The 60948-nt window shown below is 46.8% G+C and overlaps 1 protein-coding gene and 1 non-coding gene across 2 annotated transcripts; both read right to left on the bottom strand.

Moving 5' to 3' along the window:
• Positions 1–882: 882 nt before the first annotated feature.
• On the bottom strand, positions 883–29186 carry CSF2RB (colony stimulating factor 2 receptor subunit beta). Its single transcript, XM_065939208.1, has 14 exons — positions 29119–29186; positions 20435–20686; positions 19376–19499; positions 16649–16839; positions 15854–16005; positions 15603–15771; positions 14935–15070; positions 14620–14774; positions 13140–13279; positions 12024–12186; positions 10680–10770; positions 10416–10473; positions 9487–9590; positions 883–8873 (listed from the first exon to the last, which is right to left on the bottom strand). The coding sequence occupies exons 2-14, from the start codon at positions 20508–20510 to the stop codon at positions 7763–7765; spliced, it is 2670 nt and encodes an 889-aa protein (XP_065795280.1). The 5' UTR covers positions 20511–20686; positions 29119–29186; the 3' UTR covers positions 883–7762.
• On the bottom strand, positions 24520–24626 carry LOC136156612 (U6 spliceosomal RNA). The gene has a single exon (XR_010661106.1). It is a non-coding gene; the product is annotated as a U6 spliceosomal RNA (small nuclear RNA).
• Positions 29187–60948: the final 31762 nt, after the last annotated feature.

Here is a 60948-nt window from a genome sequence, read left to right as displayed (position 1 = left end):
TGGCAATCATAAGTTCATTCTCTAAGTCTGTGGGTCTCTTTCTGTTTTGTAAATTTATTTGTAAAATTTTCTTTTAGATTCCTCAAATATGGGCTGTCATATAGTATTTCTCTTCTCTGTCTGACTTGCTTCACTCAGTATGACAGTCTCTAGGTCCATTCATGTTGCTACAAATGGCATTATGTCATTCTTTTTAATGGACGAGTAATATTCCATCTTATAGATATACCACATTCTTCTTTATCCATTCCTCTGTGGATGGACATTTAGGTGGCTTCCATGTCTTGCCGCGCTGTTCAGTTTTAAAAAGTTGATGATCACTGTATCTTCAAAGTTGTTGTTTATTTTTGCTGTAGGTATGCTTCTTTGTTCTATTTAATATACTTGGTCCTAAATATTGTTCAATCTGATATTAACACTGCCATCTGCATTTTGTTGTTGTTATTAACATTTGCCTTTTCCATCCTATTATTTTTAAATTTCAAACCCTTTGTGTGGTGTGTGTGTTTTGAAAATGGACTACAGCTGCATTAAAACATATGTAATCCAATCTGAGAATCCTGGCCTTATGGTTCTGTTTGCTTTCACAGTAATAAGTAGATATTTGATTTTTTTTTCTTTTCTTTTTCACTTCCCTTGCTTTTGACACAATCATAATATTTTAAAAATATCAGTTTTATTTTATACAAGTAGCACATAAACATTAAAAGATCAGTTTGAAAGGGTGTAGAATAAAAATATTCTGATTCCCTGCCCTCATTAGAGGAAACCCCAGTCTTGGGTGGCTCTGTGCTCTCATTGTCTCCCCTTGCATTTATAAAGTTAAGCTTAGATTGACTACTTCCCTCCAGGCTCCCCACCTAAAAAATGTGGTTCTACTCAACAGATTGCTCTAGACCTTGCTTTTTCTAATTAATGTAGCTTGGAAATCTTTTCATAATAACCTTCCTTTTTGTTGGCTATGTAGTATTCCACAGGGTGGAGTACACACATTCACACCTCTCTCTACCCCAGACTTAGGGAACACACTGTTGCTTCCATGTGGTTTCTGTTTCTGAAAGACAAATAATGTTGCAATAAACATTTATATACCTATCTTTTTAGTCATGTTTCTCAAATATTTTTAGAAACAAAATTGCAAGGTTAAAAGATAAGTGTTTTTCATTTTGCTCCATGTTGTCTAAAAAACTACTTCCCACCAAGATAGTGTAAGAGTACTTGCTTAAGAGAATGAAAAAAACAAGCCACAGACTGGGAGAAATTCTTTGAAAAAGACATATTTGATAGTGGACCATTATCCAAATGGTTCACATAACTCATAACAATAATAAGAAAGTGAATAATAATAGTGGCTGACTTTATTTTTCTGGGCTCCAAAATCACTGCAGATGGTGATTGTAGCCATGAAATTAAAAGACTCTTACTCCTTGGAAGGAAAGTTATGACCAACCTAGACAGCATATTAAAAAGCAGAGACATTACTTTGCCAACAAAGGTCCATCTAGTCAAGGCTATGGCTTTTCCAGTGGTCATGTATGGATGTGAGAGTTGGACTATAAGAAAAGCTGAGGGCCAAAGAATTGATGCTTTGGAACTGTGGTATTGAAGAAGACTCTTGAGAGTCCCTTGGACTGCAAGGAGATTCAACCAGTCCATTGTAAAGGAAATCAGTCCTGAATATTCATTGGAAGGATTGATACTGAAGCTGAAACTCCAATACTTTGGCCACGTGATGCATAGAACTGACTCATTTGAAAAGACCCTGGTCCTGAGAAAGATTGAAGGCAGGAGAAGGGGACAACAGAGGATGAGAAGGTTGAATGGCATCACTGACTTGATGGATGTGAGTTTGGCCAAGCTCTGGGTGTTGGTGATGGACAGGGAAGCCTGGCATGCTGCAGTCCATGGGGTCACAAAGAGTCGGACACGACTGAGTGACTGAACTGAATTGAATTGAAAAATGAGCAAAAGAGGTGAACAGATACCTCCCACCAAAAAGTGTACAGATGGCAAATAAACATACGAAAAGATGTTCCACATCAAATGTAATTAGGGAATTACAAATTGAAACAATGAGATTCCACTACACACTGATTAGAATGGCAAAAATCTGTAATACCAACATCGCCACGTGCTGGCAAGGATGTGGAACAACAGGAACTCTCATTTATTGTTGGTGGGCATGCAGTATGGTACAGTCATTTTGGAAGACAGGTTGGCAGTTTCTTATAGAACTAAATGTACTCTTACCATATGATCCAGCAGTCATGTTCCTTGGTATCTACCTAGAGAAACTGAAAACTTATGTTCACCAAAAACCTACACGTGGATGTTTATAACAGCTTTATTCCTAATTGCCAAAGCTTGGAAGCAACCAAGATGTTCAGTAGGTGAATGGATAATAAACTGATACATCCAAATGTAACACGCAAAGGTAATATTATTTAGTGCTAAAAGAAATTGAGCTACTAAGCCATGAGATGACTTGGAGGAAACTTAAATGTATATTGCAAAGTGAAAGAAAGCCAATCTGAAGGGGATGACAGAGGATGAGATGGTTGGATGGCATCACCAACTCGATGGACATGAGTTTGAGCAAGCTCCGGGATTGGTGATGGAGAGGGAAGCCTGGCGTACTGCAGTCCATGGGGTCGCAAAGAGTTAGACACGGCTGAGCAACTGAACTGAATTCAACTGAATTGAAGAGGCTATACACTGTGGTTCCAACTATATGACATGCTGGAGAAGGCAAAAATATGAATGCAGTAAAAGGATCAGTTGCTGCCTAGAGTTAGGAGGCAGGGAGAGATGAATAGGCGGAGCATGGAGAATTTTTTGAGCAGTGCAAGTACTCTGTATGATACCATAGTGGGGACACATGTCATTCCATATTTTTCCAAACCAGCAGAATGTTCAACACCAAGATGTGTGCTAGTTGCTCAATCATGTCCAACTGTTTTCGACCCCATGGACTGTAGATGAACTTTGGATGATAACGATGCATGGGTGTAGGTTCATCAATTATAACAAATGTACTCTGGTGAGCCAGAGATGTGGCTAGTGGGGGCCGTTGTGCGTATGTGGGATAGGGGATATATCAGAAATCTCTCTACTTTCTGCTCAATTTTGCTGTGAACCTAAAATTTCTTGGAAAAAAAATTGCTGTTGCTGTGGTTTAGTTGATAAGTTGTGTCTGACTCTTTGCCACCTCATGGACTGTAGCTTGCCAGGATCCTCTGTCCATAGGTTTTCCCAGGCAAGGATACTGGAGTAGGTTGCCATTTCCTTTTCCAGGGGATCTTCCTGACCCAGGGATCGAAACCACGTCTCCTGCATTGGCTGGCAGATTCCTTATCACTGGGCCATCAGGGATACCCTCTCTAAAAAGTAAAGTCTATTAAGAAAATATCATGGGCCAACATCATGAGGGCCCAGGGGCCTGGTCATTTCTGTCCATTGTGGGGCTCTTTCGGCAGGCCGTTTTTGCTCGGGAGCTCCCTGTAGGTTGGTGGATGTTTATCCAGGTCTGGAAACCCTAACGGCTCCTGTTCAGCTCTGCCTCACCCTCCCTGCTGTGCTGTCACTCCCAGTAGGTCCTTTGCGTCCTTTCCATCTTGGGGACAGCTTCCTGGAGATCTCCAGTCATGACAACCCCTTGGTGGTCCCTTACTCATCTGTACAGCTCTGGGCTGGGTTCTCAGGGCAGATAGGTGAGGAGGACATGGTCCTACCTGCAAGGTATCTCTAGACATCAGTGAGTGAGAACCCATGCCCTTAATATTTAGCTACCAAAGAGATAAAAGGGTTACCCTGATAGTTCAGTTGGTAAAGAATCCGCCTGCAATGCAGGAGACCCTGGGTTGACTCCTGGGTTGGGAAGAGCCACTGGAGAAGGGATAGGCTACCCATTCCAGTATTCTTGGGCTTCCTTTGTGGCTCAGCTGGTAAAGATTCTGCCTGCAATGAGGGAAGATCTGGGTTTGACCCCTGGGTTAGGAAGATCTCCTGGAGAAGGGAAAGGCTACTCACTCCAGTATTCTGGCATGGAGAATTCCATGGACTCTATAGTCCATAGGGTTGCAAGAGTCAGACATGACTGAGAGATTTTCATTTACTTAAACTTAAAGAAATAAAAACATTTCTTTCTTCTCGGCTCTGACTCAGCATCCCCTGCTCCCACCCCACCACCAAACCTGCTCATTTTGTAATGTTTTTCTGTCTTGCCAAGCAACATGGATCATTTTGCATTCACAGGTGGACATTCTGGTGGGAGACCTTGCTTTTGAGGGCAGGTTCTAAACTCCAGGGCTTCCTGGTGGCTCAGATAGTAAAGAATCCGCCTCCAATGCAGGAGACCCAGGTTCAATTCTTGGGTCGGGAAGATCCCCTGGAGAAGGAATTGGCAACTCACTCCAATATTCTTGCCTGGAGAATTCCATGGACAGAGGAGCCTGGTAGGCTAGAGTTCATGGGATCTCAAAGAGTCAGACACAACTGAATGACTAGCTTTCTTTTTTTCTAAGTTACAGGGCCAAGGTTTGCATCCTGCCTCTGCCACCCACTGGCTGGTTGACCTGGAGTGAGTATGTAACCTCCCTGTGCTTTCGTTTCCCCAAATACAAAAAAGAATATGATAAAGGTAGTGTTTGTCTCAAGGGGTTGCAATCCCCTAAATCAATGCAGCAGGGCCTGGCAGGCATAAGTCTTAATAGTGCTCATCTAGGGCTTCCCTGGTGGCTCAGTGGTAAAGAATCTGCCTACCAATTCAGGAGACATGGGTTCAATCCTTGGTCTGGGAAGGTCTCACATGCCTCGAGGCAACTCAGCCTGTGCTCTAGAACCTGGAGTTGCATCTACTGAGCTCATGTGCTGCAACTGAAACCCACGCTCTCTAGAGCTAGTGCTCCGAAACAAGAGAGGCCACCGTAACGAGATGCCCACGCGCTGCAACTAGAGAGAAGACCTCGTTCGCAGCAAAGAGAAAAAAGGCCAAGCAGGAATGAAGATTCAGCACAGCTAAAATTAAAAATAAATTAACAAAATTTTTTAAAAATCCACAACAACAACAAAATAATTCATTTATTTTTATGGAGAATTCAGTCTCTTCCTTCTGTCTCCACTCTTATTAGAGACTAAACACAGGATGCCCAGCTAGATTTGAATTTTGGATTACAACGAATCCCTTGTTTTTAGCTTGAGCGTGTCCTTCATATTTCTCTCCCCCAGCCCATCTTTCTCCTTCCCTCACTCTCTCCTGGCTTGTCCTGGGAGTGCCACTTGCTTCTCATTCTGTTACAACCAGCATCTTAGGTCTGATCAAAACTGCCCCTAACGCACTGTGGTAGACAGAAGGCCCTTCTGTTGAACAGAATCAATCCTCCTTAGGGTGACTGTGCTTTCAAACGGCACCCCTGAACATCCACCTAAACACTTGTATACACATTAATGTCTTGTAATAAAAATATTTTATCACAATTCTTTTTCAGTTAACAATTTTTTTCCAGACATTTTGAAATTCACATCTTGGACTTCTCTCTAATGCACGTAGGTCCACTTCATTCATTTTGCACACAGGATTCCACCTTAGAATGGACTCAAATGTTGTGATTAGTTTCACTATAGGTGAAGATTTCAACTGTTTATCATTTTCTTCGGCTACAAACAATGCCGTCATCAACAGGGATTTTGTGGATGAAAGAAACAAGAAATTTGCTCTGCCATTTACTAAAACATATGATAAAGCTAGAACAGTCAAAGCAGTGGGGTCCATGGAGAAGACCACGTAATAAAAAGGAAAGTTTAGAAACTGACCAAGTGTATACACAGATTTTCTATATCAGATACATGGATGAAGAATGGGTGATTCCACCAATGTTTCCAGAACATCTGGGCTACTTGGCTAAGCTGGCTCTCCACCTTAAATACATACATTCCAAAAGAATTTCATACATGCATTTTTGAAACACAAAAAGAACCAGAAAAAACATAACTTTGGACAAATGCACTTTTCAAGTGGGGAAGGCCTTTGTCAAATCTGACACCAAAAGTGGAGCCGTGAAGGAGTTCACCCATAGATTCATTTGACCACCCGGATAAGTCTACATTGAATACAATCAAAAGCGTAATGAACAGAATTAAAAGGCAAACCACAAACTAGGAAAATAAATTTGCACCATCTGTGAAAGGCCAGCCAGAGCTAAATACTTTTTAAAGGTTACTTAGAAAAAAGAGGACATCTGACACAATGAGATCTTAATGAGTTTAGCTCAGAGGGAAAAAAAAAAATACAAATGTTCAAGAAATAGGAAAACATGTGCAAACATGTTAGTTTCCAAATAGTGCAAACTGAAACAATTTAATGCCATTTTTTGCATATCAGAAAGGCAAAGATTTAAAAGAACCACGATCCTCAGTGTAGGCCAACCACAGACCAAAAGCCTCTCGTAGGTGGCTGGTGGGGGTGGGAGTTGTAAGGTCTTTCTAGAGGGAGGGCAGTAGGGAGATCTGGACTATAAGCTCAAGTGTCCATGCCCTTGGGTCGTTTTCCATTTTCCCTTGTTGAGCACTTCTTTCTGACTTTTCTATGTGATTTTTGAACTCCACTCCCCTCTCAAACTTTCCCTGGCCCCACTAACCTAAGTATAAGAAGAAGATCACTTCAATCAGCAACCTGCACTGCCCACTGCTCAGATGCAGGAACTGGGGGGGTCCCCTGAGGCTCCCCCAGTCACCTTGAAGAGACTAGCAGTATTTCCCATGAGTTCAGGACAGTGCTTCCCATGCCAAGTCCATGGGAAGTGACAATTCTTGGAGTGACAGTTGAGGTTGGTGCTTTGCTACCACACCTGGGGCTGACAGATGCTTGCTGAGTCCAGGGCTGCTCTTCCAAGTCTGAAACCCCCAAGCCTCCACACTCTGCCTCCAGCCTCCTGCCTTCAGGCTGGAATCTGCACATTCATGCCTGCTAGGGACAGACAGAAATCCTCCACGAAACCAGACATGTCAGCATCAGAAAAGGCTCTGACTGATACAGGACGAACTTCAGAATGGGCTCAGCCCGGACCTCAAACTAACTCTAATGATAAATCCGTGGAAAGAGAAAGAAGGCAATAGCAAAATCAGGGAAACTCGGTAAAAAGGAAAAGGAGACAAATGAAATGAGTGTGTGTATTGCCGCCTCTGCTGCTGCTAGGTCGCTTCAGTCGTGTCCAACTCTGCAACCCCATAGACGGCAGCCCACCAGGCTCCCCTGTCCCTAGGATTCTCCAGGCAAGAACACTGGAGTGGGTTGCCATTCCCTTCTCCAATGCATGCATGCTAAGTCGCTTCAGTCGTGTCTGACTCTGTGCGACCCTACGGACAGCAGTCCACCAGGCTCCTCTGTCCACGGGATACTCTAGGCAAGAGTACTGGAGTGGGTTGCCATTTCCTTCTCTGGTGTGTATATATATAAAGCTCCAATAATTCAGAACCTAAAATAAGTTAACTTCAAAGAACAGTGCGTGTGTGTGTGTGTGTGTGTGTGTGTGTGTGTGGCAGAGAGGAAGCGAGGGAGAGAGAGAAACTTGACCTTGCTGAAGGTCAAGGAAGGAGGTAGATGGTTAACTTATTTTTCCGGTCTCCATCTGTTACAACATGGAAGCTTCTCCGTGGCTTTGTGGAAAGGACCAGGGAAGCGAGCAGAGTTGGCAGGAGGGCCAGGCAGGGCAGGAGGAAAGGCAGGCCCTTTCCTCTGTTCCTCCCCCTCAAGGTCTCCAGAGCCTCAGCACACCTGCCCGGGCCTGCTGATGTCCCAAGGGGGCAGTGACAAGTAATCTTGCTGTTTCAGGGCTTTGAAGAGCTGAATGGCCGGCACCTGGGGAAGGGCCTGAGCTGGAGGCTTCTTAGGCTGGACCACCTGGGTGAGGTCCCTGATCTCAGGACAGGGTCCTGGGGAGGTGGGCTTACTCTGGGGGGAGAAAGGGCCTGGAAGGAAGCAGTAGTCGCCCACCTGCTGCAGGACGAGGAGACCCTCAGGGGTTGGGGAGGTGGGGGACATGTCTGCCCGCTGCGGGCCTGGGCTCAGGACAGGGCTGCTGACTCTAGGAGGGGCGGGGTTGGCCAGACGGGACTGCGGCAACTGGCCTGTGGCTGGAGGGAGCTCCACGTAGCCCTCGAACTCTGGTTTCCGGGGGGCTGAGGCTACAGGGGGCCCATCAGCCAGTCCAGGATGGAAAGTGGGGTTCTGGGCTGAGGGGAGGCTCGGAGGGGCAGCCTGGGAGGAAGATGGGGCCCCGGTGGGTGGGGTGAATATCAGATCTGGAGTGGTGATGTAACCAGAGGCTACAGTGCCAAGCTCAGGCCAGCCAGTGGGCAGAACTGTGCGGGCCCTGTCCTTCTGGTCTTGACCACCCTCCATCAGCCCAGGCTCTGGAGGGGCAGGGCCCACCTCTGGCTCCAGGGAAGGGCTCCTCTGGGCCCCTGGGCTGGACTTTGTGTCCCCATCCCTGGCCTTGCCCTGCCCCTTCACCTGGGCCAGCGGGACCAGCTGCACCTGCCCCCCTGCGGGCAGACACAGGTACTCCAGGGACCCCGGGGACTGTGGCTTCCTGCTCACGCCCGTCTGTGGGGGCACCTGCTGGCCCACGAGGTCAGGCAGGGAGCGGCTGTGGGGCGGCCCCAGGTAGGGACCATTGAAGTCAAAGCCGGAAGCCTGGCTCTCAGGCCTGCTTGAGGGGGCGGCCAGCCCTGTCGGGGGGCTGGGGGCCTGCTCCGTGGGGAGGTCCGAGGCGGTCAGAGTCATGTCAGGCCCTGATGATGAGTCACAGGCGTCTTTAGGGTCCTCTGTGGTGAGAGGTGACACCTCGTTGTGCCCGCAGTCTACAGGGAAAACCCTGTGGGGAGAACAGGGGTAGGGATGTGGGGACCTCCTTGGGCACAGGGGCAGAGCGGGTTGTGGGACAAGAGGCCTGGCCACACCCACAGCTCTCAGAAAACTCAGGGCGGGGCAAGGTTGGGAAGCAGGCCCAGAGCAGGAAACCAGATGCTCCTCAGCCTCCCCATGGGTCAGGCCCTCCAGACTCCGTGCTATCATTCCAGGTCAAGGACCCCTCCCACCCTCCACTCCTTCCCATCACCCAGCTTCAGGCCCCAAGTCAGCGTCCAGCCTGGGCTCAGTCATCTCCCCCACGAGGGTTAGTGGCAAGCTGGCGGCTCAGATGCCCAGGACATGAAGGTTCACAGACCCTCTGCCACCCAGTGGGGCCAAGGCAGTGTGGGGTCTCCCTGGGCAGCAGGGTGAAGGGAGGTCATCTGCTCCAGTCTCCTGCCTCCAGTCAAGTCTGTGGTCTGACCCTTGCTAACCCGGGATGCCTCTTGCTTTAGCGCCACCAGCCTCCATGGATCTCTTCAAACTGAGGTCCAGACCCAGGCCACCTCCTCCAAACCTCGGGTGTGCAGGGGGGTGCCACCCTCCCACCGCCCAGGGATCCCCTGCCCAACACTCACCCCTCCAGCTGAGGGCAGCTGCTGCCCCACGGCCCCTTGTGTGGGTGGCTCCCGCTGTCCAGGGTGGCCATGCTGTCTGGCAGCCGGAGTCTGGCGCTCCCGTTCTGGGAAGAGAAAGGGCATTTGTATCTTTGGGAGTCAGGGCGCTCCAGAAGGTGCAGATGGAGGGAAGGCCTTGAGAATGGTGGAGATTCAGGAACCCCCAGACGAGGCAGATTCTCATCACCAGCAGGACGGCCTCCTGACACCAGGGAGACGAGGCCAGAGAGGGGCTGGGACCTCGCTGGGGTCCCGGGTCGCCTGAGGACACTATCTGGATTGTCCCTGCTCTGTGCTCACCCCAGCCCCCTCTGCACCAGCCGTGAGACCCTCCCAAGGCAGCTCTGGCCCCGTGTATTTGACCAAAGGGCTCCTGTTCCCCAGGGTCCGCTCAGCCTTCCGCCATGGGCCCCAGACTCACTGCCCTCCCCGCTCAGTTCCCTTCTCAAAGGCGCCTCGTCTCCACCCTCCACACGCCTCTGCCTGCCGTGGCCTCTCCCACCTCCCACCACCCTGCACCCCTTAGCACTCAGCTCTGCCATCCTGTCCTCGGAAAGCCACTCTGCCTCCCACCACCCACCTGCCCTCGATGTGACTATGCCTCTCCTGGAGCCTCCCAGGGACCAGCCCCCCAACGTCAACCCTCCCTCCTGTCCCGGGTGAGTCCTCGCCGGCAGGGCACCCTGAGCGTCGGGGGAGACCAGGGGGTCTCCGTGCTGGACTTGCGGGGCTGGCCTGGCTCTTAGAGCTGCCCAGCCCCTCTTCTAGCCACCTGCACCCCCAGCCCCACTCAAAGCCCCCAGGAAGGGGAGCAGGACAGGGGCGCGGGGACATGGGCGCGAGAGCACGCGAGCCCCAGCACCTCCGCCGCCCTCACAGCTAGCTCCTACCTGGAACAGGTGGCTCTTGCTGGGGTTGGGGATTTTCTCCTCCCATTTCCGGTTCAGCCTGGAAAGACAGCAAAGAGGTGACCGCTGCCCAAGACCTCAGGGCAGCTGCCTGTTCTCATGTATGGAGGTGAAACTGCAGCCCAGGGAGAGCTCAGATTAGTCCAAGACCCCATTTGGAGCGGGTGACAGGGCTGTGACAGACAGTGACCCTGGCATCCTCTGGGGCCCTGGATAACACTCTGCCCCCTCTTGGAGTCCCCTTACCTGTACCCGTAGACGCCACAGAAGTGCAGGACTGGAAGCAGGATTAAGGTGCTGATGACAAGGATGAGGGCTAGGACCCACATGGGGAGCACTTCAGGAAGCCAGGAAGGAAAAAGGATTATTAGCATCCAGGGAGGGAAAGGGCTAGAGACTCAGAAGATGGGATGCAGCTGCTTCCTTGGGGTGCAGAGGGGGAGACAAGGCCAGAAACTGACTAAGAAGAAGGGAGCCTTTGTCTGAGCCACCCACAATGTTGGCTAGGGCTGGCCAGTAGCAGGTGTTGCTGTGGGAGGGCAGCAACTGTAGCCAAAGGCAATCACAGGGGACTTCCTGAAGGAGGCAGCATATAAGGTGGTCATTAAGAACAGGACAACAGGAGAGGCAGAGGTGGAGAAAGGGGTGATGGTGGAGGAACCAGAAGGTACAAAGGCCCATCAAAGACTCTCTCAACTGTCCATTTGGGTTTAAGCCCCTTACTGGCTTGGCCCCTCCAGAACTCCCCTGATCTCTTTCCCTTAGGTCCTGTGACCCACTTCTCCTTTCTGCTTGGTTGGGATCCTCTCTCTGGGGCTCTTTCCCTGACAGTCGTCTGGGCCTGGGGACCTTGTTGCAAACACTTTGCTAACCCTCTTTCTGCAGCCACCCCCTGGACCTTGTCCTATAATTGTCTGCTGGTGGCCACCATGGCGATGGTGGTAGATAAATGAAATTAGCAAAAGTAAAAGATTGAGAAATCAGACCGAAGCTTTCCAATCTCAGGCCCCAGTCTGTAGTTCCTCAGGCTGAGTGGTCCCTGGATAGTAGCTTCCACAAAAGCTAATGAAAGCATGCTTTTGTGTGTGTGTGTGTGTGTGTGTGTGTGTGTGCGCGCTCAGTCATGTCTGACTCTGTGTGAACCCATTGACTGTAGCCTGCCATGCTTCTTTGTCCGTGGAATTTCCTAGGCAAGAATACTGGAGCAAATTGTTATTTCCTATTCCAGGAGATCTTCCTGACCTAGGGATCAAACCTGTATCTCTTGTGTCTCCTGCATTGGCAGGCAAGGTGGATTCTTTACCCTTGCGCCAGCTGGGAAGCCACTAGAAGCCTGGGCCATAATAATAGAAGGCTAAGGTTCAGTTGGAGGGAGACCTGTTGGGGAGCCGTGCTCCCTCTTCTGTCCTCTGGAGGCCTTGCCCGCGGTCTGTGTTGCACACCAGGAGGTGTCATTTTCTAATCCCTGATGACACCTGGGAAGGAAGGATGCTACCCTGGGGTGGGGTTACGTCTCTGTGTTCACATCCTCCCTGTCCTCTGCCCAGCGGAGCTGTGCCAGGAGGGGTGAGGGGAGCGTGGCAGACTTACCCCAATCGGTGTCCCACGACCTTGCCTCACTCCACTCGCTCCAGATCCCCTTGTAGTTCCCCGGCTCGGGTTTGACTCTCACTCTGGCCTGGTACCTGCTGGCGGGCTCCAGAGTCGGTAGGGACATAGTGTGGGCATTCTGGAAGTCCTCTGCCTTGGTTTCCTGCAAGGGCAGGAGTGTGAGCAGGAGTGCTGAGGTCTGGGGTGCGTGGGCACAGCTATGAAGCCCTCCCGCCTCAGCACCCCAGCCTTCCTGCTACCCATCAGTTCCCAGCTTGCAGTCACATCCCCAGATCTGAGCAGCATCACCCCCACCACGGAGGACCACACTCCAGAGGGGCAGGACCAGGGAGCACCTCTTGTACTGAACTCCTGGCACCCATGACAACAGCAGGGTGCAGAAACCCTGAGGAGTCACCATGGCCCCCCTCACCCTCCCAGCTCTCCTTGGGGCAGCCTGGACCCCAGATGTGGTCTCCCCTGGAGTGTGGTGCAGGGTGACTGAACCCTGGACCATCAAACAGATGTTCAGCAGCCCAAGGACCACTCCCAGCTCCACCACTAACCCACTCCCTCCTGGCTTCAGTTTCCCCATTTCCAGCCGAAAGTTCTGGGGCTGGCTCTGAGGTTTCTGATCTGCCCTCTGTGGAGCCCCAGGTTCTGTCCACAAGGCCCAAGGGCTGCCTGGGGGCCAGGGCCAGATACTGAGCCCCGGGGTGGGGCCCTGCCTGCCTCTCCAGGAGCTGCTCTGCTCTTAGCAGCTGCACATTTGCATTCTGGATGAGATTCTTACGAAGAAGTGTCACCTTATTGTGACTTCTGAAAACCTGTCCTCCAGCTGCCTCTCAGCCCTCCCCCTCCTGATGTCTATGACCCTGTGCAACTCAGGGTCACGTGTACACCTTGGCCAAGTTCACATCATCTCTGTGAGTCTCGGTTCCTTCACCAAAGGAAGAGACGATGAGCCTGCTCAGAAGGAGTGAGCACCAAGTCCCAGTGGCTCTCTGTGACTGGTCACATGCTGGGAGCCAGGCATCTCGCAGGTGGCATTTCCCCAAATATTGTCTCACTGCTCCCTCCTCCCCTCCAGGCCCCTCCGTGGGCACAGACCCTCACCTCCCACGAGGCTCCTTCTTTCTTGTACTGGACCTGGAAGATGCAAGTTATGTGTGAGTAGCTCATTTTTTCTTCTTTCCAGTGCAGGATGTAGCCATCTCTGCCCTTGGTCACGTTGAGGGTCGGGGGAGCCATCTGGACTGGAGGGAGGAAAACTTTTAAGGAATATTGTTTCTAATATTCCTCCAGTGGAACATTTTTTGTGTTCCATGCTGATCACAGGTGCTCTCTCCATTGACCCAGGACCCCAGGTCCCACCCATCTTAGGGTCTTTGCACCCCCACTTCACCATGTCATCTATTTTGACCTGAAATGCCCTTCTCTTGGGAGATGTTAATATACATTGTTTGGCAGTGAGGTGACCAGAAGTATGGGTTACCCCTAGTATTTAATAGAAATAAATGTAGTATTAATTTATTCTAATCTAGAGTATTGACACTGTTCTAAGTATTATTATGCATGCAAAATTTATATGAATAATTTCACTCGATTGTAACAACAACTAGATGTAGTAAGTACTCTTAATCTATCCACTTTTCAGACAATTGAGCCCCAGAGTGATTCAGTAAGTTTGCAAGGACAGGCAGCTAACGAATGGTAGAAACAAAGATTGCAGTCTGGAAGATCCCAAACAGTAAGTAGCAGATTTAAACCCAGGTAACTAAGACAAATCAGTTGCTGTCCCTGACACACACTAGAGATTGGGAAGAAGAACTTGATCATCGAGAAGCAATGCAGGAGTTTCCTCTGCATGAGGTCCTCTCTATGTAACAGCAACCAGGGAACTTAACCTGCAAAGAACCACAGTCCATTTGCATACCCCCCTAGTACCCAACTGAAGAAGTAAATCACAGATGAATCATTATGAACCCTGAAAATATCAGTCTGGGAAGGACTTTGGAAACCTCAAAAAGAAAAACCCAATCTGAGAAAGAAAGGGAAAAATCAGTGGGAAGACCAGGAGGTCGTGGGCAGAAGCTGGAACTTTCGAGCAACTGAGAAGTTGGAGGGGAAAATAAAGTGAAAGTGTTGGTCGCTCAGTCGTATCTGACTCTTTGTGACCTCATGGACTATAGCCAGGCTTCCTTGTCCATGGAAGTCTCCTGGCAAGAATACTGGAGTGGGTAGCCATTCCCTTCTCCAGGGGATCTTCTCAACACAAGGATTGAACTGGGGTTTCCTGCCTTGCAGGCAGATTCTTTACCATCTGAGCCACCAGGGAAGATAGAGCTAAAAGAATGAGATCAAAGGTTTTTTAATACTGATATTCTGGAGGAATATTAATTGCATCTTCCTTCATGTTATTTGTCGTTGTTGCATTATTGCTTCTTGAGAACTTCCAGGATAGACTAGAATCATTTTTGTTCCAATTGGCTCCCTGGGCTGTTTCATTGAAATTGACAGACATGAAGTCTGGACCATGAGGAATGAAACAGTGCTGTTGGAAGATGCTCCACACAGAAGGCTAGGGGAAACTCACTGTTGTCTGAGCTCTTTATCAGCCTCTCTTCCATCTTTGGTCGAACAGAGACGATGTACTGGCTGTAGTTCCTGGCATCGGGCACCGGAATCTGGCAACGGTGCTGGATGTAGGGGCTGCCAGTCTCCTTCTGCACGGGAGAGCATTCTTCCTCCCTGAGGATCACAGCAGAGGTCAGGGCAGGGGGAAGTGGGGCCATGTGAGGGGTGAGACCTCAGGAGGAGCTATGGCTTCTGCTGGGCTCCAGGGGCAGGAGGAGGCCTGGAAAGGGTGAGGCTTAGAGGAGGGGAGGGGACAGAGGCAGGGGACACTCACTGTGCATTGGGGCCAGTCTTGTAGAAGAGGGTGAAGGAGACGGAGTGGGTTACCTCAGACCTCACTTCCCAGGTGCAGGTGAGCAGGGCGGCTCCGTCAAAGAAGCACTGGAGGTTCTGAGGCTGGGCCTCATCCCCTGGGAGGGAGAACAAACCCTCCTTCAGTCCTCATTCGTTCATTCCCTAGCCTTCAATGGGCTCACCATGAGACTCATCACAGAGAGACTGTGGCCAAAAACATCACGGGTTAAACTCAGCCTGGCCTGCCAGCCGTGTGACCTCAGGTTAGAGGGTGAACTCTGTGAACCTTCACACCCCCTGTGCAAATGGGGAGGACAGCTCAGACTCAGGGTTCGGGGATTTATTAAATAACACCATCATGCTGGTGTGTCCACAGGTCATGCAGCCCTCACAAAAACACAGCTGCCCATATGCCATTATGATTAAATTGTCATTGTTCCTCCACAGAACGTGGACAGCAACCTGGGGCCTGGGGGTGAGTCAGATGCAGACGCTGCCTCTGCAGAGTCACAGTAGGCATGGGCTGGGCTCAAGGAAGCCACTCTGAATACAGAGCACCCGAGGATCCTGTTGTGTGGACACTTGACTCGTCCTGGAGCTGTAGTGAGTCCCCCTCTCCACAAGGGAGCCTTGTCCCAACTCTCTTACCTGGCTGGGAGTTCCAGGAAACCTCCTGGCTCCACTGGCTGGGTCGTCCTGAGAGCCCCGAGCCTGGGGCCAGCCTGGTGCGCACTCGGGCCACGTAGGTGCTGCTGGGCAGGAGGTGCTTTAGCTCCAGGATGGCCGGGGGGAACTTGGAGTAGCTGGTGCGGGCATCCTGGAGGGGAGAAGGGTTGTTGGAGCAGGGCCGGCTGGGCCGGGTACCTGTGGGTTTGGGGCACAGTTGGTGGGGTCCCTACCTCCCAGGAGTCCTGAAGCCGCTTGTAGACCACCTCAAACTCCAGGCTGGACAGCCAGTGGCTCTGGAAACCCTCATGGGCTATACTCCAGGACAGCAGGAAACTCTCCCGGGTAGCAGTGATGTTGAGGTCCTTGGGTGTGGGGGGCTGCACTGGAAGGAGAGGAAGGAAAGGGTCCCTAAGGGGCTGGACGACTGTGCGGGACGCGAAGGCCCTCTGTGGCCCATGTGTGGGTAGGCCGGGGTCCCAGGCCAGGCACTGCTCCCACTGGCTGAGTGATCCTGGACAGACCCCTCTTCTCCATGGACCTCAGACTGCCTTCTGCTAAATCGTGGGGATTCAGTGTGAACATGAATGAAGCTGTGTAGATTCTGAGGCCTCAGAACATAAGCTCCATAAAAGGTGCTCAAATTAAACTCCAAAGGGAGCTAGCTTCCTTCTGTCCCCACTGCCCATGCGGTGGCCTGTGTGGCCTCCTGCCCAGCAGAGGGCACTGTGACTCCTGTAACTCCCCCTTCAGTCCACACTTTATTCGTTCCTCTGCCCAGGGTCCATCCCGCACCTCTCAGTACACATCAGACGTGTATCCTTCTCTGGAAACTTCTTGGGTCCTCTCCCCAAGGCAGAGTCCCTTGCTCCCTTTCCTGCCCATCACACCCTTTGTATGGTCCTAACAACCCTGGAGGATTAGATGTTTCCACATCTGCCTCCCCAAGTAGGCCAGGGGCTTGTGGACACTCCAGGGTTCCCGGTACTCACAGGAGACCACCCTTGGCCGGGGACCCCAGGTCTTACCATGCTGGCTCAGATTAATGGTGAGCTCAGTGACCAGAGGCTGGTCCGGTCGGAATGAGAAGTAGTCAAAGTCAGCAAGCACAAAGCTTCGGTAAGGAATAACACATTTTCTGGGTACACAGTCAAGACAATTGCTGTTTAACCAGGCCTTGTCGTCACTAATATTGCAGGACACTCGCTGTGGATGGTCCCTGCCAGGAGAGGACAAGTTTAGCCCAAGAGAAGAATCACTCACTCACAAACATTTACGAGTGGTTCCTATGTGTAAGGCTTTGTTCAGTACCAGGGAGCCTGGCAGGAAAAGAAAACACATGCAAATCCCTGTCTGTAGTTCAGACATCCTAATAGAGGCAGACATACACAAAACAATGATGGAATGATGTCACATGTCAAATGGAGAAAATTGTACATAGACAAGTCAGGAAGAAAGAGGTGTGAACAGGCCAGGACGGCTGGCCTGGGGATACATTTTGAAATAAAGAAGGCAGGGAAGGCCTCTTGGAGAAGGTAACATCTGAGCAGAAACTTGAAGATCAGGGAGGGAGCCATGCCAAATCTGGGGAAAGAGGATTTCAAGGAAAGGGAATGGCAAGTGCCAAGGTCCTGGGGTAGGCTTAGGTCTGGAGTGTTGTATGACTAGGCAATTAACAGTGCGTGCAGAGTAGAGATGTGAGGGTGGGAGGTCCAGGAGCCTATAGAGGGAGGTTACAGAAGGTCAGTGCTTAAAAGGAATGTAAGGAATTTTGAATTCACTGTAAGTGAGGAAAATTGAGAGTTATGAGCAAAGGAGTGATGTTTTGACACACACTTTGAAAGAATTCCTGTGGCTGCTGAGCTGTGGATAGATTGAGTTGGGTGGGGGTGGCAATACTGGAAGCAGAGGGACAAGTTAGGAGGCTTCTGGACTATCTCAGTGATAAGAAGTGGTTTGAATCAGGGTGTTAGTCAGATTCACTTGCTATTTGAAGATGAAGTTGATCGCATTTGCTGATGGGTTGGATGCCGCGGTGGAAAAGGAAAGGAGGGAAAGGAGACTGAAAAGCAAAAATTAAAAGACTGCCCCCATTTGTCTGGCTTGAGCCCCTGGAAGCTCCCCTTTAGTGAACTGAGATGGGGATCTAGCACAGGGGCTGCCTCTGGGAGGTGAGCAGGAACTTGTTTAGGACACTTGAAGTTAAAGACTCTACGGGACAATGTGGAGAGGCAAGTGCACCTATGGTTCTGGAACTTGGGCAAAGGTCCGGGCTGGAGAGAGTGTGTCTGGGTCAGAGTCACAGTCTGGGGCTGGATCTCTGCCGCTGGATGCAGATGCAAGAGAATGGAGGTCCAAGAGCCCTGGGACATCGTCCCCTTCAGAGTAGGGAACAGACCAGGAGACGGAAAAGGCGGGCCAGGGGGACGTGGGGAAGGGCCCGGGTGCTGGCCAGGGCCCGGGAGGGAGGTGCCACAGTGGGGCCTCGTGCTTAGGCCCAGCCAGGCCTTGTCAGGGGCTGCCTGTGGGTGCGTGGGGAGAAGGCCAGGACTAACCATTGATTTACACCAAGTGGGCATCGCTGACTCCAGCGGGAGCAGTTTAAATGGCCTGCTGGGGGCAGCAGAGTCCTGGGAGAGTGGGCTCTGGAGGAAGTACCTGAGAGGCACTGGAAACAGGGCTCCAGACAGATCGCTCTTTAGAGGAGGTTCCCTCAGAGGGAAGCAGAGAATGGACAGCCGGGCTAGGAGACCGGACCCGGGAGGCCCTGAGCTACTGTCTGGTCGGCACCTGTTAAGTGAATCCCAGGACAGTGACCCTCAGCAGCATGGGGACAGTGGAGATTGGGATGGCAGTGATGTCCTTGAGCAGCAAGACCAGGTGGGACCCCGACTCTGGCCTCAGACAGGCCTGCCTGGGACAGGTAATCACTGCAGGGAGTATCCAGGGAGGTGGCAGGCCATGGTTGGGGGAGGTGCTGGGAAGCTTCTCTTCTGGGGGTGTCTGCTGTCCCAGTGCAGGAGGAGGCAGGCCACAGCTGGGGGTGCGGGTGGGGACAGTGGACAAGGAGGACGGAGGCTCTGGGGAGAGCAGCGGAGAGAGTGCAGGGGCAAAGATGCTGCGGAGCGAAAGCCCTTCCTCCTAGGGGAGGTCGTCAGGGGTCTCCCCAGACCCTGTGATGCCCGCTGTTTAATTACTTCCATTATGGCGAGTTAGACTATCACCGGATTCCAGAATGGTGGGAGCACCTTCCCAAATGGGCTATGCCCTGGAGACTAGATAAAGAGAGAGAAACCCCCACTCCGGAGGGAGCAGGGCCTGGGAGACACATGGAGCTTAGCCTTGCAGGCTGGACACAGGACACTGGTCCTGCTAAGGCCTTGACCCCACTGTGTGGCCAGAGGGACGGACCTCACCTCTGCAGCTTCAGTTTCTCCATCTGTGAATTGGGCATTTTGTCCCTGTCCTGCCCACCTCATAAGGAGGATGAACCAAAATTGACTTCTGCCGAATGATTTTGTTTAATTGTCACAAAATAAGAGCTTATCACCATCATCATCTATATTAACATCAGAGGCTCTTCTTCCAAACCGGACATCAGACCCAAGCCCCTGGGCCCAAGGGCTGCCTGATGGGGCAGGAGCTCCTGGGCAGGGGTCTCCCATCCCTGCACTCTGTCCAGCCCCAAACCCCTGGCACTGCCCACACAGCAGTGCCCCTCGCTGCCCTCCAGCCCTGGGCCCTGCCTCACTCACTCCTTGAGCCTGCGGTACAGGGTCACGTTGACCAGTCGCTGGGCATCCTGGGTATCTGCCCACCTGCAGATGATGCGGCTGGTGTAGTCATTATGACAGCTCAGGGTCCGCAGCGGGACAGTCTCTGCCAGGGAGGGAAGCAGAAAGAGAGTCACAGCTTCCCCCTCAGATGGCACAGCACTGCAGAGAAGTCTCCCAGAGTTCTCTAAAGGCTCCTGGAGTCCAGGCAAAGGTCCCCAGAGGCCTTGGCAGGGGCAGGAGGGCTGTCTCTGCAGGTGTGCAGGTGAAAGGGAGCTAGCTGTGTACCCTCCTGTCTGGGGAAAAACACAATATTCTAGCTGATTCAGAGCATGTGTCCTGAGCCCCTGCCTTGCCCTCCTCCTGGAGGAACAGAGTCCCTCCCATTACAGGTGGGCACATGCGTCAGACACAGGCCCTGCCCCTGGGCCCCTGGGCCCCTAGGCCCCTGGGTGGGTGCAGCCTGGGAGCAGAGGCATAAACTCACCCCTAAGGGGCCTCCTCTGGGACCGCCTCGCCTTGCTCTTGGATCAGGCCCCACTGGGCCTGATGCTTGGAAAGTGGAGTGTGGTTCCCAGGGTTATCAGCGGAACTGAGTTTTCCGGGAGCGCTTGGGGAGGGTGGTCACTGGTCTGAAGAGCCCCGGGTTGGGGGCCGTCTCAGCAGGGCCTCGAGGCAAGAGGAGAGACCCCCCGCCCAGGCTGAGGGTCCCCAGGAGCAAAAGTACAGAGGTCGGAACTGGTCAAGACCTCAAGGTTCTGAGTGCCTGGGGGGAGAGAAGGTCAGACAAAGGCCTGGAATGGGCAGCTGGGAGGTTGGAGGTCTGGAATGCCACACTGGGAAATGTGGACTGAGAGGCCACACAAACAGAGAGGGTCTTTACAGGAGGCCAGAAAAGAATGAGCGGGAGTGTGGGGGGAGGGAAGGGAGGCCTCCAGGGAAAGTCAGGAAAGAGAAGAGATGGGGGGGGCTGGGGGTCTGGGTTTTGTGCCCCAGCAGTGAGAAGGGGGACACGGAGAGGGAGGGGGTGATCTGGCTCACCTTCAGCCCCTGTTATGCTGAGTCCCCAGCAGAGCGCCAGCAGAGCCAGGGGGAGCAGCCCCCGGGTCAGCGTCATCTCGTGATTCAGCTCTGGAGAACAGGTGGCCCGCTCGGGTGGGTCCAGGTCTGGGCAAGGTGTGGGCTCCTCACTGTCCTGGAGTCTTGTGTTCCTCCCCTGCTGGAGGCTGGGCTAGACCCATGTCATCAGTTCTTGGGAATCCTCCTCTCTCTGGGATCCTGCCTCCTCCAGGCCTGTGGAAGGAAGCGTCAGCCTATGGGACTCGGCCCACGTGGTAGGGCGGACCCAGGCGCGGCCTTGCTGCCTGGTTGCAGTCCACTGCTGCCTCAGCCTGGCTCCCTGCTCCTCAGCTCAGTGCCCGGGATGTGACCATGAAGGAGATGCTCTTAGTGGCCTCGGCAGATGTGGGTTCCCACTGGGTCACACTGCCCTGGTGATGAGAAAATTCAAGAGGGAAGCCTGGTATTTGATTCCCCCCCCACCAGGTACTGACCTGGGTGGGGGTCACTGGGTGTTGGGGTGTGATCCCCCCGTGGGAGTGAGCACGTGCACATACCCTCAACACACACCACACACACACACACACCACACACACACACACACAACACACACACACACACACACACACACACACACACACGAGCTGGTGCTCTCCCCACCCTGTTCCATTTACCTCATTCCTCCCACACTGCCCCCTGAAATGCTGGTTCCCTTTTTTTCTGCAGAAGGTTGGGGATTTCCTCATTTCATTTCATCCAGCCCCCGGGAAGTACCAGGAAAGTAGAACAGAGGACCATGACTCCTTTTCTGTCGGTAAGATTGTCGAAAACTTCACTCAAGCTGCACAGACACATATCCCAGAAGCTCTGTTGCTGGGAAAAGCACAGCTCTAGGCTCAGCCAAACTGACTTTCAGCACAGGCCCTGTCCCTCCTGTGCTGGTGGCCTGGGCTGACTTATCCGTGCCCTCTGAACCTTGCTCTCTAAATCTGTAAAATGGGCCCAATCCAACATATCTCACATGAGATCATGAGGGAGAACCAAACTTGGTGATATTTGTGGGTTGGTTAGTCCAAGAAATGCCTGGGAAGGAAGAGTGGGTTTGTTTGGGGCTGGGGAAGAGTATTTTAGTTCCTGCAGGGGAGCAGTGCCTTGACAGGCAAAGGAGAGTCTGCCTGGGCTGGTGCAGCTTTCTCTGCCTACCTGGAACTCAGCTAAAAGCTCAGAGCTTCTCTTTGGGTCTTACCACAAATGCAAATTCCTCACATGTAAAGAGGTCAATTCTTCTGAAAGTCAGTTATAAGTTTAACACAACTCTAATCAAAACTTAGCAAGATTTTCTTTTTTTTTTTTTGGCAGGAATTCACAAGGGAGAAAATATGTGTGAGGACAGTTAATGAGACTTTAAAAACTAAGAAGTCTCATAGAAAAATGGGTTTTCCTTAATGGCTTGGCAGTTAAAGAATCTGCCTGCAATGCAGGAGACACCAGTTTGATCCCTGGGTTGGGAAGATCCCCTGGAGGAGGAAATGAAAACCCACTCCAGTATTCTTGCCTGAAAAATTCCAGGGACAGAGGCACCTGGCAGGTCGAAAAGAGTCAGATACAACTGAGTGAGTAAGCCCTCATCGAAAACAAACTTATGGCTACCAAATGGGAAGCAGGGAGGGGTAAATTGGGAGTATGGGGTTAATAGATGCACATCACCATATATAAAATAAGATAAACAACAAGGACTAACAGTATAGCACAGGGAACTATATTCAATAATAAACTATTATTAAAAAGCTATGTTTATAATAAACTATAATGGGAAAGAATCAAAAGTAAAACAAATACAGATATGTGTGTGTGTGTGTGTGTGTGTATAACCAAATCACTTTGCTTTACACCTGAAACCTACTAAATATTGTAAATCAACTATAGTTCAACAAAAATAATGAGTCTCCGCCCAATAGCAAAATATATTATAAAGACCTGATAAGTAAAGTAATGGATTTTCACACATGCACACACATGTGCACACACACACACACACACAACAAATCAGTGGACATACTGATCAGATGAACTGTATTTCATCAGAGAATGGACTATGTGACGAAGAAGAACCATAAATCAGTATTAAGTGATGGAATAATAAAAAGTGTTGAGACAATTGTATAACAACATAAAACATATCAGCCTAAATCCCTACCTTACACCATTCCCCATGGATTCATTTCAAATCAATGAAAAATTTAAATATAGGCAGTTAAATTCTATGAAACTTGCAAGCTGTACAAGTGAATATCTTTGAACTATTTAAGCTTCAAAGCACTAGAAGAAATCAGAGACATAGGCTGACAAATAAAAGTGCATAAAAGTGAACACTTCAGTATTTTAAAAAAATAACTGAACCACAAAGCAAAGGACAAAGTGCAAAATAAATGTTTGTGCCAGAAGTATGGAGAACAAGCGACTACCTTTATGCTATAAATAGTACAAACAAATTAAAGGCGTCCAAGGACACAAGCATAAAAGACACCTACATGCAGAGAATTCGTATTAGTGGCTAACAAGTACAAAACACTTGCCATCAGCTGGCCACTGTTCAAAAGGGTTTACAGATATTAATACATCAATGTGTAGGTTAAAATCTCCACTTTGTAGATGAGGAAACTGGTATAGGTCCATGATGATACAGCAGAAAGGAACAGGCTGAGACTATAGCACAGGAGACTGGCTTTAGAATTTGTGTTCTTAACCAGTCATAATAGTGAGTGGCATAGTGTTGTATTTCCCAATTATTGGTATCGTACATCTCTATTCTGACATATACTGACCCAACAGACAGTTCTACAGATGTGCACAGATGTCTGTGCAAAAAAAAACAAAACGTTAAAACATCTCAAGTAGCATGCTCAGGGAAATTTGAGAAATCATGGCCATTTAAGAACAGATTGCTATGCAAAGAACAAATAAACAGAGTTCTTGGCATTTGAAGGTATGAAATCCATTAAAAAAAAACCAAACAAACACCATAGCTCAATAATGGGCCAAATCAGAATTAACACTATAAACTGTCATGTTACAAAGGTAGATATTGAAGACAGCAAATAGGCTAGGAAATGGGAAGTCTTAGAGAAAAACTGAAGCCTAGGAATGAAATCCAAGAGTTCCAACATCTAGAAGCAGAAGACAGAGAACTGAGGGCAGGTACTGCAGACAGTGTCGGTTACCTAGCTGTCCCCTTTCCCCTTGGTAACGAAAGGGTAGGTCTTACCTAGGTTTATTGCTACACAGGTATTTTATTTCTTGCACTCTCCTATTGCTAGGTGTGTTCGTGTGACTAAATGTTGTCCGAGAAGATGTGAGTAGAATCATTGGGTGTGCCTTTCAAAAAAAGTTCCTTAAAGGAAGTGGTTCAGGTAGGAGAAATCCATCTTTGCCCTCCTGCTTTTTTCCCTTTCTCCAGTTTGCTGTTTGGAAGAGAGGGCTGGAGTTCCAGCAGTCATTCTGAAGTGTAAGTTTCTCTTGAGTGTAGAAGTCATATGCAACAGAAAAAGAGGAACCTCGATCCCTCTTCTCGCTATGGACCAGCCATACAGTCTGAGACTGCCTACCTCTGGACATCTTTTATGTGAGGGAAAAAATAAACTTATATAGTTTTATGCTACTGTTATTTGGGGGTTTTCCATGTGTAAACACAGAGATACAATTGCAAATAGAAGAAAAATTCACAGGGCTTTAAATCAGGCAATAATCTACTAGGTTAAAAGCAAGATTCATTTTTTTTTTTCAGTGGGTTTTGTCATACATTGATATGAATCAGCCATTAGTTACACGTATTCCCCATCCCGATCCCTGCTCCCACCTCCCTCTCCACCCGATTCCTCTGGGTCTTCCCAGTGCACCAGGCCCGAGCACTTGACTCATGCATCCCACCTGGGCTGGTGATCTGTTTCACCATAGATAATATACATGCTGTTCTTTCGAAACATCCCACCCTCACCTTCTCCCACAGAGTTCAAAAGTCTATTCTGTACTTCTGTGTCTCTTTTTCTGTTTTGCATATAGGGTTATCAAAAAATATGGAACGCTTCACGAATTTGCGTGTCATCCTTGCGCAGGGGCCATGCTAATCTTCTCTGTATCGTTCCAATTTTAGTATACGTGCTGCCGAAGCGAGCACGCAAGATTCATTTTTAATAGCAACATATTCAGTCACATGCTAATAAACTTTTAGTCATCAAAGAGTAAAAGCGTAATCCTAGAGGCTTCCAGAAGGAAACAAATATGTTATTTTCAGTGAAAAAAAGATTGGGTTTGCAAGGTCCTCTCACAAGTAACACAGGACTCTAAGTAGATAGTAATGTTTTGAAAATACTGAGAGGAAAATATGTTTGAACCTAGAAATATAAAAATTCTAGCTTACTTTCAAGTTTAAGGGGGAAAAAAATCACAATATTTTGGAAATGTAAGGATAAAAAAAGCTTTCCAGATCTTTTTAAAGAAAATTACTCTAGCATGTATTTCAGAAAAAAATAAAAGTTCCAAGAAAGAGAGATAGCATATGATACTGGAATCAGTTTTGAAAAAAAAAAACAACCAATAGGACTTACTGTTAAGTAAAGAAATATTGTTACTGATTTCCCTGGTGGCCCAGACAGTAAAGCGTCCGCCTGCAATGAGGGAGGCCCAGGTTCAATTCCTGGGTCAGAAAGATCCTCTGGAGAAGGAAATGGCAACCCACTCCAGTACTCTTGCCTGGAAAATCCCTTGGATGGAGGAGCGTGATAGGTTATAGTCCATGGGGTCGCAAAGAGTCAGACATGACTGAGCAACTCCATTTTTCAAAGTAAAAGCAAATAAATACACAGTAACAACATTGAAGCAAAACTGAGATCATTTTAACACCCGTTGGCTGTGAGGTTACAGGTAGAAAGCAGAGATGAACCGAAAGCTTGCTAAGGATCTTGCCTTGTTTGGGAGGAGTGTATATATTCTGAGTAAGCCCAAATGATGATGGAAAATATAAGTTAAGTGTAAATATGTGTATTTAAAATGTAAGGGTTACAGATCACTATGAGTGAGGATTAACCATGGAAACCAGGGAATGACAGGAAGGGGGGAAGGAGAAGGAGGAAGAGGGAGGAAGAGGAGAGAAAAGCCAGATGCCTTCTCACTCAAAATAAAATAAACATGCTCACCAAAATTCGCAAACTCATGCAGAAATTTAATGATAAAAATAGCAATTGGAAAAGGGGAAAAAAGGCACAAATTCACTCCAGACAAAAACAATTTCATAGGATAACTTGATGAACACTTTAAAAAGAAGAATGCATCAACTCTAATTGTGATTAATAGAAATAGATCAACAGACAGATTAAAAGGAGAAAAAGATAAGCTTATCTTGACAGATGCCCTTAAATATTTGATAGTACAAAAGCCATTCCTGATGAAACAAAGAAATAAACCTTGGCAAATGAGGAATTGAAAAGAACATTGGCATTTCTTGGTATGTACTAGAAAACTACAGTAACATTAAAGTCAACAGAAATGTCAGTACCCTCTGCTTTAAAGTAGAGGCTGCCCACTGTTGTTGTGACCCCTACTTGGGGATCAGTGTTACCCCAAGTAATCTCTAAATTCAAGACAATCCACATTAAGACTCCAGAAAGATTGTCAACTGGCTTAACAAATTGATGCTAGATTATAACAAATCCAACATGAGGAACTTGCTCTATTGGTTAGAAAAACAATGAGTATAACAGTAGAGAGATGGAACAGAAAATATTAAAGAAAAGAACTACTTAGGAATTGGAAATAATAATAGAATTTCAAATCACAGAGAACACATGGTTTTCACACTCAAAATTAATGATATTGAGACAACCAGTTAATCACTTTTTAAAAGTTAGATGATTACTTATTACCTAGACCTCCAAATTCTAAATGGATTAAAGATTTAAATGTCAAAGCTAAAATGATAAAAGCTCTAAAATATTTCTTTAATCTTAGGGATTGAATAAGACATTGAATCCGGGAAGCCTGAAATACAAAATAATGACAGATTTGACTTAAAAGCAATGAATATATCTTTATACAATACAAGGTATCTTTAAACACACCAAAGAAAAAATAGAGTGGCAATCTGAAAGACATATTTTCAGCATATGTCAATAAATCGTCCATACATGTAATAAATGGAACACTCCTAAAATGCTCCAAATGTGTTAGTACTCAATATGTAAAAGGCAACCAGCTCACTGAGAAATGTAAAGGACATTTCCAAGCACATTACAAACAGAATCCAAATGGCCTTTCAACACATGGAAGACGCATAACTTCACCTATCACCAGGGAAAGGAAAAATACAAGTGAGAACCAGATAATTTTCATCTATTACACTGGACCCAATTAAAAGATGGACTGTTTCCTTAAAGAGAAACCAGCCTTTTTATGCACTACCATGGATATGTTAGTTCAGCTACTTTGAGGATGGTTTGACAATATCTACTATTATTTTAAATGTGCAGTCTCTTGCCCAGCAATTCTACTTCTAGGAATCTGGGCTCTAGGAATTCTTTCACAGGTGTGGAAAACTGGAAACCACCCAAGTGTCTAGCAACATGTGATCGGGTAAATTGTGGTGTACCTGTGAAATGGAGCAGGAGCCCCTGGTCCTTGCCCACGCTCCACCCCGCGAAGTCCTCTGCCTGCCTTTTGTCTGTGGAAAACTTTAGTCAAAGAATAAGTTTAATCAGAAAAGTGAGAAATACAGAAACAAAGGAAAATGGTCAAAAGAGACCAATTAATGCAATCATTAAGCTTAGTCAAGGATCTTTAGCACTGTCTTAAGGGCTGTAGATAATATTATGAGCCATATCCTGTGAGCTGTCTTATAGATACTAAAACACCAAGATGGAGAAGTTAATTTCATGACGACCAGACTGTACCCACAACATAAGCTGCCACGATTCCGAGAACTGGCCTCAAAGAATTGGGAACAAATGGACCCCGGAACTGAAGATTAACTGTACCTAAAACAATAATGATGACACTGGTCAGATCACCGATGACCAATTTGAAGATGACTGTCAGAGCTGATTGCGCTGTTTCTGTATGTAGCCCCCTGTCCCCACCTTCTGTTTATAATAGCTCTTGCCCCACTGGCTGCCCGTGTGGGGAGTCGGCCTTTGGACAGACATCCACAACGCCCTGCCACCACAATTGCCAGCATCTGAAATAAAGCAAACTTTCCTTTCCACCAACCTGGCCTGCTTATTGGCTTTTGAACAGCAAGCAGCCAGACCCCACCACGCTCTTTCAGTAACACCTAAACTGATAAACGTCATGTATCTCTTAGGGCTAATTAATGAGTCAAATCTCTATATCTTATTATGGAATGTTGTCCAGAACGTAATAATAAGTGGAAAACTAAGCTATAGGACAACATGTATGTTATAATCACTTTTATGTACTCCCAATTTTTAAATTTTTAGCAAAACATAGATCCATGGATTCACTTGTTTAATATTAAATATATTCATTAAAGAACTCAAGAAGTATCCTGTGATGTTAGTAGATATAGAACAACATAAGTAAAACTAATGAATGAAAAAAAGTGTGACCCAAAATTAGCAGGACAGATTTTGCTTGTTATAAAACCATTAGAAAGCAAAGAAGATGATAAGCAGAGAAAATTAGAATCTGGTTATACAAAGACGTAACAGCGAGGTGTCTAAAGACTAAACATTGCACATTTGCAACTTGTCACTACAGGCTGCCTGGTGAGTCCCCACAGGCTCTTATCTCAGTGGGGATCCAGAGAAACACCTGTCTTCCCATCCACAGGGCAAGTGTACACCTGGACGAAAACACCCCCCGACACCCACCACCGAACCAACTCACTTCAGTAACAGGCATCCACAGCTGGGCCCAAACGTAACGTATCGACAGTGGTCAGGGCAGAGTGTGACCATTAAGAAAACTTTCTTGGAGTGGGGAAGACATGTGTCTAAGTAAAGAAGGAACCTCCTCCCTTCTTATTTTCCAACATGAGCTTCTCAACCCACACCAGTCTAGGTCTGAGCATAACAAGTTTCCTGGCTTCATCATCTGCTCCAGTATCTCTGCATCCCCGTGGACATCCACACATGTGTGCAGGCACACGAATATGTGTGTATGTGTGTGCACACACAGACTTTTTCCAGACCAGGATGTCAGGGACTATCGGCACTCCCCTGTTCCAGACAGGAGACAGAAGCCCAGGACAGGATATTATCACTGCCACCAACACTTTAGTGACACCTTAGTGATAGCTTTGTGACAAAGTAAAGTCAACAGTACACAGCTGTGTGACTCCCAGGCCTGAGCTCTCTACCGCCCCAGGCATCTTCCCCGCTGACAGGACAGTCAGATCCAGCAGTGAGGACCGAACCCCCAAAGCCCTTCCCCCAACACCCAGGCAGGTCGGTCCCTGCTGTCTGCATCCTCGTCCACTGGCTGCTTGGGAGTCTGGGTTCAGATTTTCCCAAGAGGCCAAGCCCTAACTTCCCAAGTCCCTGGGGCACACTTGCCCACTCGACAGCCCCAGGCTCTCCCAGTCCTTCCCATCCCAGACTCCCACACGCCCCTGCCCCCGACCCCGCCCTTCAGCCTGCCCCAAAGCCCACACGTACCCTCTTTGTGCCGGGACAGACGGACCTTCTGCGGTGTCTCCCGGAGGCAGTCAGCGAGGCTCTCATGCTTCCTATTTATGCTGACGTTGTTAGGAAACAGAGAAGCAGAAAGAGGAAGCGGCAGGCCCTGGCCTCTTTCCGTACAAGTGTCTCTTCACAAGATTGCCTGGCTTCTCAGAATTGTGGACACCAAGATATGAAGTTTTATTCTGAGCCTTTCTGGCTTTGCCAATGCTGTTCCTTCTAGAAGTACTTCAATCTTTTCTGTGTGGTCTCCCTGTAAACTTCCACATGTGTTCTCTCTGCTCAGTGCAAAGTTCCTTCAAGCAGCCTTCCCAGACACCCCCAGGGGGGATGCCGGGGGAGGGCCTCTATAGCCGGTGAGAGCTCAGAGCCACAGGGACCTGGCCTCCCATCGCCACCTGCTCAGGGTGAGATCCTCTGCAAATTACCTGCATGTAACTTCGCCAGGGCTCAGGACCCGCCTCTTGACTTACAAGCATCTGTAAACATCAAAGGGCAAGACTTTAGCTCAAAGCCTGGTACAAGAGATCCCCAGGTGTTAGCTGGTACAATTTTGCTTTCCCTGGGGCCCCTTTGCCTTGTACGCCCCCCCCCCCCACACTGTCCCATAAGTCTTGGGACTCACAGCTGTCTTTCCCCAGCACTGTCCTATGAGCTCGTTTTCTCTCCTAAGGACCCAGCACGCTCCCCGGCACAGATGGGGCCCTTAACAACTGTGTGTGGAACAGCTGAATGATCGAGTGAATGGTGAGTGGCCTCTGGGCACAGCAGGGCCAAGATGAAGGCCAAGTGAATGTGGCATCCCCCTGGGCTCAAAATTTCAGGTGGCGTCCACATCCTCAGTAATCAATATGATAGTTTATTGTATTTTTAAAGTATATATGATATATATTTTTTTAAGTATTTATTTATTTTTAAAATATATATGATATTTATTTTTTAAGTATTTATTTTATTTTTTAAATATATATGATATATATATATTTAAGTATTTATTTATTTTATATTTTAAATATATATGATATATATATTTTTAAGTATTTATTTTGTTTTTGGCTGCGCTGAGTCTTCACTGCTGTGCAAGGGCTTTCTCTAGTGGGGGCGAGTGGGGCTGCTCTTCCTTGCAGTGTGCAGGCTTCTCTGGCTGTGGAACATGGGCTTCAGTAGTTGTAGCGCACAGGCTTAGTGGCTCTGTGGCATGTGGAATCTTCCCCCACCAGGGATTGAACCTGTGTCCCCTGCGTTGGCAAGTGGAATCTTAACCACTGGACCACCGGGGAAGTCCTCAAGATGATATTTTAACACAATACTGTAAAAAAGTTTTAAAAATACATGATAAACAAATACACATTTTTAAATAAAGACACATTGGTGATGGCCCACCCTGAGCCGTACTGGAGTCAGGCAAGAAACAGTACCTTTTCTCCTGAGCAGAGACAGAGTGACAGGAAAGAGGAGAAATGAGGGGAAATGGTACGGGGCAGGGGCTGGGGCAGAAGGGTGAGGAAGGCTGGAACCTGTGGCCACTGGATTCCTGGCCTGATGGCTCTTGGCTTTTCTCCTACCAGGACAGGCCTGGCCCAAAAGTGCCTGGAGTGTCCTGTGGGACAGAGAAGGCGTGGGCTGTGCTCCTCCGTTCTGGTCTAGGGGCTGGGACCCCACCCCCAAAGGGCCACCCCAGGCCTGATCACTAGGGGGGAGGAAACAGGCCCTTCCAGGAAGGCAGGGGGGGGTGGTCCCACTGGACTGAGCTCTGCGGACCGAGAGCAACAGGAACGGAGCTCTCCAGGTCTCCAGGGAGCCCAAGGAGCTCCATCTTGTCTCCTCGGGGAAGATCCGACCCTCCACCTCCTCATTTCCCACCTAGAGAGAGCAAGAGACACACTGCTGAGGAGTCCGGCTCCTGGTTAAAAATCTGTGCGTGCTTTGCAGCCCTGACCCCAGATTAGCTTTCCCTGTCTGCCCCCACCCCTAATCCAGACTGTGCACATACAGCGCAGGGCCAGCTCTGGCAGAGTCAACGACACAGGCCCCCCATCGTCGGTCATGCTCTTTCCCATCTTTGCACTCCTAGGCCTCTTAGCTGAGGTCTTGGGTGGAGGTCTCCTTATGGGGAGAGGGAGATACCTGGAGGACATTTTCCCTACTCAGAACCCTCTGCTTTTCAACTCCAAGCCCTCCCCCCGGCCCTCACCCAACTCCAAGGTCCATAAAAAGGCTGGAGCCTTGTGTTCTAGTTCCCTCAACCATGAGAGGATTCATCTGACCCCATGGAGGTAGGACAAGGATCTGCACTTTCTCCTGTTTTACCGTCTTGCTTCTACCATCTTATAGCATCCTACACCATCGCGGTAAGTGATGAAAGCTAACCCTTTCAGTTGTCAGCTGGCTGTTGTCATCAGCTCTCTGGTACCTGGTAGCTCAGCTACCTCTCCCAGCTCAGCAGAGCTCCCAACAAGAGTCACATTCCTCTTTCTCAGTGGGCAAAGATGCCCCCCAGGCTCGGGGCTCCATGCGGGAGACTCAGTGATGGGACGCGTTTCTAGCAGTGACGTGACCTGAACATGGAACTTCAGAGGTTAACAATCCTCGACATCTGAAAATAAAGCCCCCAATAATGTAAAAACCAACAAGCAACAACAAGAAGTTTCGCAGAAAATAAACCAAGAGAAACTGAATTGTGTTCTTGAGGCGTGCCTATGACGTGGGTGTGAACTTCCACAGGGCGGGATGGGGTGCGTGGTTACTCAACATGGTTCTGGCTGGAGGTGCAGGACTGCCACCTGGTTCACGGCAGGCTGCCTTTTCCCAGATCTGTGATTCTTTTCTCGACTGCCGTGAATGTCGTGGAGCCCAACTCCTCTCTGCCTGGGACCAAACAAGTTCTGCTTGTGGAAGTAAAAAAAAAAAAATTTCTCCATGGTATTTGTATTTAGAACATTTTAAAGTTGCATACTCTAAAAGGCACAAATCCCAAATATATAGTGTAGGGACTGTTAAGAAATCTCTATGCTCTTATAATCACCTGTTTATCAAATATAGAAGATTCCCAAACCCCACAAGTCTCCTCTGTGCCTCCATCCATCTCTCTTTCTCAAAGATAACCATTACTTTGATTTCCCCGACTGTAAATTTGTTGTTTTTTCCAAATTGGAGTGAAGTAAACAAATTTTCTGTTTTTACCCTGTTGTACAGTTCAGTGACATTCAGTTCAGTACACTCACATGGCTGGGCAACCATCACCACCATCCATTTCCAGAGATTCTTCATCATCCAACACTGAAAGTCTGTCCCCATTAACCAATAACTCCCTGTTCTCACCTCCTCCTAATCCCTGGCAACCACCATTCCATTTTCAATCTCTTTGAAATTGACCATTCTCAATATCTCATGTAAGTGGAATCATACAGGTTTATCTTTTTGTGACTGGCTTATTTCGCTTGCCATAATGTCTTTATCCATACTGTAGCATGTGTCAGAATTCCTTCTTTTTAAGGCTGAATATATTCCATTGTATAAATAGACTACTTTTGTTTATCCAATCAACTATAATGGACACCTGGTTGTTTCTACCTTTTGTATATTGTTATGAGCAATAGATGCACACATATTATGAACACAGATGCACACATATCTGTTCAAACCCCTGCTTTCACTCCTTTTGAGAACATTCCCAGAAGTGGAATTGATGAGCCCATGGTACTTCTGTTTAAATGATTGAGTGGCTGCCATTCTGAATTGTGCCTGCTTTTGAACTTTACTTGTATGAAATCACATTATTCTTAGTGGCATTTTATGTGCTTCAGTTAAACAAAATGATAGGCAAAGACTTTCAGACACCAGAATTGTCCATAACCTTCTCTCCTTATTTAGGCTAACTTGTTCGCCATGGGTGACCCTTGACTTTCAAATTCTGGTCTAAAGACCATCTGTGACTTCTAAGGTGCTGTGAAAAATGTAGATTTCAGACTACCGGATTAAATGAGAGAGTGAAGCAAAATCTCAGATTGTATTTCCCAGATACTAACCAAAATGAACAAAAAATTCATGAAGAAAATCAAAAAGAAATGTACAAAAGCAACTAATCGAGGACATAGAAGTGACTTTCTGCTCTTAATTTTATGACACAGAAGCAAATAAATCATTGAAGGGGTGGGCAACCCTGCATAGGGAGCTCCTCTGGCCTTCAGTCAGAAGCAAAACTGAGAAAGAGGATAAGTCAGCAAATCCAGAGAGAAAGGCCCTTCAAAGTGGAGAGGAGCTGGTCAAGGAGCCAAGTAGACACCCTACAAAAATCTGACAAAAGACCCTCAAGGCTCCTGCATACCACCTGCACGGGATAAAAATAATAATAATAATCAGGCCATCATCTGCTGCTCCACTGTGGCATTCCACTCATTGTGACCATGAGTCAACCCCACAGAGACAACAGAAGAGCTATTAGGTCAATTGGTGTGATGACCTAAATACACCAAGGGTCTCTTTCACTCTGAAATCCCTAGATTCTGCATCCACTTTGTCTTTAAATGCATTGCTCGACTTCCCAGGGGAGAAGGAATTCTCTTAGGCACTCCCTCTTCTCAAACAAGAATCAAAAACAAAATGGATTAAAGATCTAAATGTAAGACCAGAAACTATAAAACTCTTAGAGGAGAACATAGGCAAAACACTCTCCGACATAAATCACAGCAGGATCCTCTACGACCCACCTCCCAGAATATTGGAAATAAAAGCAAAAATAAACAAATGGGACCTAATTAAACTTAGAAGCTTTTGCACAACGAAGGAAACTATAAGCGAGGTGAAAAGACAGCCCTCAGAATGGGAGAAAATAATAGCAAACGAAAGAACAGACAAAGGACTAATCTCAAAAATATACAAGCAACTCCTGCAGCTCAATTCCAGAAAAATAAATGACCCAATCAAAAAATGGGCCAAAGAACTAAACAGACATTTCTCCAAAGAAGACATACAGCTGGCTAACAAACCCATGAAAAGATGCTCAATATCACTCATTATCAGAGAAATGCAAATCAAAACCACAACGAGGTACCATTACACGCCAGTTAGGATGACTGCTATCCAAAAGTCTACAAGCAATAAATGCTGGAGAGGGTGTGGAGAAAAGGGAACCCTCTTACACTGTTGGTGGGAATGCAAACTAGTACAGCCACTATGGAAAACAGTGTGGAGATTCCTTAAAAAACTGGAAATAGAACTGCCATATGACCCAGCAATCCCACTGCTGGGCATACACACCGAGGAAACTAGATCTGAAAGAGACACGTGCACCCCAATGTTCATCGAAGCACTGTTTATAATTGCCAGGACGTGGAAGCAACCTAGATGCCCATCAGCAGATGAATGGATAAGAAAGCTATGGTATATATACACAATGGAATACTACTCAGGCATTTAAAGAATTCATTTGAATCAGTTCTAATGAGATGGATGAAACTGGAGCCCATTATATAGAGTGAAGTAAGCCAGAAAGATAAACACCAATACAGTATACTAATGCATATATATGGAATTTAAAAAGATGGTAATGATAACCCTATATGCAAAACAGAAAAAGAGACACAGATGTACAGAACAGACTTTTGGACTCTGTGGGAGAAGGTGAGGGTGTGATGTTCTGAGAGAATAGCATTGAAATAAGCATACTATCAAGGGTGAAAGAGATCACCAGCCCAGGTTGGATGTATGAGACAAGTGCTCAGGGCTGGTGCACTGGGAAGACCCAGAGGGATGGGATGGGGAGGGAGGTGGGAGGGGGGACCGGGATGGGGACACATGCAAATCCATGGCTGATTCATGTCAATGTATGGCAAAAACCACTACAATATTGTAAAGTAATTAGCCTCCAACTAATAAAAGTAAATAAAAAAAAATCATGCTAAATCTTAAAAAAAAAAAAAAGAATAAAAAACAAACAGAAAAAAAAAAAAGCAAAAACAGTGAGCTGAAACCCCGAGTATTAAGCAAGCAGGAAATGTGGTGTCAAATTTGCGATCAGTGCAAATGCTGATTAACTGCTCTGACCATCTGGAATGGGTGTCTTGGGCTCCCAAAGACAGGGACAGTGAACTCAAGGTTTTCACCCTGAACTTAGAGCCCTGGAGGAGACCTCAATCAACTCTAGGGGAGGATAGTCCCTGATGCCCTGTGGAAACAAAAGTATATATCTCTGGAGAAGAGCATTCTCAGTTCCCCACCTATAAGCTCACAAATGACAGTCACCAAACTTACAAGGAAAGAAGCTGCAGAAAGTAAGCAAAAACAACAAACAATAGACATAGATCCCCAAGAAATAAAGATATGGAGCAATCAGATGTTGGATGTAAGATGTATGCATAAAAAAGAAACATAAAATCTGTCATCACTCTCCTAATCTCCCCCTCTCTCCCTTTTCTTTTCTCTTTTTCCTTGTCCTCGAATAACAAGTCTAAATATACACAGAATGGTAGATGGTGATAGCCAGGAAGAACATTCCAGAGGTTAACAGCAGAACATTCACTGCATCCCTGATGCCCTTGATGGCACACAGGATGTTGTTGGATAGAAAAGCAAAGATGCGAAGACTCTGAATTAAATGATCTGGGAGCACCAGCCTGCAAATATGAAGAAATCTTAGGTACACCTCAACCAACGCATTTTTTTGCTTATAATTTCCTTCTAATGTGATCATTTTGCTGTTCTCCAGTCACTAAGTCATGTCCAACTCTTTGAGACACCATGGACTGTAGCACACCAGGCTTCTCTGTCCTTTACGACCTCCCTGAGTTTGCTCAAACTCATGTCCCCTTGAGTCAGTGATGCCATCCAACCATCTCATCCTCTGTCACCCTCTTCTCCTTTTGCTTTCCCAGCATCAGGGTCTTTTCCAATGAGTCAGTTCTTCACATCAGATGGACAAAATACTGGAGCTTCAGCTTCAACATCAGTCCTTCCAATGAATATTCAGGACTGATTTCCTTTAGGATTAACTGGTTTAATCTCTTTACAGTCCAAGGGACCCTCCGGAGTCTTCTTCAGCACCACAGTTCAAAAGTGTCAGTTCTTCAGTACTCAGCCTTCTTCATGGTCCAACTCTCACATCCATACATGACTAATGGAAAAAGTAATAGCTTTGACTAGATGGACCTTTATTGGCAAAGTGATGTCTCTGCTTTTTAATATACTGTCAAGTTTTGTCATAGCTATTCTTCCAAGGAGCAAGTATCTTTTAATTTTGTGACTGCACTCACCACCCGTATTGATTTTGGAGCCATAATCAATATAGAGACACAGAATCTTAAAAGCTACATTAAAAGAAATCTAAAGGAACACTCTCAAGAAATTTTAAAAATTCTAAGTGAAAAGAATCATTCTGTCAGCTTAATTAGGTATGTTCTTATTTTCCCAGTAGCATATAGAATAATAATGTGCCTTACAGTTGATGACATCTCAGATTCTAGGAAATACTGCAAATTACGGGCAAGAACATAGTTCATGGCCTGATAAGATAAGAGCCGTGGCGTGAGCATTTACATCATGGCCAGACACTGGACCTGGTGCTTCACTCATATGATCTCTATCCTTCACAATATCCTTTAAGTAGTTGTTGCTTTATCCTTACTGATGAAACTAAGGCATAAAAAGTGAAACAACTTGTCAAATAGCTAGTCTCTGATTACATTGTATTTTTTTCTTTTTGCTTTTATTCTGAAACAATTTCAAGTTACGGAAAATATTAAGGGCAGTACACTTTTTATGTGGCCTTCCTTGGAAACAAGGTCTCTATAGAAGTAATTAAGTGAAAATGATGTCATTAGTGTGAACTCTCATCCACTATAACTGGCATGCTTATAAAAGAGACGTGGACACAAAGACACGCACAGAAAGAAGAAGATGTACAGACCCACAGAGAGTAGTGACGCATCCCCAAGCTAGAAAAATCAAGGGTTGTCAGCCTACACTGGAAGCATGAACAAAGCAAAGAAGGATTCTCCCCTAAAGCTATCAGAGAGAGCTCAGCCCCGTTGACACCTTGACTTTGGACTTCAAGTCTCCAGAACTGTAAGACAATAAATGTCTGTTGTCTTGAGCTACCCAGTTCTGGTACTCCATTACTGTACCCTCCTTGCATGAGTCCTGGTCACCTTCCCACCCTCATCAGGCTGCCTAGGAACTCTGACTGTAAAAGGCAGGAAGAAACAGAATTTGGAAACAGAATTTGAATATAGCTATTCTGTCTCCAGAGGCCCTGCTCTTAATTATTCCACTATTTTTGTGCTCCAGTGGAAAAGCTGAGATGTTGAAACAGAAAACATGTGGCCTGCAAAGCCATATTTACTATCTTGTCCTTTAAGGGAAAAAAAAAAAAAAAAACTTTGCCAGCTCCTGTTTTGTTCAGTTCAGTTCAGTCACTTAGTCGTGTCCGATTCTTTGTGACCCCATGGACTGCAGCCCGCCAGGCTTCCCTGTTCATCACCAACTCCTGGAGCCTGCTCAAACTCATGTCCATTGAGTCAGTGATGCCATTCAACCATCTCATCCTCTGCAGTTCCCTTCTCCTCCTGTCTCCAATCTTTCCCAGCATCAGGGTCTTTTCCAGTGAGTCAGTTCTTCACATCAGGTGGTCAAAGTATTGGAGTTTCAGCTTCAGCATCTGTCCTTCCAATGAATATTCAGGACTGATTTCCTTTAGGATGGACTGGTTGGATCTTCTTGCTGTCCAAGGGACTTTCAAGAGTCTTCTCCAACAACACAGTTCAAAAGCATCAATTCTTTGGTGCTCAGCTTTCTTTAGAGTCCAACTCTCAACCTCCATACATGACTACTGGAAAAACTATAGCTTTGACTAGACAGACCTTTGTTGGCCAAGTAACATCTCTGCTTTTTAATATACTGTCTAGGTTTGTGTAGCTTTTCTTCCAAGGAGCAAGTGTCTTTTAATTTCATGGCTGCAGTCACCGTCTGCAGTGATTTTGGAGCCCAAGAAAATAAAGTCTGTCACTGCTTCCATTGTTTCGCCATCTATTTGCCATGAAGTGATGGGACCGGATGCCATGATCTCAGTTTTTTGAATGCTGAGTTTTAAGCCAGTTTTTTTTCACTCTCCTCTTTCACTTTCATCAAGAGACTCTATAGTTTTTCGCTTTCTGTCATAAGGATGGTGTCATCTGTGTATCTGAGGTTATTGATACTTTTCCCAGCAATCTTGATTCAAGCTTGTGCTTCATCCAGCCTGACATTTAACCTGATGTACTCTGCTTATAAGTTAAATAAGCAGGGTGTCATAGCTCAGCTGGTAAAGAATCCACCTGCAATGCAGGAGACTCCGCTTCGATTCCTGGGTTGCAGAGATCAGCTGGTGAAGGGATAGGTTACCCACTCCAGTACTCTTGGGCTTCCCTTGTGGCTCAGCTGGTAAAGAATCCACCTGCAATGCAAGAGACCTGGGTTTGACCCCTGAGTTGTGAAGACCCTCTGGAGAAGGGAAAGTTTACCCACTCCAGTATTCTGGCCTAGAGAATTCCATGGACTATTCTGTTCATGGGGTTGCAAAGAGTCAGACTGAGTGACTTTCACTGATTACTGATCACTGAGGGCAATTTACAGTCTTGACGTACTCCTTTCCCAATTTGGAACCAGTTCATGTTCGATTCTAACCGTTGCTTCTTGACCTGCATAGATTTCTCAGGAGGCAGTTAAGGTGGTCTGGTATTCCCATCTCTTTAGGAATTTTCCACAGTTTGTTGTGATCCACACAGTCAAAGGCTTTGGCATAGTCAATACAGCAGAAGTAGACATTTTCCTGGAGCTCTCTTGCTTTTTTCTATGATCCTACAGAAGTTGGCAATTTGATCTCTGGTTGCTCTGCCTTTTCTAAATCCAGCTTGAACATCTGGAATTTCACGGTTCATGTACTGCTGAAGCCTCGCCTGGAGAATTTTGAGCATTACTTTGCTAGCAAGTGAAATGAGGGCAATTGTGCAGTAGTTTGAACATTCTTTGGCATTGCCTTTCTTTGGGATTGGAGTGAAAACTGATCTTTTCAAGTCCTGTGGCCACTGCTGAGTTTTCCAAATTTTCTGGCATATTGTAGTAGATAGTAAAAGAACATTCGATGAGAGTATGAGGAAAGATGACTTCTGCCCAAGGAGGCAAGGGAAGCTTCCAAGGACCTTGACGGTAGCTTTGTAGAGTGAAGGAGGATGTAGTGTTGACATTCATTCATGTATTCATCTGTTTAATCAGCACTGAGTATCTGCCATGTGCTAGGTAACGAAGTTTAGTAAAAGCCGGTGACTGGCCACATGGAATGCACAATCCAGGGAGGGTCAGGTGCAAACCTCCCACTCCTATGCACTGTGAGGACCTCCCACTCACAGTAGGAGCATGTGGAAGCTGGAAACACATCTCCTAGGAGATCAGAGGAGGCTCCGTAGAGGAGGTATCCATGGAGCTAGATCTTAGAGTTTATGGAGGCTTTGCCAGGCAAAGGAAAATGTTATCTGGGCAGGCTTCTTGGAGGTGTGGGCTTTTACTCATTATCCCTAGGGTCTACTCATTGATCTGGCTTGCTAATCAGGGCACCAGGCTGTCAAAAGTGCTTCCACATAAGACTGGGTCCACATCTCCACTCACAGGCTCCCCAGCATTGAGTGGCACCTCAAGGTCACACCCAATTAGAGGTTGAGTGGAGGCCAATGCTACCTCTAATGACCTTGAGGAGGGTCAGGGATCCCAGGAGCAAATGTGAAATCCTGAACTTTCTTTACTATTTCTTCCCACTGTACACTCCAGCTCCTAGCACTTCAGGCAGAAAGATGACAAGGAAAAGTCTCCATAGGAAACTCAGAGAGAAGGAACCATAATGCTCCCCACCTTCTCCTCCCTCTGCCCTCCCCAATCCCCAGAGAAGCTTCATTTTAGCATTAGGGCTTCCCTCATAGCTCAGCTGGTAAAAAATCTGCCTGCAATGCAGGAGACCTGGGTTCAATCCCTGGGATGGGAAGATCCCCTGGAGAAGGAAATGGCAGCCCACTCCAGTATTCTTACCTGGAGAATCCCATGAACAGAGGGGCCTGCCAGGCTACAATCCATGGGGTTGCAAGAGTCAGACTTGACTTAGCAACTAAACCACCACCACCACCACAGTCTACTGTAGTTGCTTGTGTTTCTGTCTTCTTTGGAAGTCTGACAACCAGTCAAGAGCAGGGACTATGCCATTTATTTCTCATCATTTATTTCACATTTCTGATACCAAGGATTTCTAGACACCCATTTAACATCTATTAAATGGACTAGAATGTAATTAACTCTTACAGAGGGGACAAGATGACATTGAATCAAGTAAGAATAGTAAAGACAGTGAAATACAATCTCAGCAGGGCATAGGTGACCTCCCTACATCAATCTCAAAAAGGTCACAACTTCTTCCAGTTGTCCTTTTCCGGTTAAGTGCTAAATTCCCTTTATAGGTCTTATTTGGGAACTTATCTACAGTCATGTTTTTAACAAAACATTTTATGGTATCTAAGTGACTTCCTTCTTTCTTGAGCAACTGCAACTACCAAAACCTCAGTTCATTATCTCCTCAGTCCAGCCAGCCCAGGTTTTGAAGGGCTTTCGGTAAACAATTTGCATTTAATATTCTGATCCTCTTACCTTCCCAACCACTAGCTGTTATTGTTGTTCAGCCACTCAGTCATGTCTGACTTTTTGTGACCCCATGGACTGCAGCACACCAGGTTTTCCTGTCCTTCACTATCTCCTAGAGCTTGCTCAAACTCACGTCCATTGAGTCAGTAATGCCATCCAACCATCTCACCCTCTGTCCTTCCCTTCTCCTCATGTCCTCAATCTTTCCCAGCATCAGGGTCTTTTCTAATGAGCAGCTGTCTGCATCAGGTGACCAAAGTAGTGAGTGGAGCTTCAGCCCACCCACTAGTACTATGGCCAAAATGTTCATTCAGATTTTTCCATAACATCTTACTGAAAAACTTGAGTGAAACCTCTGGTTAACCCAATAAATCTGAATTTGGCTGCTGCCGCAAATGCCCCCACCCCCATGACAAGCCACTGCCGACTCTCATCTCCCCAGGAGACCCTCCAACACTGGCAGATGAAGAAGGGCTGTGCTATTTCTCCACTTACAGAGAATAAAAGTCTAGTGCTCACCACTAGGTGTTGGCTCACCCTTCTGGAATCAGCGTCTTGCTTTCCATGGGGAACACAGGAGAAGGGAACTCCAACCAGTGAAACAGATCCAGTTCTACGTCCTCCCAATGCAGGGGACCTTTGTTCAGTATGGAAGTCAGTACGGGGCCACGAAAGGAGCATGCAATAAAGTCAGAGCCAAAGGAGACAAACCTGCATCAATGCTATCCCCAGACACATTTTTCAAACCATGTTCTTTATAAAAGGAGTAGAAATATGAATAAAAGCATCCCTGTGTATATCCTGAGTACAAATACCAGGACAAATTCTGCAATCATTTGTGTGTGAATGATATGAAAGCTTGCAACAAGCTGGAAAAAAAAATCAGCCTTTTGAAACTTTCTACCCAGCCCTATTCCACACCCTAGTCAGGCCTCATTCTGTCTCCAAGAGTTTCCCATCATACAATCCTGCCTTGCACCTTTCTCATCACCAGCCCCTCCACTCAGGGCTGCCAGGTTGCACAGCTCTGGAAAGCATCATTCATCTTGTTCTGTGTGGGATTTTGAATGGTCTGTCCTGAGACACTGCAATGCTGTGACCCTGAGTGGTCACCAAAGTGATCTGTCTCTTCCTTGTTCAAAAACAGCATCAAGTCCAGGTTTTCCATTTCCCAGGTCATTAACTCTGAGCCTGCTGGTGTTATTTAAGACACTCCATGGACCTACCCTCCCCTATATGTGTCACCACATGCAACTTCCCCAAACCAGACTGTTTTTTTTAAGCATGCTCTGAAACTCACTATTTCTTAGACCTTGAGTCATTATTTCCCACTTCTCTCTTCTGTGCTTTCAAACTGGAGAGGTCCTCCAAGCCGTAAACATAGTCAGGCTGCCACTACCTTTAGAACCAAAGCCTGCTTTGCCCCATCATCTCTCTTAATCCCTGTCCTTCTCCTCTTCATTCATTTCTGAAACCCCACTGGGTGCTAACCTTTTGTTCTAGGCTCTAGGCACTTAGGATATATCAGTGAATGCAACTGACGAGGATCTCCATGTTCGAAACTGTTTTGGTCTCACAGGGGAGAGACACAATCAACAAAGAACACCTAAGTTAGCAAAGGATGTGCTGTGTGTGTGTCAGCCACTTCAGTCGTGGCCAACTCTTGACGACTCTAAAGACTATAGACCACCAGGTTCCTCTGTCCGTGGGGATTCTCCAGGCAAGAACACTGTAGTGGTAACTGGGTTGCCATTTCCTACTCCAGGGGTTCTTCCTAACCCAGGGATCGAACCCATCTCTCTTATGTCTCCTGCATTGGTAGATGAGTTCTTTACCACTAGCCCCAAGTTCTTTACCACCTGGGAAGCCCCAAGTAAAGGATAAAGTCATGTAATATTATGGAAGGGGATTAATGCCATCATGGGAAAAATAAGTGAAGCAGGGTAAGAAGATTGGGTGAGTGAGGGGAGAGCAACTTGCAGCATTAAATGGGATGGTCAGGTCCATCTCTTTGGGCAGAAAAGACACTTGCCACTTCTAAAGAGTCTTGGTTACAACCACCACCATCACTTCTTGCTTCCCACTAACTCCTCACCCCAGGGAAATTTGCTCCATAAACGCTGCTTCTGACCAAGCCAGCAGAGCTCTCTCTCCACATTGCCAATCTACATCCATCTATGGCACTGCAGACACACAACTCGAAGCTGTTGAACACTCAGTGCCTGATGCGTGTTTGTGCCTTGGTCTCTGAACACCATGCTTTTCTATTTCCTTCTGTTTCTCCTTCATGGTCTCTTCTTTCTCTGCCCAACCTTTAATTGATGGTATTTTCGAGGGCCCACTAGACCCTCAGCTCAGCTCAAGCTGTTTTTCCAGGGGAGTTTCAGCCACATAACACGCTGTGAAGACCAAATCTGTTTTATTTCTGAACTCTGAAGAAATCTACAGGTATTTTTATGTTCATGAAAGATGAAGCCCCTGTCCTCCTGCCAGACTTGCTCAGCATAACTAAGTTGCAGAAATCTGAAGGGTCCCCAGGCAGCTCAGTGGAGGATTTATGGTAGAGCCTAAGGCCTAGGGTAAGAGGAAGAATAGCAGAAGGCTTGTGGTGGGCTGCAGAGACCCTGCAAATATGGTCACGAGTGAAATCCAAGGAGAGAGCCTACCAGTGAGAACTCCTTTGGGGTGTGAATGGCCATTTTTGATGGTCACAGCCTATTCTGTTCCAACCTTGGGATCGTGGTAAAGGCAGGTTGCCTAGATTGCTGTGAGCACCAGTATTGGGTGTTAGAAGAGAAAGCACCCGTCTCTGTTTTGCTCTGGGCTTATGCTTTCTGTGGTTTCCCCCCAGGCAGTCGTACTGAAAAGGGTGAGCAGGTGTGACAGCGTGGACAAGGGAACATGTGACTTATAACAAACCCCAACTTGACCAGGAGGAGCCATGGGTCAACTGAATCCCAAACGCCTCTCAGGACCCAAGTTCTAGTTGTCTATTTGTAGAAGACATGATGTTGTTTTCTATTTCTTTTTTTTTTTACTTTTGGCCAAACCATGTTGACTTTTCACCTAGCCACCTAAGTCCATAAGTAACAGTCACCATATTCACAAGGAAACGAGCCACCAGGGCTGAGAGTGAGCAGAAACAATTAACAATAGGTAATGACCCTCAAGAACCAAAGATATTGAAATAATCAGATCTTGGATATAAGATCTATTCCTGTCCCCAGACTCACGGAGGCAGAACTCGATTAGTCTGAGATACTCAGGGTAATTCTCCTGCCAGAGATCAGCTTAGGGAAGAGGCAGGTGCACTCAGTATGGCCAATGACTCACAAAGGGAAAGCTTGCCTTTCGAGGAAGGACATCGTTCCTACCTCTTGACATTGTCCTCTGCCTGTGAGTCTGGAGCCACCCCAGCCATCATCACCCACATTCCACGCTGTCAGGGCAGAAGGAGGGAAAGCACACGGGTTCGTGATAAGGTCGAGACCTTGTACTGACTCACTCGGTGCTGTCCCACCTCCGGGCACCAGGTCTTGCTGCTTGGCTACTTTCAGTGGTTTTCTGGTTGCTTGCAGCTGAGAGGGCCCTCATTACTGTGCCTTTTAACAAACAATATGTTCTCCCCCCCCCCTTCATAACATCCTTCTTTGCTCCACAAACCCTCCCAGATCTTCCCCCAAAGTGATGTCAGCCAGTCCCTTGTGACTCAGAATGTGATTCCTGGACCACCAGCAGCAGCATCGCCTGCCTAGAGCTCTGCTCCAGGGACCCTCACTCCTGAGGGTAGAAGCTGATCCTCAGCGATTGCTTGTTTTCTGGCCTATTTTGTCTTTTTTTTTCCACTCAAGATCTGACTACAGAGCAATGGCGTGACTTAAGCTCCTTAACTTAAACCTGCTTGACTTACACTGCTGAATTTACCTATTTAACTTGATGCTTCACCCTCCTTTTCATTGTATGTGGCTCCCTTTGATCAGTACCCCATACCTACTCCTGACATTTTGGTATTTTACATTTTGTTGTCTGGTGCTTAGGCACAACCTCCTCTGTGGGCCTCAGACCTCCAGCAACTCAGCGTCCCACACAATACTGTGCAAAGAGAGCCATAGAGCATCTCTGCGGGCCACTATAGCCCCCAGGGGACACCTTTTCTTTTTTTTTTAACTTCCACTTTTGGAAATTTTGTCCCTGAAATTCTATGTGTTACTCTGATCATCCTGAAGAGATTCTGGTATCCCTGGTGGTTCAGAGGTAAAGTGTCTACCCACAATTCAGGAGAACTGGGTTTGATCGCCAGGTCGGGAAGATCCCCCCCTGGAGAAGGAAATGGCAGCCCACTTCAGCACTCTTGCCTGGAAAACCAAGGACAGAGGAGCCTGGTTGGCTACAGTCAGTGGGATCGCCAAAAGTCGTACACGACTGAGCAACTTTACTTCACTCTGATCATCCTGAAGAGATTCTAGTATCTGAAGTTTTTCCTGCATTCAGCTCTTTCACATGATTTCTGAGCTAGTGAGTCAGAAGCGTTGCAATGAAATGGCAGCTGTGGCCTGAATTTCCTTAAAATCTAAGGACAATGGAAGGGATGTCCCTGGTGGTCCAGTGGTTAAAAATCTGCCTTCCAATGCAGGGGACATGGATTTGATCCCTGGTCGAGGAACCAAGATCCACATACTGCAGGGCAATGAGATACACGTGCCACAAGTAGAGAAAGACTGTGCGCTGCAGCGAAAACCCAGTGTATGAAAACTTACATAAAAACTGAAAAAATAAAAATAGGGGAGAATTTCCTTACAGAAACATTTAAAACATGGATTTTTTAAAATTGAAGTATAGCTGATTTACAACATTGTGTTAATTTCTGCTGTGCAGCGAAGTGATTCAGTTATATATGTATATGTGTATATGCATTCTTTTTAGTTTTTCATCCATGGCACATGACTCCCTGAACTGCAGTCGAGCCTGTGCCCCCTGCAGAGCTGAGTGGAGCTTGAAGTCCTAACCACTGGACTGCCAGTGAAGGCCTACACATTCTTTTAAAAATTCCTCTCCATTATGGTTTATTAGATGGTGTTAAATATACTTCCCTGTGCTATACAGTAAGACCTTGCTGTTTAGTCATTCCATATATAATGGACTACATCTGCTAACCCCAAAGTCCCAATCCATCCCTTCCTCATGGCAACCACAAGTCTGTTCTCCAAGGACATGGATTCTTTAAATAAGATGCTGTCGGGCTCTTGGTATCTGCCCTGCATGATGCTCTACCCCAGAAGTCTCAGGTTTTGCAAAGTGACATGCTGATAACATTTCCTACTCCAGTTTTTCCGAAAGTTTTATAGCAACCACCATAGGGTTGCCAACGTTTGGTGGAGGAGCAGTTAAGGACATTTTCAAAAGCAACCACGGATCAGTCAGTTTCCTTATTGTTCAAGGCTGCTCTTGTAACTTGCCATCAATTCCTGATTCTTACATTGGGGATGTTCAGCTTACTTCTAGTTCCCTTCCTGGAATATCAGGTAAATAAAAGGAACTATGGGATGAAAAAGCCAAAACCAGTCATCGAACTGTCTATCATTGTTAATTTCACTAGAGAAAGATGCTCTTTTTGTTTTGACTTTTTTTTTTAAGGATACAATCCCAGAATAAATAGTCATAAATTGAATACAACTGTCTTTAAAATCATTTATTTAGTTTTTTTGGTTATGCTGGGTCTTCATTGCTGCGCTTGGGCTTTCTCTAGTGGAGACAAGGGGGACCAACACCCCTCTGCGGTGCACAGGCTTCTCACTGCGGCAGCTCTTGTTGCGGAGCACAGGCTTAAGGGGCATGGCTTCAGTGGTTGCAGCTCACAGGCTCAGTAGCTTTGGCTCCTGGATTTCTTTGCTCCACAGCATGTAGAATCTTCCTGCACCAGGGATTGAACTTGTGTCTCCTGCATTAGCGGGCATATTCTTTTACACTGTATCACCATGGGAGTCCTGAATATAATTGCTTTAAGTTTCTCCATTATATTTCAGACTGGTGAAAGCTTGATCTTGGCCACAAATTTGGGAAAAGTTGGTTTATTGTTCTTTCTCAGAGGTAGGTACCTCTGCAGGTAAGTATTGTTCTTCCCCTGGATTCTAAGTTTCTCAAAGCTGCCTCATTTGGTAGAAACGGAGCTTAGGAGAGGCACACATCACTTCTGCTTATTCCCCCAGATGGGGCTTTGCCTCATGGCCACACTCAACTGCACGGGAAACTGGGAAACTCAGTCTTTATTCATGGCGACTGTGTATGTCAGCTTGTGGTGACAAATGAGCACAAACTTGGTGGCTTACAGCCACAGAAATCTCTTCTCTTGCAGTTTCAGAAAACAAAAGTGCAAAATTGTTGTGTCTTAAAGCTGTATTCTCTCTGGAGGCTCTGGGGAGGATCCATCCTTGCCTCTTCCAGCTCCTCATAGCTCCAGGTGTTCCATGACTTGTGGCTGTAAAACTTCAATCTCTGCCTCTGTCTTCATATGGTCCTTACTCCCCTCTGTATCTATCTTACGCTTTCTTCTTCTAAAGATACCTGTCACCAGATTTAGGGGCCACTTGGATATTCCAGGATGGTCTCATCTCGAGATCCTTAACTTAGTTACATTTGCAAAGACTTCTTTTTCAAATAAGGTCACATTTACATGTTGTGGGGGTTGGTGTGCCGACATGTTTTGGAGAACCCACCGCACTCTGTATCCACCACAGATCCTTTTATTAGGAAAAAGGAAGTGCAGACACTGAGGACAGTGGGCTGTCTCTGCCCCATGCAGGATAATGGACATCCCCAGGCACCCACAGAGCCAAGCTTTGCAGAACTGGGAAAGTAGTTGGGACCTTGCAGGTGGCTGAGATTTGAGACAGTGTTAGGGACCGTTTACACTGTCAACCACTCAGCAGCCGCACCTGCCACCACAGCGACCACTCCCCTCTATTTCCACCCCTCCCTCCTGCCCCTCCCTGCCTGTCAGCATCCTCAGCCCGAATCCCCATATTGATCATGGCTCCCATGGGCTCTTCCATCACAGGCTCCCTGCCATCTGCTTTCTCTCCCTATGTCCCAGGCTGGGCTCCCTGTTAGGCAGGCTCTGAGATGATGTTTAGCCTGTGGTGGGAGTTTTATTAAGATGTGTCCGGGGATCAAAACCTGTAAGAGAAGAGGAGAGGAAGCAGAACTACAGCAGAAGCTGAGTTGTGATGTAGGCCCCACCACAGCCAGCACTTAAGTCTGTATTTATCCTAACCCTGGGCCACTTCTCCTTCTATACATATAACCAAATGCTCCACTCAAAATGGCCCACTGGGGGATTTTTCATTGATCTTTCAAGACCACTCATCACTGGGGTTGCCGCACAACCGCCATGCCCTTTCTGCGGGTAACCACATACTAGCTGACCCACAAATGGACCAAGCTTTTTCTCTCTCTATCGGCTTGTCCTAAGCAACCCTCCCACCCTATGTAACCTAAGCATGAGCTAAGGGAAAGGCATGCGGGCATGCAGTTTGTTGATTTCATTCCCCAGCCCCCAGTCCTGTTCACGCTTAACCCCAGGTGGACCACTTCCATCTGATGGCATAATGCTCTGAGCCTTCCCCACATTAAGGCTTGGGTGGTTCACAAAGTGAAGCCCTGATGCCCAGCTGTGGCCACGTGGTCCCAGGGTATCCCATAGGCAAGGATTGTGTCTCTACTAGGGCCCTGCAAAGCGATGGCACAGGATTATTTTCCTAAAGGTGCGCAGTTCTCCACTGCAGAAGGTGTGGCCTTGCCCCTGGGCCCCAGGGGTCTCTGTGATGGTTCTCCCACCAGGGCTTATCACATGGCATCTTTTCCCGCTGCTGATACCTCTACTATCACAAATTCTACTGAGCCTTAGGACCCAAGAGGTAGGGCTGCTTGCTCTGTATCTCAACTCTGCTACACAGGCCTTCCCTTCTCTGGGTTCTTCTCAAATCTGGAAGCCCTGGACCTCCCTGTTGGTAGAGTGGTTAAGAATCCACCTGCCCATGCAGGGGACACAGGTTCGATCCTCGGCCCAGGAAGATTCCACATGCCTCAGGGCCACTAAGCCTGTGTGCTCCAATGACCGAGCCCATGTGGAGCAATAACTAAAGCCCAAGTGACTAGAGTGTGTGCTCCGCAGTAAGAGAAGCGCCACAGTGAGAAGCCTGTGTACCTCTGTGAAGAGTAGCCCCCTCTTGCTTCAACTACAGAAAACCTGAGCACAGCAGTGGAGACCCAGTGTACCCCAGTAAATAAATAAATGGTCATTTTAAAAAAGAAACAAAAAAATCTGGCAGCTTTAACGTGGTCCAGTATGTGAGTCAGAGAAGTATTCCCAGGCTGAAAAGAAGCTTTGCAGAACCCTAGCAAGTACTGGATTTTCTCCCTTGTGGTGAAATATGCAAAGGCACAATGTTTTGTCCTTGACTTTGGATGGACTGCCCCAGTACTCTCTTGACCACTAGACCGTTGAAATTTTTACTGAAATGGAAAGCCCTGAATTTTCATAAGTTTTATATCCTACCCACTGTATACATGTGAACTATCCAGGCCTTGAGTGTGCTGGGCATTTTTTGCTTATCTGGTTTAATGAATACGGTATCGTTGACTCAGTGGGTCAACCTGATATTCTCCAGGTTGTCCAGATGGTCATTTATATTTGTCTTCTATTGTGACCTGGGGTTGGAGATGTAACAGAGCTCTGCAGAAAATCTCTAACTGTAGACTACGTCCATCCCATGCCAGGGCAAATGGTTTCTGATCCTCCTTTCTGACTGGGTGGAAAACAACAAGTTCACCAAATCTGTGGCTACATACCATGGACATAAGGCCAAGTGTATCCACTCTTTCAAGGACACTACATCTGCCATGTCAGCTACAATCGGAGCTGCGGCTACTTGGTTGAGTCTGTAATACACCTCTGCCATTCTCTGTGATCTCAGTGTTTTTAACTGATGATGACATTAACTGATGAACACGGTGGGGTCACGATGGAGACCACCACCTCTACATCCTTCAATTATTTATTTATTTTTCTCTGCATCCTTTAGATCTTTAAGGGTGACACTAACATCTGCCACTGTCATTTGCCGCTGGTACAGATGTTAACATTTGACCTGTCGCTTTGTGCTGGGGGTTATTTAAGCTCAACCTGCCACCAGTCATGGGGTCCCACTCCTGGCTGGGCAGATCCAAAACCTTATCTTTGTGCCAGCTTTCTTGAACCATTCCAGCTACTGATGGTTGCAGGTCGGGTTTCTCAGGAATTAGACTTGGAGACAGTTCAGTGTGCAGGGTGTTTACTAAGGAACACCCTTAGAATCAAAGACCGCGGAGGGGAAGGGGCGGGAGCAGGACTAAGTAGAGGGAGAAGTTGAACTGTGATTCAGGCCCACAAGTGTCCTGGCCAATCCCATAGGAGCTAAAATGCTCCTTCAGAGTTGTCTTGTGTCAGGCCAAGATGTCCAGGCCTTTGTGTTACACCCACTAATTATTATATATCTTCTCCCTTGTCCCTCGGGAAAGCTCAAGACTTGGGCAAGGTGGAACTCCCTTAATGGGCTTTCAATGGAGTCAGCAGCACCCCAGCCCCGGGATTAACAGGCCCTTCTCAGTGGCCGTCTCAGTGTGTTTCTGTGTCCACCATGGTGTAGTTTGCAGCTTCTGCTCCCGTGGCCATATCCTCATTCTTTCACCAAGTCTTCTTCATTCAAGTTCACAGAAAAGAATCAGATTCAGCTAGCCCAAGTATCATGGATTGACAGCCGACTGTGTGTTGGGATGACTTTCGAAGGAATCAGATGCAAAGGAAGCAGGCTGAGCTTTGGGCTCTTAGTGCTCTTTTCTGTACGATGCAGATGTCACCCTCTAATTGTCACAGCACGGCTGGGGAAAGTCAATGCAGTTACCTATGCTGCATGGCCAGTGTACAGTAGGCATGAAACTAGTGTAAGCTTTCTTATACCATTCCTGTCTTCACCCTGAAATCGAGAACACTTCATTTCAACTCATTTCCTTCGTTTCAATCAGTTCAACTCAACAAAAGTACACCGTGGCAGCTAAGGTCTGCTATCTACTCTCCAGGCCTGCTGTCTACTCTCCACGCCTGCTTTAACTGTCTCCCAGATCACCCCAATGAGTCCCATCTCCTGATTCACATTGATGTAGTCCAACCCCACACTGGGCCAGGGTTGGTCTGTGTGACCAGTAGAATAGAGCAGAAGGTAGCATGTTATTTTTGCTATTAGGTTATAAAAACACTGCAGCTTCCATCTTACCCCTCCTCCTCTTTTTCTCTCCTCCCTCCTTCCTTCCCAACCCTTCTTGCCCAGCTCACTCACTCTGAAGAGGCCAGCTGCCACGTCATGAACAGCCTTATGGAAAAACCCACATGACAAGGAAAAGAAGTCTTTTGCCAACAAACACAGAAGTGATCTTGAAAGCAGATCCTCTGGCCCCAGTCCAGCCTTCAGCTGACTGCAGCCCAACTAACAGCTTGACTAAAACCTCATGAGAGATCCTTAGCCAGACCACCTTGCTAACTGCTCCCAGCTTTCTGATCCTCATATGAGACTATATGAGTCAATGTTCATTGTTTTAAATTGTTGACTTTGGAGTGACTCAATACCCAGAAACAATTTATGTACTCCTCCCAACTGCTCCCCACTTCTTCTAACAGAACCATGATTTTCCAGGTGTCTGGGGAGATCCTTATGCTCAGGGAAGATGGTTCTTTATTGCAATCCATAATCAGAATCATGACTTTTTAAAAAAAGAGTCATAATTTAATAAAGCAGTTTTGGAAGCTTCCCTCTGCCTGGGCAGTGACTGGCCTACAGTATGAATATCTGACCTGTTTTGACCAAAACAAGGAAGGTAGGAGAGAGCACCACTTCACAAATAAAAAGATACAGGTTTGTGAAGAGACGGCCTTTGTCCTCTTGTCTTCCCCCTCCTCTGTCCTTGAACAGGAACTTAAAGCCTTGAGCACAACTCTCTTCCAGTCATGGAACAACAGGGATGGGAAAAGCCAAGAGAATCATCCATACACTGGCTCTGACATCATCAGGGCAATGGACCAACACTAGGATCCCTCACTTCCAGATTTATTCTGTGAAAAGAAATTAAACAATTGCAAATGAATGCAATCCTAATTGAATGATCTAAGCTCCTACTATTTTTGGAGCACAGTGCAGGACATTGAGAACAGAGCAGTGAACCAAACAGCCATGGTCCTTCCTTGGAGAAGTTTAAACCTTTGCTCAAGACAGAGATAACAATAAAAAATCTGATGGACCCTTCAAAATATTGTAAAAGGAAAAGTAGAGCTGCCACAGGAGGCAAACCACAGGGTCGCCTGATCAAGCCTGAACTTTAGGGCAGCATCCCACTGCAAATGTCTTTTAAGGGGAGACCAGAAGGCTGGCAGTAGGAATAGGTTTCGGTAGGAGTTGGCTGGAGAGGGAAGACTTGTCTAATAAGAGTCCCAGAGATAAGAGAATATGAGCTATTTGGGGAACCAGGAAGAGTGGGGGACATGAGGAGATGGAGATTTGGTGACAGCTCGTGTTCTAGGGGGACTCTTGGGCCACTGTAAGAATTTGGGACTTTAGCCTAAGAGCACTAAGAAGTTATAGGAATTTCCAACAGAGCAGAGAAAGAAAAAGGTTTGCTTTTTCGTTTCTTTATAATTTTTCTTTTTAAAAAATTTTTGGCTGTTCTGTGTCTTTGTTGCTGCACGAAGGCTTTCTCTAGGTGGGGCAAGTAGGGGCTACGCTCTAGTTAGTGTGTGGGCTTCTCATTGCTGTGGCTTCTCCTCCCGGGGAGCACAGACTCTAGGGCACACGGGTTTTAGGAGTTGTGGCGCACAGCCTTAGTTGGCCCTCCCAGACCAGGGACTGAACCCGTGCCCTTTTACCAGTCCGCACTGGCAGGTGGACTGTTAACCACTGAACCACCAGGAGAGCCCCAGATTTGCTTTTTGACAAGACGGCTCAGGCTGCCACACTAAAGAAGGCTGGAGACAGGGTTATCACAGAGTAGGGAGTCATTTGGATGAAGATGATGCTGGAAGGGACTATGGTGGTGACAGTGGGGAAAGAAAAGTGAGTACATTCCAGACACGTTTAAAGGATACAATCACAGAGCCTATCGTCTTACTTGGGTTTCTCTTACCTTGGACGTGGGGTACCTCTTCATGGCTGCCCCAGCAAAGTGCAGCTGCTGCCCCTGACCTTGGACATGGGGTAGCTCCTCTTCGCCGGCTCCTGCGGCTAACCCAAGTAAGGCGGTAGGCGCTGAGAGAGGGCATCAGAGGGCAGACAGACTGAAAGCACAAGTGCAGACAAATACCCAATCTGATACATGGACCACGGCTTGTATAACTCAATGAAACCAAGCCATGCCGTGTTTCTTGGGCCACCCAAGCTGGATGGCTCATGGTGGAGAGGTCTGCAGATTGTGGTTCATTGGAGATGGGAATGGCAAACCACTTCAGTATTCTTGCCTTGAGAACCCCATGGACAGCATGAAAAGGCAAAAAGATAGGACACTGTAAGATAAATTCCCCAGGTCAATAGGTGCCCAAAATGCTACTCGAGATCAATGGGGAAAGAACTCCAGAAAGAAAGAGACAGAGCCAAAGCAAAAACAACACCCAGCTGTGGATGTGACTGGTGATGGAAGCAAGGTTCAATGCTGTAAAGAGCAATATTGCATAGGAACCTGGAAAGTTATACCCATGAATCAAGGCAAATTGGAAGTGGTCAAACAGGAGATGGCAAGAGCGAACGTTGACATTCTAGGAATCAGCGAACTAAGATGGACTAAAATGGGTGAATTTAATTCAGATGACCATTATATATACTACTATGGGCAAGAATCCCTTAGAAGAAATGGAGTAGCCATCATGGTCAACAAAAGAGTCCAAAATGGAATACTTAGATGCAATCTCAAAAAAGACAGAATGATGTTTGTTCGTTTCCAAGGCAAACAATTCAATATCACAGTAATCCAAGGCTATGCCCCGACAAATAATGCTGAAGAAGCTGAAGTTGAATAGTTCTATGAAGACCTGCAAAACCTTTTAGAACTAACACACAAAAAAGATGTCCTTTTCATTATAAGGGACCGGAATGCAAAAGTAGGAAGTAAAGAAATACCTGGAGTAACAGGCTTGGAGTACAGAATGAAGCAGAGCAAAGGCTAATAGAGTTTTGCCAAGAAGACACACCGGTCATAGCAAACACCCTCTTCCAACAACACAAGAGAAGACTCTACACGTGGACATCACCAGATGGTCAATAATGAAAACAGATTGATTGTATTCTTTGCAACCAAAGGTGGAAAAGCTCTATACCATCAGCAAGAACAAGACTGGGGGCTGACTGTGGCTCAGATCATGAACTCCTTATTGCCAAATCCAGACTTAAATTGAAGAAAGTAGGGAAAACCACTAGGCCATTCAGGTATGACCTAAACCAAATCCCTTAGTATTATACAGTGGAAGTGAGAAATAGATTCAAGGGATTATATCTGATAGACAGAGTGCCTGAAGAACTGTGGACAGAGGTTCGTGACATTGTACAGGAGACAGGGATCAAGACCATCCCCAAGGAAAAGAAATGCAAAAAAGCAAAATGGCTGTCTGATGAGGCCTTACAAATAGCTATGAAAAGAAAAGAAGTGAAAAGCAAAGGAGAAAAGGAAAGGTATACCCATTTGAATGCAGAGTTCCAAGTAATAGTAAGGAGACAGAAGAAAGCCTTCCTCAGTGATCAATGCAAAGAAATAGAGGAAAACAATAGAATGGGAAAGACTGGAGATCTCTTCAAGAAAATTAGAGATACCAAGGGAACTTTTCATGCAAAGTTGGGCTCAATAAAGGACAGAAATGGTATGGACCTAACAGAAGCAGAATATATTAAGAAGAGGTGGCAAGAACACACAGAAGAACTGTACAAAAAAGATCTTCATGACCCAGATAATCATGATGATGTGATCCCTCATCTAGAGCTAGATATCCTGGAAAGTAAAGTCAAGTGGGCCTTAGGAAGTATCACTTTGAACAAAGCTAGTCGAGGTGATGGAATTCCAGTTGAGCTATTTCAAGTCCTAAAAGATGACGTTGTGATAGTGCTGCATTCAATACGTCAGCAAATTTGGATAACTCAGCAGTGGTCTCAGGACTGGAAAAGGTCAGTTTTCATTCTGATCCCAAAGAAAGGCAATGCCAAACAATGCTCAAACTACTGTACAATTGCAGTAACCTCACATGCTAGTAAAGTAATGCTCAAAATTCTCCAAGCCAGGCTTCAACTTCCAAATGTTCAAGCTGGATTTAGAAAAGGCAGAGGAACCAGAGATCAAAATTACCAACATCCACTGGATCATCGAAACAGCAAGAGAGTTCCAGAAAAGCATCCATTTCTGCTTTATTGACTATGCCAAAGCCTTTGTGTGGCTCACAACAAACTGTGGAAAATTCTTTGAGAGATGGAAATACCAGATCACCTGACCTGCCTCTTGAGAAACCTGTATGCAGGTCAGGAAGCAACAATTAGAACTGGACATGGAATAACACACTGGTCCCAAATAGGAAAAGGAGTACATCAAGGCTATATATTGTCACCCTGCTTATTTAACTTACATACAGAGTACATCATGAGAAACACTGGGCTGGAGGCAAGGTGGAATCAAGATTGTTGGGAGAAATGTCAACAACCTCAGATAGGCAGATAACACCACCCTTATGGCAGAAAGCAAAGAAGACCTGAAGAGCCTGTTGATACCTGTGAAAGAGGAGAGTGAAAAAGTCGGCTTAAAGCTCAACATTCAGAAAACTAAGATCATGACATCTGGTCCCATCGCTTCATGGCAAATACATGGGCAAACAGTGGAAATAGTGGTTGACTTTATTTTTCTGGGCCCCAAAATCACTGTACATGGTGATTGCAGCCATGAAATTAAAGGACACTTACTCCTTGGAAGAAAAGTTATGACCAGCCTAGAGAGCATACTAAAAAGCAGAGACATTACTTTGTCAACAAAGGTCCGTCTAGTCAAGGCTATGATTTTCCAGTAGTCGTGTATGGATGTGAGAGTTGGACTATAAAGAAAACTGAGTGCCAAAGAATTGATGCTTTTGAACTATGGTGTTGGAGAAGACACTTGAGAGTCCCTTGGACTGCAAGGAGATCCAACCAGTCCATTCTAAGGGAAATCGGTCCTGGGTGTTCATTGGAAGGAATGATGTTGAAGCTGAAACTTCAACATTTTGGTCACCTGATGTGAAGAGCTGACTCATTTGAAAAGACCCTGATTTGGGGAAAGATTGAAGGCAGGAGGAGAAGGGGACGACAGAGGATGAGATGGCTGAATGGCATCACCAACTCAATGGACATGAGATTGAGTGAACTCCGGGAGTTGGTGATGGACAGGGAGGCCTGGTGTGCTGCGGTTCATGGGGTTGCAAAGAGTTGGACATGACTGAGAGACTGAAATGAACTGAACTGAATCACAGAGCACTGGATGACATCACAGAACCCTGCAGTTCTGGGGGAGGGGGGGTGGCCCCAGGCATTTCTTTTTGTAGCTGAGTAGATGGATGGAGTGCAGGAGCAGCAGGCCTTGGCACAGATGAGACCTCCAAGGGCAGTTGCTATCACCACTCCTCTCCCTCCTCCCTTTGCTCTCCCTGGACCATCTCAATGGCTTTGCCCTGGACCACTAGCTCTTCCAGGACCAGAGATGCACCCCCACATATCTCCCCACTGACAGGGGCACCTGAGCCAAAAATGGGGAACTGCAAATGAGGCCAGATAACCACGCACGAAACCATCTCTGTTTTTCAAGGGTGGGTCAAGGCGGTGGTAGAAATACCAGGAACCCAGCTGTGTGGTTTGGAGTCACAAGGAAGATAAGAGCCTGTCAGCGTTTCATCAATGCAGAGACAGATAAAACAACTGCCTCTTGTGACGAAGTCCAGCAAAATCCCTGCGTGACAAACCAGGCTCCCTCCTCAAATGCTGGGCTGTTTCACAGGGTCTCTGAGCAGTGGAGTCTGAAACTAAGAGGCTCCGGGCAATCACTAGTGACAGACAGCTGTTGCCCAAGGAGAAGGCTGTCCCCACCCCTGGTTACAGTGACAGTGAAAGCTGGTTTGTTCTGAAGCGCTGCCGTCAAGGGGGAGCTGGGCCTCATGCACCAGGACTGGGACCCAGGGTACCAGGTGCAAGTTTAGGGAAGCCAGCTGGGATGGGGCAGAGGTTGGGGTGATGACAGAACAGGCAGGCCTCCAACTTGAGCTTTAAAAATTTCTTAAAACTTTTCTTTAGAGCAATTTTAGGCTCACAGCAACCTTGAGAGGAAAGTATAGAGATTTCCCATATACCTGTCCTACATCTGGGCAGCTTCCCCCACGAAGCAGACGTACGCATTAGTCACTAGTGATGACCTGCAATGACACATCAGTCCAGTTCAGTTCAGTTGCTCAACTGTGTCCGACAACCCCATGGACTGCAGCACGCCAGGCCTCCCTGTCCATCACCAACTCCCGGAGTTTACTCAAACTCATGTCCATTGAGTTGGTGATGCCATCCAACCATCTCATCCTCTGTCGTCCCCTTCTTCCTGCCTTCAATCTTTCCCCAAATCAGGGTCTTTTCAAATGAGTCAGTTCTTTGCATCAGGTGGCTAAAGTATTGGAGTTTCAGCTTCAGCAACAGTACTTCCAATGACATTCAGGACTGATTTCCTTTAGAATGGACTAGTTGGATCTCACTGAGAGTCCAAGGGACTCTCAAGAGTCTTCTCCAACAACACAGTTCAAAAGCATCAATTCTTCGGTGCTCAGCTTTCTTTATAGTCCAACTCTCACATCCATACACGACTACTGGAAAAACCACAGCTTTGACTAGACAGACTTTTGTCAGCAGAGCAATGTCTTTGCTTTTTAATATGCAGTCTAGTCATAACTATTCTTCCAAGGAGCAAGCATCTTTTAATTTCATGGCTGCTGTCACCATCTGCAGTGATTTTGGAGCCCAAGAAAGTTAAGTTTGTCATTGTATCCAGTGTTTCCCCATTTATTTGCCATGAAGTGATGGGACCAGATGCCATGATCTTAGTTTTCTGAATGATGAGTTCTAAACCAACTTTTTCACTCTCCTCTTTCACTTGTATCAAGAGGCTCTTCAGGTCTTCTTTGCTTTCTGCCATAAGGGTGGTATCATCTGCATATCTGAGGTTATTGATATTTCTCCCAGAAATCTTGATCCCAGCCTGTGCTTCATCCAGTCCAGCATTTCTCATGATGTCCTCTGCATATAAGTTAAATAAGCAGGGTGACAATATACAGCCTTGATGTACTCCTTTCCCGATTTGGAATAGTCTCTTGCTCCATGTCCAGTTCTAACTGTTGCTTCTTCACCTGCATACAGATTTCTCAGGAGGCAGATCAGGTGGTCTGGGATTCCCATCTCTTGAAGAATTTTCCACAGTTTGTTGTGAGCCACACAGTCAAAGGCGTTGGCAGAGTCAATAAAGCAGAATTAGATGTTTTTCTGGAATGCTCTTGCTTTTTCAATGATTCAGTGGATGTTGGCAACTTGATATCTGGTTCCTCTGCCTTTTCTAAATCCAACTTGAACATCTGGGAGCTCACAGTTCATGTACTGTTGAAGCTTCTGCTTGGAGAATTTTGAGCATTACTTTGCTGGTATGTGAGATGAGTACAATTGTACAGTAGTTTGAGCATTGTTTGGCATTGCCTTTCTTTGGGATCGGAATGAAAACTGACCTTTTCCAGTCCTGTGGGCCACTGCTGAGTTTTCCAAACTTGTTGGCATATTGAGTGCAGCACTTTCAGAGCATCATCTTTTAGGACTTGAAATAGCTCAACTGGAATTCCATCACCTCGACTAGCTTTGTTCAAAGTGATCCTTCCTAAGGCCCACTTGACTTCACATTCCAGGATGTCTGACTCTAGGTGAGGGATCACACCATCGTGATTATCTGGGTCATGAAGTTCTTTCTGTATAGCTCTGCTGTGTATTCTTGCCACCTCTTCTTAATATATTCTGCTTCTGTTAGGTCCATACCATTTCTGTCCTTTATTGAGCCCATCTTTGCATGAAAAGTTCCCTTGGTATCTCTAATTTTCTTGAAGAGATCTCCAGTCTTTCCCATTCTATTGTTTTCCTCTATTTCTTTGCATGATCACTGAGGAAGGCTTCTTCTCTCTCCTTACTATTATTTGGAACTCTACATTCAAATGGTTATATCTTTCCTTTTCTCCTTTGCCTTTCACTTCTCTTCTTTTCATAGCTGTTTGTAAGGCCTCCTCAGACAACCATTTGCCTTTTTGCATTTCTTTTTCTTGGGGATAGTCTTGATCCCTGTCTCCTGTACAATGTCACGAACCTCTGTCCACAGTTCTTCAGGCACTCTGTCTATCAGATATAATCCCTTGAATCTATTTCTCACTTACACTGTATAATCATAAAGGATTTGGTTTAGGTCATACCTGAGTGGTCTAGTGGTTTTCCCTACTTTCTTCAATTTAAGTCTGGATTTGGCAATAAGGAGTTCATGATCTGAGCCACAGTCAGCCCCCAGTCTTGTTCTTGCTGATGGTATAGAGCGTTTTCCATCTTTGGTTGCAAAGAATATAATCAATCTGTTTTCGGTGTTGACCACGTGTAGAGTCTTCTCTTGTGTTGTTGGAAGAGGCTGTTTGCTATGACCAGTGTGTCCTCTTGACAAAACTCTATTAGCCTTTGCTCTGCTTCATTCTGTACTCCAAGGCCAAATTTGCCTTTTACTCCAGGTATTTCTTGACTTCCTACTTTTGCGTTCCGGTCCCTTATAATGAAAGGGACATCTTTTGGGGGTGTTAGTTCTAGAAGAATTTGTAGGTTTTCATAGAACCGTTCCACTTCAGCTTCTTCAGCATTACTGGTTGGAGCATAGACTTGGATTCCTGTGATATTGAATGGTTTACCTTGTAAATGAACAGAGATCATTCTGTCGCTTTTGAGATTGCATCCAAGTACTGCATTTCAGACTCTTGTTGACTCTGATGGCTACTCCCTTTCTTCTAAGGGATTCTTGCCCACAGTAGTAGATATAGTGTTCATCTGAGTTAAATTCACCCATTCCAGTCCATTTTAGTTTGCTGATTTCTAAAATGCTGATGTTTACTCTTGCCATCTCCTATTTGACCACTTCCAATTTGCCTTGATTCGTGGACCTAACATTCCAGGTTCCTATGCAATATTGCTCTTTCCAGCATCAGACTTTACCTCCATCACCAGTCACATCCACAACTGGGTGTTGTGTTTGCTTTGGCTCCATTTCTTCATTCTTTCTGGAGTTAGTTCTCCACTGATCTCCAGGAGCACATTGGGCACCTACCGACCTGGGAGTTCATCTTTTAGTGTCCTATCTTTTTGCCTTTCATGCTGTTCATGGGGTTCTCAAGGTAAGAATACTGATGTGGTTTGCCATTCCCTTCTCCAGTGGATCATATTTTGTCAGAACTCTCCACCATGACCTGTCCTTCTTGGGTGGCCCTACATGGCATGGCTGATAGTTTCACTGAGTTAGACTAGGCTGTGGTCCATGTGATCCTATTGGTTAGTTGTCTATGATTGTGATTTTTAGTCTGTCTGCCCTCTGATGGAGATGGATAAGAGACTTATGGAAGCTTTCTAATGGGAGAGACTGACTGAGGGGAGACTGGGTCTTTTTCTGATGGGTGGAGCCATGTTCAGTAAATCTTTAATCCAATTTTCTGTTGAAGGGCAGGGCTGTGTCCCCTCCCTGTTATTTGACTTGATGCTAAGCTATGGTGAAGGTAATGAAGATAATGGCGGCCTCCTTCAAAAGGTCCCATGCACATACTGATACACTCAGTGCCCCCAATCCTGCAGCAGGCCACTGCTGACCCACGCCTCCGCCAGAGACTCCTGGACACTCACGGGCAAGTCTGGGTCAGTCTCTTGTCGGGTCACTGCTCCTTTCTCCTGGGTCTTGGTGTGCCCAAGTTTCTGTTTGTGCCCTCCACGAGTCTGTTTCCCCAGTCCCGTGTAAGTTCTGGTGGCTCAATGGTGGGGTTAATCGCAA

This window comes from Muntiacus reevesi, chromosome 1, assembly GCF_963930625.1.
Source record: "Muntiacus reevesi chromosome 1, mMunRee1.1, whole genome shotgun sequence".
NCBI classification, from domain to species: Eukaryota; Metazoa; Chordata; class Mammalia; order Artiodactyla; family Cervidae; genus Muntiacus; species Muntiacus reevesi.
Note: the sequence above shows the minus strand (reverse complement) of the source record. Positions and strands in the feature narration are given on the sequence as shown.

Coding starts and splice junctions, on each gene's coding strand:
- CSF2RB (XM_065939208.1), bottom strand. CDS start 20,510: ATGACGCTGACCCGGGGGCTGCTCCCCCTGGCTCTGCTGGCGCTCTGC. Junction 19,500..20,434: donor CAGCATAACAGGGGCTGAAG/GTGAGCCAGATC, acceptor CCTCCCTGGCAG/AGACTGTCCCGCTGCGGACC. Junction 16,006..16,648: donor CATTAATCTGAGCCAGCATG/GTAAGACCTGGG, acceptor CTCTCCTTCCAG/TGCAGCCCCCCACACCCAAG.